The 72,089-nt window shown below is 40.8% G+C and overlaps 3 protein-coding genes across 3 annotated transcripts; 2 read left to right on the top strand and 1 right to left on the bottom strand.

Annotated features, from left to right (window-relative positions):
- Positions 1–24,002: 24,002 nt before the first annotated feature.
- On the bottom strand, positions 24,003–27,973 carry LOC129061575 (zinc finger protein 709-like). The gene is made up of 4 exons (XM_054562277.1): positions 27,840–27,973; positions 26,133–26,259; positions 25,863–25,935; positions 24,003–25,305 (listed from the first exon to the last, which is right to left on the bottom strand). Exons 1-4 carry the CDS (start codon positions 27,840–27,842, stop codon positions 24,318–24,320), a joined length of 1,191 nt encoding a protein of 396 aa, XP_054418252.1. The 5' UTR covers positions 27,843–27,973; the 3' UTR covers positions 24,003–24,317.
- An 11,139-nt stretch (positions 27,974–39,112) lies between these two features.
- LOC129061402 (zinc finger protein 709-like) lies at positions 39,113–47,590 on the top strand. Its single transcript, XM_054562042.1, has 4 exons — positions 39,113–39,257; positions 44,938–45,064; positions 45,269–45,329; positions 45,725–47,590. The coding sequence occupies exons 1-4, from the start codon at positions 39,255–39,257 to the stop codon at positions 47,283–47,285; spliced, it is 1,752 nt and encodes a 583-aa protein (XP_054418017.1). The 5' UTR covers positions 39,113–39,254; the 3' UTR covers positions 47,286–47,590.
- An 11,227-nt stretch (positions 47,591–58,817) lies between these two features.
- LOC129061539 (zinc finger protein 709-like) lies at positions 58,818–70,766 on the top strand. The gene is made up of 4 exons (XM_054562221.1): positions 58,818–58,930; positions 67,764–67,890; positions 68,094–68,154; positions 69,009–70,766. The coding sequence occupies exons 1-4, from the start codon at positions 58,928–58,930 to the stop codon at positions 70,687–70,689; spliced, it is 1,872 nt and encodes a 623-aa protein (XP_054418196.1). The 5' UTR covers positions 58,818–58,927; the 3' UTR covers positions 70,690–70,766.
- The last annotated feature ends 1,323 nt before the right edge of the window (positions 70,767–72,089 follow it).

The following is a 72,089-nucleotide window of genomic DNA, read 5'->3' as shown; positions in this document are numbered from 1 at the left end:
GCCATTCTCCGAAAACAACCCATAGCAAGCAGGAAAGCTGTGAACCAATAACTGATAAATTAAAATTAAATTAAGTCTTCACCACTTCCAAATTGGCTTTGAGATATGGTCCTTAATCCTTAGCTACATTAGTTAATAGGGTCTAGTGTAAATTAAAGAAGACCCTCAAGAATTAAAAACTGTTTTAAGAACCCTTTTAGGAAGAAGTGATTATCCCCACTGCTTGTCTTTTGAACAGCTGAATCTGTTTCCAGTTTTAAACCTGAAGAGAATGAACGACATTTCAAACTGGATTACCACACTGTGGGGCTGAGGGCACACCAAATAAAATCCTACGCCCAGTTCCTGACTTTACTGAAACGACTGATTTTATCCGCACAGCAGCTGGTACACTTTTCTGCTGTTACAGATTTGGTTAAGTCTGTTTTATTCAGTGCCTGTGTCTGCAGTCTTTTGGCTGCACTTGGCCTTCACCTCTGTAGGGACATGATACACCTCTACCTGGTTATCCTCAGGGAACCTCAGCGCCATCCCCGCTGCACGCAGCCTCTGCGGGCAGCATCTGAACTGCGTTTCCATTGCTCTGGGATAACAAGTATGACAGGACATGCATGGCATTCTCTTTGCTGACAAGGTAATGCCGGCCTCAGAAATTGAAATCAGGAGCCATTCCTTCCCTTGAATTTTTTGCAGTAGTTTGAGAAGGATAGGTGTTAATTCTTTTTTGGAATTTGGTAAAATTTACACGTGAAGCCAGTCAATCCAGGACTTTTGTTTGTTGGGAGTTTTTGATTACTGATTCAATTTTGTGAAGAGGTATATGTTGTTCAGATTTTCTGTTTCTTCTTCCTCAGCCTAGGAAGATTGTCTGTTTGTAGGAATGTATCCTTCCAGATTTTTCAGTGTGTTGGCATATAGTTATTTATAGTATCTTCTTATAATCCTTTGTATTTCTGTGGTCCTCTTTCTTTTTTTTTTTTTTTTTCCTGAAGATTTTATGTATTTTTAGAGAGAGGGGAAGGGAGGGAGAAAAAGAGGGAGAGTAACATCAATGTGAGGGAGAGAAACATTGATCGGCTGCCTCTTTTATGGGCCCTGACCAGGGACCTAACCTGCAACCCAGGCATGTGCCCTGACCAGGAATCGAACCAGTGACCCTTTGCTTTGCAGGACATTTTCTACTTCATATGTTATATATATGTCTAGCCACTATGCTGTACACCTGAGGTTAATATAATATTAAATGTCAACTGTAATATTTAAAAATACAAAAAAAAATTTAAATGCTTTATTGCTAAAAATGGGGACCATCATCTGCGCCTTCAGTGAGTCAAACTCTTTTTGCTAGTGGAGGGCCTGGTCTCATGTGGATAAAAATGCAATTTCTGTGCAGTGCAATAAAGTACAATAAAATGAGGTGTTCCTGTCCTTCTAATGGCCTGGAGGACTTCAGGATGATATGGCCACCTGGACTTTTCATTTCTGGTGATGGGAATAAAGGAAAAGCTTCCAATGCTTCACCATGTTTTTTATTCACTGAAACCTGTTGCAGATGTGACCCTCTGCCCAAGAGAGTGCTGAAAATGATAGATAAAAAGGAGGAAATGAAAGCTTTTTTTTTCTCACAAGGAACTGGTGATTTTAAAGTAATATTTCGTTCATTGGTATAGCATTTCTGTTTCTCAACACACTCTGTACCCTGCCATTAGAGAAAAATAGGATATAATATGATCACTGTAAAAGTGTGTAAATGATTTCCATGTGCTTATGATGCATTTAACTTATGAGGAACAATCAAAATTGTGTATTTCTGATCATGACTTATAGGATAAATGTTTGGGAATGACAGTCATAGGCAACCTTCCCATAAATGGAGCAGAGATGTCCAGTGCTGTCTGTTTCATGCTTCCTAACTGTACACACATATTGGATGTTTTAGAGGACAAGTACTTCGCACTTGTCAACATTGTTGTAAGATGTGTAATGTGGGAAGGGAGGCCATTGTTAAATAAACTGGGCATTATGACAGTTATTCATAGACCTGCAGTCTAATGAAAGAACCCACACTGGACAGATTGTAAACAATGTGGAAAAGCATATACATATCATGAAACTCTTACTCATGAAACTCATGAAACATATGAAAGAATTCACATAGAGGAGAAAACCTATGGATATAAAAAAAAAATGTAATAAAGCCTTCAGTTGTCTCTCTTTTTTGGAAGACCTAAAAAAAGACTCATATCAAGGGGAAATTCTACAGATGTGAGGAATGTGGGAAAGCCCTTAGTGCTCGCTCCAGCCTTCAAGCACACATGGTCGCTCACACTGGAGAAGGACCTTATAAGTGTAAGGAGTGTGAGAGAGCACTCATTTCTCCCAGCTCCTTTAAAATACATAAAAGGAGTCACACTGAGAGAAACCCTATGAATGGAAACAATGTGGTAAAACCTTCAGGTTTTGCATTTCCTTCCAAAACCACAAAGGAAGTCATACTGGAGAAAAGCCCTGTGTGTGTAAGCAATGTGGAAGGACTTTGCGTTCTTCATACTTGCTTTGAATACATGAGACCAACCACACTGGAGTGAAAACCTATCAATGTGAACGATGTGCTACAGCCTTCAGATACTATCAAATATTTCAGAGACAGAGAAGGGTTCACAAAGGAGAGAATCTGTCTGAATAAAGAATGTGGAAAACCTTACACCTCTCCACAAAGTCTTCAGTCGCATGAAAGGACTCACATGAAGGGAAACCGCATAAAGGTGAACAATGTGGTATAGAATTTTGGTGTCCAGCTTATCTTAAAAATCATGAAAAATCACACTGGAGAAAAACCCAATGAATTTTTAAAATGTGGTAGAGCCTACAGATAAGATTTAAAACAACAGACACAAAAATCCTTTTATTTCCAGGATCTTACAGAGAAGTGTTCCTGTAAATATAAGGAATATGGTCTATATGGTCTAGCTCTCAGTTTTCATTTAAGTTTCCAAATACATGGAAATCACACTAAAGGGAAACCCAGTAAATGTAGAAAATGTTATAAAGCATTCAGCTGCCCAGTTATCTTTAAAAACGTGATAAGACTCATATTGGAGAGAACTATATGACTGTAAAAATTGTGGTAGCCCTGACTGGCGTGGCTCAGTGGGTTGGGCATCGTCACGCAAAGGGAAAGGTAGCTGGTTTGATTAAAGTGTTGAAAACCATACTAACACAGCTCTCCTTGATCTCTTCAACACCCTGGGATGACTGGATTTAAACTCTTTGAGGCTTTGTCATCTAAGTTACATATTGCTTGAGCTTTTACATGGTTTGCTGTTAATATTCAAATTTATTTAAATAAGATGTGGCTTTATTTAGTTAACAAACTTAAGGAATGAACTTTAATAAAGACACTGGCCTCATTCTTGATTTTTTTTTTTTAAAGAATTTATTTATTTTTAGCCCTGGCTGGTGTGGCTCAGTGGTTTGAGTGCTGGCCTGAAAACTGCAAGGTCGCAGGTTCAATTCCTGCTCAGGGCACATTCCTGGGTTACGGGCCAGGTTCCCAGCTGGGGGCGTGTGAGAGGCAGCTAATGTTTCTCTCCCTCTCTTTCTCTCTCCCTTACCCGCGCTCTAAAAATAAATAAATAAAATATTTTTTAAAAGCTCACTATAAAAATAAAAAAGATTTTCTTTATTTTTAGAGAGAGAGGAATGAAGGGAGAGAGAAGAGGAGAAACATTGATGTGCGGGAGAAACATTGATTGGTTGCCTATTGCACACCCCCAACTGAGGACCTGGACGACTACCCAGGCATGGGCCCCGACCAGGAATTGAACCGACCACATTTCTGTTCGCAGGACAGTGCCCAACCCACTAAGCCACACATGTCAGGGTTCATTTTTGATATTTGACACGTAATTGAGTTCAGATACCTGCTCACCTTGTCTTGATTGCAATAGGTAGAGAAGATATAAAGGTTGGCACATGCCCCTTTTCTTTGTGTGCCAATAGGTGGGAGTGTCAAACATTCCAGACATGCTTCCTCAATTTCTACACACATTAAAGGGCTAAACGTTTCTCCTTTTTGTAGTTTCTGTCGGAATATGTAAAAAGCTTAGTCATCTTTCTTATTTTCAGAACAAGAAAAATGCTCAACAATCTGAAAGCAGACACCCCTTTTTACCATGAGATACCTGAGGTCATATGGCAAAACAACATCCCCAAAAAGAGAGCCTAGAGACTATGGAGAATTTCTGCTTAATGAGAACAGGAGCCCCTGGGGCCAGCAGCATCCAGGACCATGAAAAGCCTCTTAGATGAACTGCTGGATGTACAACAGGGAGTAATTTGAAAGTCAAGAGCTTTGGGGGCTGGGGGGAGAGGTCAGTCTTAATACACCCTCCAAAATCTGAATTTCCCTTGAAAGAGTCCAAAAAAAGTTTCTCACTATGAAGATGAGAAAAAAAACTGCTTCATGTTTCATGCAGAAAGTGGGGGAGAACATTTCAAGGGGGGAGAAAGTGGGGTAGGACCACCTCTCAAAGAAAATGGTCTTGCCAGAGCCTTATCTCATTGGTGAAAGTGCAGTCAGACGATTTCCAGATCCTTCAAGTTTCCTCTCTGACAAAAGGGAAGGAATAAATGCCAAGACCCTGGTCTGAAGCTCATAGTTAGGGATTCTGTCTCACCAAAACATTACAGATAATACTGTAACATAAGAATATTTTCCACCCACATGTTTGACCACCATTATCAAGAGGGCTTCAGTATAAAACCAGTGGATTAGAACAGCAAAAGATGCAGTCTCTACTTAAGATTGAGTTTCTAGAGATGCCCAGACACACCAGAGGAGAAAAATAGGGCGCTACAGGATATCAAAGCACTTAACCTGACAGCTACAGCAAACGTTAAACATAGTCTGAGGCCATTTGGAGATTTTATACAGCCTTACATAAATGACCTATTTACCTTAAATCTTACTGTGAAAATTCACAAATATGTGGAGATTAAATAACACACTCCTGGACAACCACTGGGTCAAAGAAGAAATTAAAAGGAAAAAAAAATTTAAGGACATTTTTAATAATTATATCTCAAGACAGGGAGAGCATGGCCAGAAGCGAAATGGGCTGAGGCAGGCAGGGGCTGGCTGTGGCCTGTGCTGCGTGGGCCACCGAGGCACAAAAAAGGTGGCCAGCAAGCTGAGCCAGCAGCTGCAGGCGGGTGAGCGAGGGCAGCGGCAGCTGGGCGCTGACCCAGGGGCCTAGGCACGGGACAGTGGGACAGCGAGCCGAGCGACAAGCTGCTGCAGCGTGCCTGTCTCAGCCAGGGCATCCGCAGCCCCTCACGCAGCCACTGGAGAGTTCTGGAGAACCCCCAGAACGCAAATCAAGGACATGGAGAAGATGTTCAAGCCATAAGATGCCAGCCAGGGCAGCCTCATCAATCTGATGGAGCTAAAGCTCATGATGGAGAAACTTGGAGCCATCCAGACCCACCTGAGCGCAAAAAACACGATCAAGGCAGCCCTGGTGGGTAGAGCTTTGTTCCCATACACCAAGCTTGCGGTTTGATGCCAGGTCAGGGCACATACAAGAATCAAACCAATGAATGCATAAATAAGTGGACCAAGAGGTCAATCTCTCTTTCTCTTTCTCTCTCTCTCTCTCTCCTCTCTCTAAAAATCAGTCTTAAAAAGAACATGGTCAAGGAGGCCAGCAAGGATTTTGACAGCAAGCTCAGCTTCCTGGAGTTGCTCCTGATTTTCTGCAAGGGGGCAGCCAGGAGCTGCAGGACAAGGGCTGCACGTGCTGGCCTGCCTCCCAGAGATCAGGGTCTCACCGAAGGCATCAGGGGCCCAAGAGCTTCTCTGAGGCCAAGGCCCAGGCCACTGATGTGACCAGCTGCTTAGAGGAGAAGATCAAAGCGGAGCAGGAGTGGGAGAAGCAAGCGGAAGAGAAGAAGCTGTGGAAGGTGGCCCTCAAGGAATTGGAGTCTGCCTTCACGCAGCAAAGCGGTGCCGCCCAACTCCCTGGCCCTGGCCGTCCAGGATGAGCAAACTGGAGGCCAAGCCTGAATCCTCAGTTCTGTCTGAAGGGACCGTACTAAAACCCTACAGATGTCTGTGAATGCAGCCAGTGGAGGCTTCTCACAGAGGTGGCCCAGCCGCTCTTCCGGAGGCCATGACCCCAGCACTGGCTCCCTGCCTGACCCAGCCCTCCGTGGTGTCCCTGAATCTCCTGCACCCCAGGCTGCCCCCACCTTCTCTGGTGCTGCTCCAGCCGGCGGCGCCTGCTCTCTGCACACAGCCCTCGTCTCCCATGTCTCTTCTGCCCAGAGGCCTCTTGCCCTTAACCCACAGCTGCACCACTCCGGGGGCCTCGGCACTTTATCCTAGACTGTTGGGAGCCTGACAAATGGCACGAAGTGTGGCTGCCTCCGTGGAGCGGGAGCTGTGGAGCTGAGCAGGGCTCCACCCCCGGCACCCGTTCCCCAGCCCCGGGGCCTCTCTGCTGGAGTCAAGGTGGGAGTCTGGGAGAGGCTTTTATTTTTGTGAAGGGACCCTGACCCCATGCAGCCCCAGCTCTCTGCGGCCCAGCCAGGCAGGGTGAGGGGACAGCTGTGTCAGTCTGCCTCACAGACCACATGGCCCCAGCCATGCCTGTGTCATGGGCAGGGCAGGCTCTGGGGGCAGAAACACCTCTCTCTAGCCCTCCAGGGACAACCTAAGGGTCCCAGGGGCGCTAGGGAGAGCAGCACGGAGCGGAGGGACTGGCCCCTCACATGGTCACAAACCAGGGCCCTCTCCATTTTCCAGGAGGCGTCTGGGGAGCGTTTTAAGAGGTTTTCACAGACCAGACAGTGGAGAGCAGGGGACTCCTCTTGGCCCTTTCATACCATCCTTCCCCAGAGTGACATTCACTGCCCTGTTTCCAGGGATGGGACCTATCCCGTCATGCCCACCCCCTGAGGAAGCATGGGGACCCCAGCACTCCCTGAGCCCGTCCCCAGACCAGCCTCGGCCCAGCCTGTGCCACCCGCCCGGTCTGCGCAGCTGCCATGTCCTTGCTCACATGCGTCCGTGTCTGCGCGCCGCTGTGAGACTGCCGTCGCCCAGTCCAAACAGTGTCGCAGCTGTCGGTGTGTGTCCTGACAGTGCCTCTGCTCTGTAAACCCCACAACTCCCTGTGTTAGTAAAATGCCCCAGGAGCTACGAAAGAACCATTGCACTTGCGGAGGTTTTGTTTGTTTATTTGTTTATTTTTGGGCCTTAGAATCCGCAAATACAACAAAACTGCAGCAGCCTTGGTCCTGGATAGCATTTGCCTTAGCAGATGTGTTTATATAGATGAATATAAAGTTATTTTTCTTTTGGCTTACTGCTTTTTTTCCCCTCCCTTCTCACCACCCCCCAAAACTACTACTTCTTCCCTGACCCATGTGGCTCTGTTGGTTGGGCATCTTCCCACAAAGCAAAAGGTCGCTGGTTCAAGTCCTGGTCAGGGTGCGCACCTGGGTTCTGTCCTGGTTGGGGTGCATACAAGAAGCAACTGATCAATGTTTCCTTCTCCATCTCTTTCTCCCTCCCTTCCCCTTTCTAAAAATAAATAAAATCTTTTTAAAAACTACCTTTTCATCTGGTGGTACATGATTTTTTTTTAACTAAAATAAGATAAAAATTTATATTAAAAATTCTCAAGACAAAAATAAAAACGATTTATGAAAATTTATGGGATGCAATGAAAGGATTAATATAAGAGAAGTTTTAGTGATATACGCCTATATTGAAAAAAAGGATGCCAAATATACAACCTAAATTATAAGGAACAAGAAAAAGAACCAACTAAACACCAAGTTAGCAGAAAGTAGGAAATAATAAAAATCAGAGCAGAAATAATTACAGATGCAATAGTTTGTTTTTTAAATAAAATCAACAATTCCTTAGATAGGCTAAGTATGAAAAGGAGAAGACTCAAGTACCAGCTTACCTTGTTTTTATTGCATTTCACTTTATTGCGCCTCACAGATACTGCATTTGTTTACACGTTGAAGTTTTATGGCAACCCTGCGCTGAGCAACTCTATCAGTGAGATTTTTTTGTCAGTATATGCTCAGTTCTTGTCTGTGTCACCATTTGGTAATTCTTACGAAACTTCTGACTTTTTTCATTATTTTTGTATTTGTAATAGTGGCCTTCGATTAGTGATCTTTACTCTTACTGTTGTAATTGTTTGGGGGTGACACAGATCACAATTATTTAAGATGGCAAACTTAATTGATTAATGTTGCATGTGTTCTGACTGCTCCCCTGACCACTGGTTCCCCGATCTCTCTCCCTTTCCTCAGGCCTTTCTATTATCATTCAACAATATTGAAATTAGGCCAACTGGTAACCCTGCTAATGGCCTCTAAGTATTCAATTTTTAAAAAGTTGCATTTCTCTCACTTTAAATCTTTAACTCAAAATCTAGAATTAAGCTTCTTCCAGTTAAGATGGTTGCATAGTTAAATGCACAACTTGATCCCTCCCACATGCACATCAAAATTACAGCTACAGAACCATCACCATTCAGAACTGTCTGAAATTTAGCTGAACAGAATACAACTAAGAATGGAAAGAAGCCACTTTGAGACTGGTAGAAGGGGCAGAGAGCAGAACTGGCTGGTCCCGCAGCCACATGTGATGAATAAAAATCAGGAGGATATTTCAGCTACGGAGGTCCCCCCTGAGGAGCGAGGGGCACCAGGCCCAATGCCCAGGGTTCCAGTGCCAGGAAAATAAGTAGCCCCCATAAATTCTAGCCAGGCTCCCAATGTTGGTCCTATGGTGTGCTTACATCATATTCCTAGAGGGTGGGATGGGGCGCCAGAGCTTGAGAAGGGGCCCATCTTCTCACATACCATACACAAGCCATCGCAATAGGCCAAATGTTGCAAAAAAGTGAGTCACAGAGATTTTTTGGTTTCCCGGTGTAGATAAATGTTTACATTATACAGCAGACCACAATGTCTAAAAAACAAGGAGCCTCCGTTAAAAATACTTTATTGTTAAAAAATGCTAATCATCAGGAGTCTTCAGTGAGCTGTGATCTTTTTTGTGACAGAGGACCTTGCCTGGATGTTGATGGCTGATGACTGATCGGGTGGTGGTTGCGGAAGGTTGGAGTGGTTGTAGCACTTTCTTAAAAATAAGACAACAATGAAGCTTTCCACATCAATTGTCTCTTCCTTTTATGAGTGTTTCATCTGTAACATGCAATGCTATTTGATAGCATTTTACCCTTACTAGAACTTTTTTTCAAAATTGGAGCCAATTCACTGAAATCCTGCCTCTGCTTTGTCAACTAAGTTTGTATAACAGTCTCAATCATGTGTTGTCATTTCAATGATCTTCAAAGCATTTCACCAGTAGGTTCCGTCTCAAGGAACCACTTTCTTTGCTCATTAGAAGCAGCAACTCCTCATCTGCTCAAGTTGTATCATGAGGTGGCAGCAATTCAGTCACATCTTCAGGCTCCACTTCAAATTCTAGTTTTCTTGCTGTTTCCACCACATCTGCAGGTAAAACTGTACTGAATTCTTGAACCCCTCAAAGTCATCCATGAGGCTTGGAATCAAACTCTTCCAAACTCCTGTTTGTTTTATTTTGACCTATGTTAATGAATTATGAATGCTCTTAATGACATATAGAATAGTGAATCCTTTCCAGAGATTGTCAATTTATTTTGCCCAGTTCTATCAGAGGAATCACTACCTATGGCAGCTATAGCTTCCTTAAACAATAAAACTGAAAAGTTGAAATTACTCAAGGGCTGCAGAACGAGTGTCATGTTAGCAGACATAAAAATAACATTCATCTTGTTGTATGATCCCAACAGAGCTCTTTGGTGACCAGGTGCACTGCCAATGGGCAGTAGTAATACTTTGAAAGAAAATGTTTTTTTTCCTTTTCCTGAGCAGTAGGTCTCCACATACAGTGTAAAATATTCAGTAAAGCATGTTGTAAACAGATGTTCTGTCATCAACCTTGCTTGTTCTGTTTATAGGCCAGAGGCAGAGTAGATTTAGCATAACTCTTAGGGGCCCTAGGATTTTCAGAGTGAGAAATGAGCATTGACTTCATCTTAAACACCAGCTGCATTAGCCCCTAACAAGAGAATCAACTTGTTTTTGAAGCTTTAAAGTCAGGCATTGACTTCTCTCTACCTATGAAAATCCTAGATGGCTTCTTCCAATATACGGCTGTTTTGTCTATGTTGAAGATCTGTCTTTTAGTCTACCCACCTTTATTCATTGTTTTCACTAGATCTTTAGGATAACTTGCTGCAGCTTCTACATCGGCAATTGCTGTTCAGCTTCCATTTTTATGTTATGGAGATGGCTTCTTTCCTCATATAAGTAACCTAATCTCTGCTAGCTTTAAACTTTTCTTCTACAGCTTCCTTACTCTCAGCTTTCATAGAATTTTTTTAAAGATTTTTATTTATTTAGAGAGAGGGGACAGTAGGGAGAAAGAGAGAAAGAGAAACATCAATTGTCTCTCGCATGGCCCACAACCCAGCTATGTCCCCTGACAAGGAATCAAACTGGTGACCTTTTGCTTTCTGGAAATCCTCTCAATGAACTCAGCCATGTCAGTCATGTCAGCCAGAGCTCAGCCTTTATAGAATTGAAGAGAGTTAGGTTCTGCTCTAGATTAGGTTTTGGCTTACAGAATTATTGTGCTGGTTAGATCTTCTATCTGGACCACTACAACTTGTTCCGCATCAGCAATAAGGGCTGCTTCACTTTCTTATCACCGGTGTGTTCACTGGAATAACACAGGGTGATCTGATCATGAATTCCTAACTGGGCTTGTCATAACGGGTAGTCACACTTCAGGCCTCTAACATCCCCAGTGAAATGTTTATCTTTGCCTTTAGCAAGCCCTGTCCTTTGTTTTTATCCATCTAGGTTAACGCATCTTTTATTGTTTGTTTTTTTTTAACACACCTTTGAAATTCCAGAGTAATCCTCTTTTGAAGACCCCACAGAAGGAACACATGATTTTGTATAAAGGAATCAGCTAGTATTATAAGTATTGCGTTGATTCCCTAGATCATTTTGGAAAATTTGCCATTTTAACAATATTAAGTCTTCTGATCCATGAAATTGAAATATAACCCCATTTATTTATATATTTATTTCTTTTGACATATTTTGAGGTTTTCAGATATTCATTTTGTACTTTTGTAAAATTATTCCTAGGATTTTATTTTTATCGTAAATGCATTTCTTTTTTAACATTCTGTAACATCATTTTAATTTTTTTTTCCTTCCTTTTGAATTTATTAGGGTGACACTAGTCCATCAGTGGTAAAGGCATACCTCAGAGATATTGCAGGTTTGGCTCCAGACTGTTATGCAAGAAGTCAAGGTCTGAGAAAACCTGTGCATTGTTTGTCAATACCAAAGGTGACCTGGAGGACTGGCCGAGATAGGGGAACACGAGAGTTAGATTTTAGCCTTAGTTATAGTTGAGAGGCTTAAGTGATTAATGCATGTGGAAAGCTGTTATTCCAGGAACTCTTCTCGGATGTGAGCCTGGACTGTAAACAACTGCAGAGAAACAGTTTGCATTTTGATCTCACACAGCTTGCATGGGAGCACATCCTCCTCCTCCTCCACGCCCTGTTTAGGAAAAGTCTAGACTGCAGAAAATGTCACTGCCAGCCACCCCTGGCGTGACCTGTACTCAGGCCAGATGGGTTTTGCAGTAAACTTCACTGGTCATTGACCACCAGTGCAACGGAAATCAGAAAAGTCAGTGATCATGCTGCCTGTCACCACCAGAGTCTGTAAGGAGAGGCAGGAATTGAATTTTTATGGGCACTTTATTCCGATGGCTGGCAATCTGAGAAGATGTCGGATTATATACCCTCAAAAACCGTTTTAACACACCATTTCAATCTAACTTTTTTGTAAGGAGGAGGAAGGGTAGGTAAGAGGCTTGGAAAAAGATTAATGGGTTAAGAGTTGCAGTCGAGCAGTCGTTTTCCTAGTGTGTCTCTCTCTGTTGAGCAACAGTTCTTTACACTGGAACACAATGGCTGAAATACCATCTCCATCGCTTGCAGAACCCCTGGGGCACAACGGTTAAATTGCCTGTTGACCTCCTAGTCATGTAGCTTATGTGTTCCAGTTCTGGGAATAACAGCTTTCCACATGCACTTGAGCTCTTCATGATCTTTTGCCAGCCAAATTAATCCTTGATAAGTGATTAGGAGCTATGTGTTTTATGTCTTGCTTTGCCCCCTTGGACGGCAAAATCTTTGTACCAGGACACTGTAGCTGCTTCAGGGCCAATGGGTAACCTCTCTCTGGGTAGCAGTCCTATTTTAAGAGCTGAGCGGTCACAGGAGGGTAGAGAAAGCAGCCATAGGGCCTCTGGATTGTGTCCCCTGGCCCCCGACAAATGACATTTGTTACATCGACCTCATGAGCTGGGATGAAAGTAATGGGCATCCCAGTATTATCAGCCTCCCACTCCGCGTGCAGAAACTGAAAGAATGGTGTCCCCACTGTGCAAACACACTCACCCAGCACTTAATAAATACCCTTCAGCAAGTGGGAGCAGCATTTGAAACACCGAAGTCCTGATGCGCCAAGAAGAAGGTCCTCTCACCACGTGTTCTAGGCTGCAGTAGTCTGGAGGGGCGTCTTCCCCAATGTGAGCTGGGAGGAGCTGGGGGTGGGGGTGGGGGAGGGGCTGCTCCTCGTTCAATTAACAGATTCTCACATCTCTTACAAATCTTCATAGGTTTTCTTAAATAGATGTTCATCATTTGCTTTTTCCTTTTAGGACTATTCCCAGTGGCTTTAAATGTTTGTTATTAAAATAATTTTTATCAGTTTTATTGGGGAGTGGGTCAACAGTTTCTCAAACTCTTATGCCACCCTAATACATTTAGTACATACATTCCAGGAAATACTTGATAAATAAATAAAATCTTTAAAAAACTACAATTGATTAAATGAAGCACATCCACATTTTGAAGGGTCATTTAATTTACTCAAACTCCACTTGTAGAAATGGTAATCTAAAAAAAAAAAAAACACCCTCCACAGAAATATCCAGTAGAATGTTTGTCTCAATATCTGGGCACAATGGCCAAGACACATTGACACAGAGACTGGCTTGTAGTTTTCTTCTCTTGTGGTTTCTTTGTCTGGCTTTGGTATCAGGGAAAGCTGACCTCATAAAATGAGTTAATGGTTCAGAGACAGGCAAGTGCTTCTACAGACACACAGAGCCTGAGCCCTCTGCACTCGTTTTCTTTCCTTAGGAATACTCTCCATCACATATATGCCATAGTTTTACTGACCTTGACCTATCTTCTTTCTTATGTCATAGAGTGTCATCTTTAAAGCTAACAAGATTATTCCCTCAGCTTTGTTCACTGCTGCATCTTCCAGAGGTCCTGCCACACTGAGGGAGATGGATGCTAATTAAATGTGAGAGCTCAGACACACACACACTCAAACAGAAGTTTTATATAAACCTCATCAAAGGTCCAGATTTCTGTGTGTGTGTAGTTTGTTTTCTTACTTCTGGTTATTGCTCCCCTTTTTCAAGTTTTACAATTAATAAATCAGTTGAATGGTGAATAGGTCCAGATTTTAAGGACAGAAACACATTACCCCAAGACATACAAAATCATAAAGGCTTTGCCACTGGACATACGTGTGCACACAACCAGATAGACACACAGACTCACACCCCCTCAGAGATACTGATCCCAACCCACACAGCCCAGACCCTCAGTGCTGCTCTGCAGTGTCCTCTCTCCTTAGGCCTAAGCACCAGCTGATCCATTATATATCTTACTTCTATCTGTTGTTTCTGGTTTCCTAGAAAGTTGGCTTCCAGGAGATGGGATATCTATATTTATTCCCTTTTTTAACTGCAGCACCTACTAGAAGGCCCATTACACAGAATAGTGATACTGAATAACTGGCCTCAAAGACACACGCATATTCTAGGGTTTTACACAAACCTCACCACACACCCAAAACGTGTGATCTTAACAGTGTGAACGGTTCTCAGTGCCTTCCCATGTGGTCGAGAGGGAGATCTTACAGCCCCCAAACATATCCCCCAAAGATAGTCCATCTGCTTGTCCTGAGGACGAAGGGACTTCATACTTCCTGAGCCATGCATTACACTATGATCACCTAAGAAACACAACTCAGGAGCCTGAAGAGTTGCGAGTCGGCCTGGAATGGCCGAGTCTGTTCCAAACCCTCATGCTGCTGTAATCACTTCCCAGAGTGCACCCCCACCTCGTGACCCTTCCTCATTTTGCTTTCCCACTGGAAGCTCAATGGAGACAACAGGGATTTGTGCATCCTCAGTCAGCTGCCACACCCTCAGCTGCAGTCTCCTCCGTGGTGGCTGTGGCCCGTGTGCACCGCCTCCGTGAGATCACACCTGCGCACTGATCTCCTTGGGGTGAGCCCTGTCCTCACCCAGCAGTTGATTGCTGTCCACCCTTGAATGTCTGCTGATAAGGACGGGGTCAGACTGATACGTAAGTTTGGGTAAGATCTGTGCTTTACCTTTTTCATCTGCATGATGGGAGAAATGATGGGAGCAGGAGATAATGTGAAATACCAATTACTATAAAAATCGCACAATCTCTACACTCCTTAGAAATTATAAATTAGCACTAAAAAGAAAAGGGACCACGTCTGGATTTCCTTCGCTGTTTAATTAAGTAAAAATCATCACCTTTTACCCCATGTTTCATAAAATCTCCTGGAAGTGCGAACATAGGGAAATGATCCCTGAAAACAGCAATAGTGAGCATGGAAGGCTTTGTGCCTCCCTCGAAACAAAAACTTCCAGCTACTCATGTGATAAAAAGGCACAGAAAATCCCCCAGTTTGAAGATATCAAATGTACCTCGTTTGCTGATACTCTCTGTCCGCAGGTCACTGCAATTTTTCCCTAAGTCACTGTCCTCTAAACATCGATAGCTTTCTGGTGTTTTCACCAGGAAAGCACATTGGACTTCCACAGGCATCGCTCTACTGTAGAAAACCCGCGACGGGCTGCAACGGTGCAGCAACCGGACTCGTTCTTCCACTGGGAGGGACTCAAAGGTTTCATAAGGTACACAAGGTGCGTCACTCAGTTTAGCAGCAAATCAATGTGCCATTTCAAATGATTTCAGTTGGTGTTAAATAGAAACAAAAATAACAAATACCGTGGCCTGAAGCAGTGAGAAGTCCCTCAGGCCACACACCCATGGCCACCTCATAATCAAGTGGCACATGCCCTGAACCTTAGAACCATGTCTCCACCTTTAGGGAAAACAACTGCTGTTAATCCCAGGGATGCAGAACCTTCGGTATCGTCGTCCACTGTTAAAATCCACACTCGAGCAGATCCTCAAGTCTTTAAGCTGTATCTAGATGATGGGGACAAATAGGGTCTATGATGACCATTCACTGGGGCCCCTCCCCTCCATATTGAAGACATACGATCCACCCCCCCCCCCCCCCCCCCCCGTTCCCTATTATCTCACCTGCCATTGTTTCCTTACTGTCAACACCTTTGTTTTCTTAGCAATCAAAGCTTTCTCATTTAACCATCTCTTTTCCCACGAAAACACAAGCACCAAGAGTGCAAGAACTTTTTTCTTTATGCCTGTATATCCACAGCCTAGAGAGACTCGAATATTTGTGCTAAGTTGGATATGTTTTCCATTTAAACTGCTAGGAATGTGCGGGATGTTGAAACATTAACATCAAGATCATACTTTCATACTGGCCAGGTAGTTCAGTTGGTTAGAGTGTCATCCTGATTCCCCAAGGTTCAATCCCCGGTCAGGGCACATACAAGATTCAACCAATGAATGCATAAATAAGTAGAACAAATCCATGTTTCTCTTTTTCTCACTCTCTTCCTCTCTCTCTAAAATCAATTTTTTAAAAAAAGAAAAAAAAGTCATACTCTCTCAGCAAGAAGAGCTTCCCTGGAAGAGGGATCCTGACACAGCCCTGCAGCCCGGAGCTCACAGAGCTGTCGGGGGCTCAGAGAGGAGGAAGTCGGCTGTAGCTGGCGCGTCCTTAGGCTGGGTAGAGCAGGGTCTCCGTGGGCGCTCCTGAAGGAGTGAGTGGTGTGACCTGAGCCCGAGTCAGCGGAAAGGCCTGGGCAGGGGCACGGTGCAGGGGTTTCACGGAGGCTCTCACGTGGTCAGTATTCCAAAAAAAGAAAGAAAGCCACAGAGCCCTTATGCCCCTTAAACTCCCAAAACTCACTTTCCGTTGCCCTTAGGGTTGGGTTTCAGAGCACGTTATAAGCAAACCTGAGAATTATTATCACAGAATTGGTATATTTCCTTCTGTGACTGACCCCTGTTTGGGGCACGTGAGGAAGGACCTTACACAGGTCCACAGTTGCCATTATGGAGAGGGCAAAACAAACCCTACCCCCAACCACCCTGGAACACTGGCCAGAGGTCAGTTTTGGGATTTCAGAACCAAAAATCTTGTGATTCAGCGCCACCAACTAGAAAATAATAGAAAGACCTCTTTGTAGAAATCTGCTAATCAAGTGCCAATACATAGATGCCTAGACAGAAAATGAGCCCATCAAATACCGTGACTAACCAAGGCAGCAAGGCAACTCAGAAAGAAAATGGAAAACCTCCAGAAAGCAAACAGGAACGCATGTAAATATGTTATATAAATGACAGGGAGTTCAAGATTGCAGTTCTGAAAATACTCAATGAGATGCAAGAAGGGAAATTTAATGCACTAAGAAAACAAGTTAATGAACAAAGTGAGTACTCTACCAGAGAGAAACTTTAAAGGAGATTAGGAATGAACTGAGCACAGGAAACAGCTGACCACATGGAGGAAAGAATTAGTGATATTGAGAATAAGAATCTAGAAATGACACAGAGGGAAGAAGAGAGAGATCTGAGCATTAAAAAAAGAGGAGAAAGAGAAAAAGCAATATAAGAATAATACACATTAGAAGAAGAAGAAGAAAATAGGGAGAAAACAAATAGTGGGTGAGAACTTCCCAAACCTATAGAAAGAGCTAGATCCTCGAAGCCAAGAAACAAACAGAACTCCTAGTTACCTTTTAACCTAAAAAGGCCCTCTCCAAGGCACATTGTATTAAAACTGTCAAAAATTAATAACAAAAAATTCTCAGAGCAGCCAGGGAAAAGAAGGAAGTGACCTACAAAGGAAAGCCCGTCAGGTTATCATCAAACTTCTCAACAGGAACTCTTACAAGCCAGAAGAGAGTGGAACCAAATATTCAAACTACTTAGAGAAATCGTCAGCCAAGATTAATATATCCAGCAGAGTCATCCTTTAGATATGAACAAAAACATAAAAAGGGGTTAAAATGTCTGAAATGGCAAAGCAGGGGGGAGATCAAATGCACTCAAAAGGAAAAAAACTGTATATATGTAACTTTTTTTTTTTAATAAAACTAATGATAAACACACACAAACCCCCATACAGACACATATCTCATAAAAAGGGGAAACAGAGGAAAGAAGTATGGAATAACTCTTCCAGTCAAGATGGAGGCATAGGTAAACACAGCTCACCTCCTTATACAACCCCATCAAAAGTACAACTAAAATATAGAACAACCATCACTCAGCACTATCATAAATTGAGTTGAATAGAAGTCTGACAACTCTGGAATTAAAGAAACCACATCCATTCAGACTGGTAGGAGGGGTGGAGACGTGGAACAGGCTATTCCCACATCCACATGTGGTGGATAAAAATTCAGGAGGTATCCCTCGGGAACAAGGAGTCCCAGCCCTGCACCAGGCCTGCAGCCCAGTGTTCCAGTGCCAGGAAATTAAGTCCCCATAACTTCTAGCTGCAAAAACCAGCAGGGATTGCATCGCTGGAAGAAACTTGTAGAGTCCCAAGCAGTTCCTCTTAAAGAACCCTCACAAAAACTTACTCAGACTCACTCCCTCTGAGTTCCAGTACTGGGGTTGCAACTTGAAAGGCCCCAGCGGCATAAGAGGAGGAACTGAAGTGTCTGGCATCAAGGCAAAAGCTGGGGGACAGCTTTCTCCCAGACAGAAAGGCAGGTAGGGGCCACTGTCCCTTTTCTGAACTCTCCCCCAGAGCCACAGAGCCGTATTTGAGTCTCCATCAACCTGGCTAACACTACCCCACCCTGGAGATCCCCAGAGGCTCCATCCCATCCAACTTATGAGCCCACCCAAACTGCTTTTCCATATGAATAGCTGGTCTTAGCTCATGTTTCACAACTTCCTAAATCCCCTCAAGCAACAGCCAGCCTCAGTGAGCCCCCAGCCCCTGGACCACTTGCTAAATGGCCCTAGGCCCAGCACTAGAAGCAACCAGCCTAGATTCACAGCTTGGCTTCACCTGGGAATCTCCAAGTCCAGCAAAAGTAGCAGCCATCTCAGATTGCTTATAGCTCATGCAAGGTGGCCCAGGGCAAGACACAGGTCAGGGCTGACCTTGGCCTGCACCATCCATGAAACCTCAGAGCATGCACACCTAATGGATAGCTACATACCATGTAAGAGGACCACCAACCTGCCCCTGTACAGCTGGTCCTACACAGAGAGTGGAGGTTGGTGGTCAGTGGTCACAAGCAGTCCTTTCAACTGACTGGCCTGAGTAAATCCTTCCCATTGACCTGCAAACAGCAATCACAGCTCAATTACAAGAGGGGGATATACTCAGCCCACATGAAGGCATACCTTGAGTACCAAGCTTGGGTGATGGGGGAGGCTGTGCCACTGGACTCTACAGGACACCTACTACATTAGGCCACACTACTAAGGCATGGAGTCAGAGCAGCTCTACCTAATACATAGAAACAAACACAGGGAGGCTGACAAAATGATGATACAAAGAAACATGGCCCAAGTGAAAGAACAGATCAAAACTCAGAAAAAGAGATAAACAAAATGGAAATAAGCAATTTATCAGATGCAGAGTTCAAAACACTGGTTATAAGGATGCTCAAGGAATTTAGTGAGGACCTCAACAGCATAAAAAAGATCCAGTCAGAAATGAAGGATACATTAATTAAAATAAAGAACACTTTACAGGGAAACAACAGTAAAATGAATGAAGCCAAGAATCAAATCAGTGATTTGGAATATAAGGAAGCAACCAATCAGAACAAAAAGAAGAAAAAGGTGTCAAAAAAAAAGGGTTAGTGTAAGCAGCCTCTGGGACAACTTCGAAAAAGTCCAACATTAGCATCATAGGGGCGCCCAGAGGAGAAGAGAAAGAGCAAAAAATTAGAAATCTATTTGAAAAAATAATGTAAGAAAACTTCCCTACATTGATGAAGGAACTAGATGTGCAAGCCCAGAAGCATGGAGTTCCAAACAAGATGGATGCAAAGTGGCCCACTCCAAGACACATCATAATTAAAATGGTAAAGGTTAAAGATAAAGAAAAGATCTTAAAAGCAGCAAGAGAAAAGCAGTTAGTTACCTACAGGGGAAATCCCAAAGACTGTCAGCTGATTTCTTAAAAGAAACACTGCAGGTTAGAAGGGATTGGCAAGAAATATTCAAAGTTATGAAAAGCAGGGACCTACAGCCAGATTGCTCTACCCAGAAAAGATATTCAGAATTGAAGGGCAGACAAAGAGCTTCCCAGACAAGAAAAACTAAAGGAGTTCATCATCACCAAACCATTATTATATGAAACGTTAAAGGGACTTACTTAAGAAAAAGATCAAAACTATGAACAATTAAATGGCAATAAATACATATCTATCAACAATTGAATCTAAAAACTAAGCAAACAAGAACAGAGACAAAATCAAGGATACAGAGAGTGTTTCGATGGTTGCCAGATGGGAGGGGGGTTTGGAGGAAGGGGTGAGGAGGTATGGGGATTAAAAGTGCAAATAGGTAGTTACAGAATAACCATGGGGATGTAAAAGTACAGTATAGGAAAGGGAGTAGGATTGCCTGAGGAAGTGGGGGTTGCTGGGTGGAGGGGGAAAAGGGGGAAAATTGGGACAACACTTATAGCATAATCAATAAAATATAATTTAAAAAAAGAAGTATGGAATAACCACCAAACAAAAACAACAGATGGAAACACAAAGGAAGAGAACCAATGAAGGCAAAAACCTACCAGAAAACAAAAGATAAAATGACTATAGGAAATCCTAATACATCAGTAATTACCCTAAATATAAATGGACTGAATTCACCAGTAAAGGAGCACAGAGTAGCAGACTGGATCAAAAAACAAAAGAGACATATCTAAGCTGAAATGATTCTGTACATAGGAAGCTCTAAAGACTTCACCAAAAAAACTATTAGAAATAATAAACAAAGTTTATTGCAGGATACAAAATCAATGTACAAAATCCACTGCTTTCCTGTATACTAACAATAAAACCTCAGAAAAGGAAATTTTTTAAAAATAATTTCCTTTTCTTTTTTTTTTGCAATTGTAACTAAAAGAATAAATACCTAGGAATAAACTTAACAAAGGATGTGAAAGACCTATACATTGAAAACTACAAAGCTTTATTAACAGCAATTGAAAAACTACAATGAAATAGAGATGCTCTGTGTTCATGGATTGGAAGAACATAGTTAAAATGGCCACATTACGCAGAGCAATATACAGATTTAATGTAATCCCAATCAAAATCCTAATGTCATTTTTAAAGGAAGTAGAACAAAAAAGTCATCACATTTATATGGAACCACAAAAGACTGAATAGCCAAGGCAATTCTGAGAAAAAAAGAACAAAATGGGAGGTATAACACTACCGGACTTCAAATTGCACTACAGAGCTACAGTAATCAAAACAGAATGGACTGGCAGAAAAACAAACATACAGATCAATGGAGCAGAGTTAAAAGCCCAGATATAAAACCACATGTACATGGACACGTAGTTTTCAACAAAGGAGCCAAAACACACAATGAAGAAAAGAAATCCTCTTCAATAAATGGTTCTGGGAAAACTGGAAAGCAACATGCAAAAAAATAAAATGATTACAGTTTGTCCTCATGTACAAAAATTAATTCAAAGTGGATCAAAGACCTAACTGTAAGATCTGAAACAATAAATTACATAAAACATAGGTACTAAACTTACAGATCTTAGTCACAGAGAACATTTTATGAATTTGACCCCAAAGGCAAGGGAAATAAAGGCATAGATAAGTGAGTGGGACTATATCAAACTACAAAGCTTTTGCACAGCAAAAGAAACAGAGGCAACTGACTGAATGGAATGATATTTGCAAACAGCAGCTCCAACAAAAGTTTAATATCCAAAATATAAAAAGAACTTATACAACTCAACAACAATAAAACAAACAATCCAATTTAAAAATGGGCTCAGGACCTGTACAGACACCTCTTCTAAGAAGACATACAAACGGCTGACAGATATATGAAAAGATGTTCAAACTCACTATTAAGAAAATGCAAATCAAAACTACAATGAAATACGACCTCACACCTGTTAGAATGGCTATTGCCAACAAGATAAGTAATAAGTCTTGGAGAGGTTGTGAAGCAAAGGAAAGCTTCATTCGCTGCTGGTGAGAATGTAGACTGCTACAGCCCCTATGAAAAAGTCTGGCGGTTGCTCAGTTTAAGAACAGTTACCATATGACCCAACAATCCCTCTCCTGGGTATCTGCTTGAAAGCCTGTATTCATGAAGATACAGGCACCCCTATAGTAACTGCAGCGTTATTCACAGTGGCCAAGACATGGAGACAACGAAAGCGACCTTTGTTAGAGGACTGGATAACAAAGGTGTGGTACATACACACACAATGGAATGCTACTCAGCCACAAGAAAAAACAAAATACTGCCAGTTGTGACAACGTGGATGGACCTTGAGAAGACTATGTTAAGTAAAATAAGTCCGAAAAAACTAAGAACCACATGATTTCACTCATATGTGGGACTTAAAACTGAAAATCACAGACACAGACAGCAATGTGATAGTTGCTAGAGTAAAGGGGGGAATGTATGGTGACAAAAGCTGTTTTGACTTTGGGTGGGGGGCACACAGTGCAAGGCACAGATCTAGCATCACAGAAATGTACACTTGAAACCTATATGATCCTATTAACCAATATCACCCAATAAATTTAACAAAAAAATTTTTTTAAAAAACCTCAGGAAATGAAAAACACAGAAATAGTTCTTAGCATAAAAGTGCCTAGGAAAAAGTATTTATTTCTTTAGAAAGTGGAGAAGCATTTACTAGAGGAAAAATGCACAGAATTTTAATCACATACAACCAAAGATAATTAAAATCAATGAGAGGTTATGCTGAACTACAGGTAACCAGAAACATCCAGAATCTGCCAGAAATGAAGGAGGGACTGATTCTCACCTGGAAGGACTGGCTCAGAGAAGTCACTGCACACAGTGTGGTAGAACAAACTGTTTTGTAGCCCTTTGGCACTGCGCCACTGTAGACGTCACAGTGGAATCAGAATCACACAGTAGTGGTATTAACGGAACCAGATGATCACTCGTCAAAGTAGACCTAATACCAATACAATCTAAAAAAAAGCAGCGTAAGCTTTAGAAAATAGTCTCAACCATAACAGTCAACATTTGTTGCCTGGTGGACTTGCAGGAAAAGCCAACCTACGCTGGATCTTTAATGTTGAATTGAGAACAGCTGTAAAGCTTACACCTGAGATCAGTGGAAGTCCGGCATGGGTGGTGGTTTAGAGGATATTCTTGTCTGGCAGGGAAGAGACTGAGGAAAACCAACTAAAAGCAAATGTACACAAAAGCTCTATGCTTGTCTGTCTCCTCTATGCAAGTGCCTTCAAAACCAGTCTACTCCTATTTCACTTCTGCATTCAAGTTTCATGTAGGTTAGGCCTTGTCGATTTCTAACATGCAACCATAAAGGCAACAGGTCATAGAAAATGTAGTTCACTCATTTCACTGCTATATATCATGACATTACTTATGTTATATAACAGAGTCAGGAAGTGTCATTTCCAAGTCTAGATTTTACTGTCCTATCACAGGTATCGTCATCTTAATGAAGACTTCATAGTTCAAGTCCCAGCCGAAATAAACGGCAGAAAGCAAACACTAGATGAAAATAATTCACAAGGGACTATACTCTGTAATGAACTTTGCAGACTTACAAATATGTGGCAAATATTTATTGAATAAAGTAAAACCAAATGTCAACTGTAATTGAAAAATTAAAAAAAACATTTATGACAAGAAAATGGAATACAGCTCTTCAGGCCAATGAAAAGGCACTTTTCTGTTAAGATACAATATATATATGGGTAAGGCATATGCATTCAATACCTGCTACAGGAAGCCAGATGGAAAAAAAAATGAACAAACACCAAAGTATCATTTTTTAAACGTCCCTTGATTTACAGAACAATTACAAAATTACATAAAAGTTAAACCTACTTGCATATTAGTAAAACACTTCAATTCACCCATGGATCTAACAAACTTCCATACAGAAATACAAAATGTTTATTAACTGACTGAAAGGGATAAAATACCTACTAAACTTAGAAACTCTTGCTTACAGAGTACTTACAGAATTATATTACCTCAATGTATGTTTGCAAAAGTAGAACTCCGTACTACAGAGAATCACTGTAAAAATGAGTCAGTGATAATGACCGTACATGTCTTAACATTTATAGTATTTCTTTCATGCTGTGAATATTGGGGAGTATATGAATTAATTTGCACCAAGTTTACATGTAGCAGTTACAGTAATGATTTCCTTCCAGTGCAGTTTTCACGCTACTCTGAAAGTATTTATTAAAACTTTGCCTTCATTTTCAGTTACACAGTATCTATCCAGTGTACATTTCACATGGTACTGTGGGGAATGTGAGACAAAATGAAGGTTTTCCTACATTGTTTACATTCAACAGAATTCTCTCTAGAGGGTTTTTTCGATGGCTTTCCAAGGAACTGGGACAGCTGAAGGCTTTTCTACATTCTTTGCATGTGTACAGTGGCTCTCCCATGTGCATTCTTACATGTCTACAAAAGGCTCTCCCCTGTTCCTCATATGCGTAGACTTTCTCTTAGGTATGAGTTCTTCCATGATTTTCTAAAGAACTGGGATGATGGAAGGCTTTCCTAACAATCTTTACATTGACAGTTCTTTCATTCTTTATACTAAACTGGAAGAAATAAATGCTTTCCAACAGACCTTACATTTACAGGGTCCATCTCTAATCTGCATTATCATAGGTGACTGCAGAGCTGAGCCATAAATGCGGTTCTCCCACATTCTTTACATTATCAGGGCTTATCTCTGCAACGCGTATTCACATGTTTACGGTAACTACTTGGGTAACCAAAGGCTTTACCACATTTTTTACATTTGTAGGGCTTTTCTCCACTGTGTATTTTTTCATGTAATCGACAGTAACTGGGACTCCTAAAGGTTTTCCCACACTGCTTACATTTATAGGGTTTCTCCTCAGTATGAGTTTTTTCATGAATTCTGAGGAAAGTGGAATAAAGGAAAGCTTTACCACATTCCTTACATTCATGAGGCTTCTTTCCATCATGAATTTTTTTATGTCTGCTAAGATATGTAAGTAAACTGAAGGCTTTACCACACTCTATACACTCATAGGGCTTTTCTTCACTGTGTGTTCTTTCATGTATTCGACAGTAACTGGGACTCCTAAAGGCTTTCCCACACTGCTTACATTCATAGGGTCTCTCCGCAATATGAGTTTTTTCATGATTCCTAAGTAAATTGGGATAACGGAAACCTTTACCACATTCCTTACATTTATAAGGTTTCTTTCCATCATGAGATCTTCTGTGTTTTATAAGATAACTGAGTAAACTGAAAGCTTTACCACATTCATTACAATAATAGGGCTCTTCTCCCCTATGTGTCATTTCATGACTTTCAAAGTTTCTTAGACAACTGAAATCTTTCCCACATTCCTTACATTTAAAAGGGCCACATCTAACATGCTTGATCATATGTCTTTTGTATGTGGTGAGTGTACTCCAGGATTTGTCACACCTCTTACACTCATACGGTTTCTCTCGCGTATGAATTTCTGCGTGTCTATGTAAGTTACTTGAATACCTGTAGGCTTTACCGCATTTTGTACACTCATAGGGCTTTTCTGCACTGTGTTTCTTTTCATGCACTCGAACATATCGGCGACGCTTGAAAGCTTTCCCACATTCCTTGCATTTATAAGACTCCTCTTCATATTTCTGACACTGGAATAGCTTCAGTTCAGTGGGCAATCTTATGTGGCTATTAAAAAAATGAATAATGCATGAAGACTTGTCTATATGACCTGGATTTATGTAGTTTTATTTCAGTAAGTTTTCTGCTTTTCATTATAATTTAGAACCTGGCTTAAGGTTTCTCTACATCCTTTCCTTTTATCAAGTCTCTAACATATGACTGCCATAAAAATCAAAAGCATAGCATTAATACTTTTTAATTAATGATTTTATATTACTAGTATGACAATGATATTTTTACCATTTTCAAGGCAAGTGTAGGGTTTCTGCACATACTTACTGTTTGAAGTGAATATACTAATAGCTCTGAAATAGGGCTTGATCATAGAGATTTCATATGAAGACAGTAATATTCATTAATGGAGTTTCTGTAAACTTTCCATTGTACTTATTTTTCATACACTAAACACCTGCGTCATATTGAGAAAAATATTTTGATGAAAGTACTCTAAGAATCAATAAATTGGAAGCTGGGCAGTATGACTCATTTGCCTGTTTTTAAAATTTGATGACAGAGTAAGATTCTCTCATGGGACACTGCTTTCTCACGTCAGGGTGACTCACCTAAGATTTGTCCCATGTTTTTCATACTGATCTTCACCGTCGTGGTCTTCCCATTTTTCTTCTAAAATACATGCTAGAAAGAAAAATTATAAATTATTAAAGAATATGGAAAATAGTTAAATTTCAGGTCCACAATGAGCTGTGATCATGCCTAATTTAGTTATCTATGTATTTTCTTTCCACATTTCACTTCATGAAACAGCACTAATGAGCAATCAATGCTGGTTTTCTAATTGACTAAATAAGTAAGTAAGAAGTTGTCATCACTACCTATTGATGCCAGGTTCCTGAAGGTTTCCTGCATCACATCTTTGTAGAGTTTCTTCTGGGTCGGATTCAGGCAAGCCCACTCCTCCATGGTGAACTTCACATTAACATCCTCCAAGGCCACTAAGTCCTAGAACATTCCACATATGTATATACAGGAGGGTGGGTGAGACAGACAGCACTGGGGATCTGTACATATATCATTTGAAGTTCACATATGACACGTAGTCCCCAACATTTATTCTATGACTTGGTTGTCAGACTAGTATTTATTAGCCACACTCACTTCCTCTGGAAACACATGAAATTTATTGTTACATTTTTATTGTGATCACTTCAAGTCTTCACTGCTCTCTAATGTCAGGGCACAGAGCACTTTGAAGAAATTCTATACAAATAAAAAAATTTCCATTTTAAGCATATCAACTCCTTGCAAGCAGCACTACATGAAGAACACTGTCATGTCTGTATAAAGTTTTAATATGAATAAAATAAAGACCAGAAATCTTTTTCTTCTATTTATATCTCCAAACATGGGAGACCAGGGGGTCTATGGAAATTTCAACTTGCAACAAAATGCAGCTGGCCATATTGTCCTGAAGTACTCCAGACCATTCAAAGTAGTCAGATACACTTGGCCAAATGAAAGTATTGTTGTGGAGGAGTATGAATTAAAATTTTTTACATATACTTAAAACTGACTCAGCTTAACATTCTTTTGTCTCATTTCATGGAGCCAGGAAATTATCAGTGTTAGAGCTCAGGCATGAGGAAGCAGGGCAATTTAGACCTTTGCAAAATTCCTATACTCTTGAGCCTCAGGGCTACTTCATACCAGTTTTTAGGACACATAGACCCATACACTGAATTGATAAGATTACATAAAATAAGTCTTTCTAGCAGAATTGTAACACTATAAACTGGGCCTTGACCTTGAGAAACAGCTTGAGACTTGGCATTTGCAAGGCCCTTCACTGAAATCCACAATATTTAATGTTGAATTGGCACATAACCACAAAATACACAAGGTCCCAGGAAGATACTGGAAATATCAAAGAAAACACTTTGTAAAGTTTTGTCTAACCAGTACGTTCTACACCTGAAACTGTTACAAAATAATGTTCAATGTATGGATAGAAAGAATTTATAGCATTAAAATGTCAATACTACCCAAAGCAATGAGATTCAACAAATATCCTATCAACATATCAATGGCATATGCACAGAACTAGAAAAAATATACCAAAAATTTATATGGAACCACAAAAGACCCCGAATAGCCACAGCAATCTTGAGAAAGAAGAATGACTGTTATTTTCTGGTTTATGTATTTATTATACTATATGTTTTATCTTTATTTAAAGTGTACTCTTTCTACTTAAAAAGTAGGGGGAGAAAAGTTACCCAGTCAAGATTTTCTGCAATAACCGTCCCCGTGGTCATTGCACCAACAGGGGAGCCGCGGGAATGCGGGTGCAGAGCTGTCCAGAGACGTTCGTGGGGCCGAAGACACCGCGATCAAGGACAGACCAGACGCCCGGCGTCACAGCTGATGGTCCAGCTCCCACACTGCGAGCCCGAGGGGACTGAAGTTGGAGCCGAGTCCCTAAGGGCCTTGAATCCGCAGACTCTGGACCGTGGAGAGACCCTCCCGCCAAGGCGGTTCGGTCAGCCCCTCCTCCCGGCATCTGCACCCAGTCGCACACTCACCATTTCTAGGTTTTCTGAATCTCCCTGAGTCCTTCCTACAACTCCCACAACCAGCACAGATCACAGCTCGAAAGATGAGCAGAGAAACGTGGGGTTTCAAGGGCAAGAGAGATGCGATCCGGCGCACGGCGGGAGCGAGCAGGACTTCCGGGTGGCTGCGGAGCGTAGCCCCACCCACCTGCCCCCACGGCTCCTGATCTGATGGACAGTTCCCAAGGCAACGCCCCCAGCGACTGCGTTTCAGCCGCCAGAGCCAAAGCAGCCAGAACTCTCCCTGGGCAAGGATTATTTGCCCTGAAACGTACTGTTGAAAGCCCACCAGGCAACTGCGAGCCTTCCGTGCAAATATAGACACTAAAAGGCACCGCACTATGTGCAATGGTTAATATGGCTCCATTTCGATCGTCGTTGGCAACTGGAGTCACGTGTGGTTTTGCCAGAAGGGTGCACAGGCTCAGATACCGGGGATGCGATCCGTGGGGATCCTTCCAGAACTTCAGCCAGATTCTGGAAAAGTGCCTTGAAACCGAGAACAGGCCATCATGTCTGGGGGAAGAAATGACTTTTGGGTATTTAGAATGGCTAACTTTAGGAAGTGTTTCTGACACGAAAAAAATGTCTATGCCATAGAGAACACAAGCAGGTGGTCATGTTTTTTCAATGGTGGTTCAGGCACTCTGCGAGGCCCTGAGCCACCCCTTACTTGTGGTTACACTGTTTAATCCGTCAATAATGAGACATCAGAAAACTGGGTTTCACCTATATAATAATCCCCCTGATCGATGAGTCTGTGCTACCAGCGTAACGTTCATTCCGACGAGGAGGGCATCACTCCCTGCCAGGCACCGCCTCCATGCGGTATGCACAGATACCGTCTCTGACGGTCTCCTCTCCATTCCCTGAGGAATGCTCACCTTTAGCACCCCCTGAGACAAACAGCCTCACCCAAGTCCGCACAAACTGCAACAATAACTCCATCATGTCTGGGGACACAGAAGGAACCCTGGATGCCATCGGACACATGAGACCTGAGGGACTGAGCCAAAGAGCCACAGTGGAAAGAGAAAAGGAGGGCTCAGGCTGCAACCAGTACTCATCCCACAGGGTGGACGGACCACGGCGGGGAGCCGCCTCACCAGTACTACACTACGCTGTGGGAAGGAGAGTCTGTGGGTATTCAGTACAAAGAATTGAGGAACGGAGAAGACATTTCTAGCTCATAACCTATTTTTCATCTTCCTTTTAACAGCTCTCAGGAAAACAATATCCTTGAAGCAGTTTTCCTGGAAATTAGTCTGATTTTCTAATGTCCAGGATACCTCTTTTTTTTTGTTTTGTTTTGTTTTGTTTTTTTCTCCTAATTCTTCATCTTCACTTCAAATAAAGGACTTTCTATATTAAGAATGTGTGTTCACTGGGGAGGGTGCATAAGCCTGGTCTCCTCTCTCATACTGTTGAATTTCAGTATGAAATTCTGGGAGGGTGCTGAGGAAATTACCTTTCATCCCTGCCCTTCCCCATCCTAAATCTTTTTGCACCTGTGGGAATTGAACAGCGCAGTAGTGGCCCTCCTTTCCATCTGGGCAGAAAGGGCTGATGTGCTTCCTGCACTGATGGTCATTGAATTGTTCTCCTTGTCAAAGGTCCTTTGGAAACATTTGAAATCTTGCTTTCTGACACTGTCCTCAGTGTGGTGCAAATAAATGCTTATAAAAATTCTCCAAAAAACACTCCAAAAAAGTCCTTTAATCACTATGGTCATCATTGTAGACATGATATCTTAAAATTGTGTTTGGTAAGAGGAGGTGGTTCCAGTGATTTTCATCATGTGAAATACAAGGGCCAGAATATCCTTTGAGTGTTGGCACATCCACCTGACCCACAGAAAACCCATGAGGACTCAAGAGGTCTTACAAAATGGTCTTCTCAGGCGAAGCGCTCCGCTGGAGGAGCTCCGGGAGTCCTTTGTACAAATGGAGAGGGAGATTTTTTTCCTTATGACCTTGGAAGATGACTCTAATAGAATAAATTACCCAAAGTTCTGGAAGGTACTCTTGGCTCTGAAAAAGATTAAGGAAGAAATTGATCCTTTTTGTGGTTGAGAGCATGAAGTACCTTTAAGTGACACAACATCAAGATTTATGTTTATACTTAAAAATATTTTTTTCTTCATGGTCTGACTAAAACATTAACATAAAATTTGAGGTAGTAGTGGGAGAGAGAATCAACCAAATTCTTCTATCTTGTGTGGAATGCACAAATTACCACAAACTATCTCAACATTTATTTTAAAGATTTACAAGTGTGGAAAATAAACACCCATAATGAAAACAAAACAGCCACCACAGACCTTTATTAAAAACATTACTTCTCAGTAGTTTTACAGGCCAGTTTCTCGCATTTCAAGATTCATCTGCATTGTAGGATGTTGTAGATCCCACTGAGAGAAGTTCTGCTTTTAAGTCTAAAATGGTAATGACAGTGAGAAAGGAACAGAAATTCTAACAGTAATTCAAAAAACACTTTAGAGAGTCTTAGTAACTGTAAGGCACTCAGCACCACGGGAGGACTGGCTCATTTCTTCTCATCTTTTCAGATTTCTGAACATGGAAGCAGCACTGTGATGATCACATCTGCTAACAGAGGCGACTGAGACCCCGGGGAGCTGCGGGACTTGTCTGACTTCACAGAGGCAGGCAGTGGGGCGCTCAGATCCATCACCAGGATGCGAAAGTCAAGCACCGCCACTCAGCCCAATTCACCTTTCATTACAAAATGAAAACAAATGGTTCCATGACAAGAACAGGCTCCTTTGTGTGAAGCAGGAACACATTTATCTCTTCACAAGCCTTATTAAAACCCACACTATACAATAGATTTCCCTTGCCCTTGGTTGAAATCTGAAGTGGGTTCCAGAGTATTTCTTGTCACTTTTTGGTGCTGAAATCCCGTGGTCACTTTCAAGCAGTGACAAGCCAGGGCAGTCCAGCACCCCTAGAAGGCATTGGTTTATAAGATGGAAATAAGGGCTTTGAAGGAAAGTCGCAAATGACATGTGACATAAGAGCGTGGCTCGGGTGTGTATACATGTTTTCTAAGAGTGTAGGATCCTGTGTGGGTTCAGAACTAGCCACCCCGCAAGCCGTGCCTCAGCGGTATGCAGGTTATTTGGAGTTAAAGGCTATTTTACCAGCAGGCTCAGGAGAACGTTCTGCCCCTCCCTTTAACTACCCAGAAGAACTCCAATGAGGGGCCCTGGCCATAATAAAAGATGATCAGCGATAACCTCTTTTTGACCCACCTATAAAGTGGGGCAAGCCTCTCTTTACTGAACATCTGCTCTTATCAGCCTGCAGTGACCCTTTGAAGACCCCAAGGGGCATCACCTCATCCCTAGCTCAGGGCGTCTCACATACCTAGATCCCCTTTTATCTCTGAACCTCTCCTGCACGTGGGCTCTGTGCTCTGAGAATCAACTCGGGATGGGCTGGAACAGTGGGATGAAGGCAACTCTCGAGTTGGAAGGACTTCATGGCTTGTGACAGCGTGCAGAGCAGCAAGATGAAAATGCCAAATACTTCAACATTGGAACATGTAAAGATAAGTGAAAAGTCCTCTCAAACAATGTTAAATGTAAAAATACACCACAGATGTCTGTGATTCAAATCAATACAATACCTCGATGTTTCGTATTGATGTGAATCACAGACATTTGTGATAACAATATCCAAAGTCATAACCACATATTCAATGTACAAAACTTGTAATGATGGCAAAAATGGTGATAGACCATGTCTATATCTTTATTGGGAACCATTATAGTTATTCAAAGAGCAGGACATTACATATTGCCACCTTCTATTTACTTTCAAACCTACCAGCTCCTGCTACAGTGATTAACATTTATTACATCGTGGAAATACAAGTGGTTAATAGTGACATCCTTACTCACTGAGGCTACCATCATATAAAAAGTATATACATCCCTGATTCCCTATTATGTCACATGTCACTTTTTACTTTCCTTCAAAGCTCTTTTTACCATCTTATTGAAACTGGAAAAGCCAGTGTTCATGTTGCCTGTCACCTACCAGACCCAATAAGTAGAGACAGGGAATGAATCTTAATGGCCGCTCTATTCAGATGGCCAGTGATCTGAGAAGATGGTGGTTTTGTACCCTAAAAGGCCGTCTTACATTTCATTTCAAGCTAGCCTTTTTGTCAAAAGTGTAAGTAAGGGATTTGGAATTCAGGAAAGAGCTTAATCAGATAAAAACTGCGGTCCAGCAATTTCCCTAACCCTTTCCTGTGCTCACCATTCTCTTCATCTGTGTCCTGTGTCCTGGGTGATTATCTTTACCTGTTCCCTGGCTGGGGACTGTCTCTCCCTGGAACACAATGGCTCAGAGACCACCGTGATTGCGTACGGTCCTTTCTGGAACACAAAGGTCAATCGCTTGTGGCCCCCTGGAGTCAGGGTGGGCCGGACCTGCAGTTACTGAAACAATAGCTTTAATGCAGTAACTACTAGGCTTATTAATTATTACCTTAAACTAAAATTGTCCAAATCTTGAGTCCCCCCTCATTATGAAACAATGCTTTACAGTTTGTTATTCACCCCTCTATTCTCAGAAAAATATAAGTACCAGGATTCCAGGAACTTGTTTGTTTCCTGCCTTATATTCAAATCCCAGTGTCTTATTTGTGCTAAATTGAGTATGTTGACTCTAAAGTGCGTGACATCACAAGAGATGTTGTAACATTAGCGTCGAGTACACTCTTTTACCAAGCAAGTCCTGATTGGACTCCTTCTCTCTTGCTAGAATTGTGTGCCCTCAAAATTTACCGAAACTTACAGGCCTCTTCTTACTAATGAGTGACTGGGGCTTCTTACAAAAGAAGTTTGGCTCCACTATGTTGCTTTTGTCTTCTAGAAAACAGGAAGGTTACCATCACACGCGTTCAATACACACAAATGTCCGGATGACTTCAGTAGGCATCACATCACGTGGCATAAGTCAAACTCCCCCAAAGTTCTGAGCAACCTGTTACGTCATGCCCACTGTCATGTGCACTTTGTGGTCACTGTTGCTGTTGGAATTCGTTACTCTGTTGACTACAGGTATGATTTGCAGGTCCCTGGCAAGAAGGCACTGAAAAACCATGATTGAGATTTCTGTTTATTAAGAATCAGTGAAACTGTCATGACAAAAATTATAACTATAAAAGAGTAAAGAGTAAAATATGCCTGGGGAAAAATTACCTGAACTTGACTGCACATGATAAAATTGGCCCAAAGTACAATTGCTAAATGAAGAGAACCGCGGTTTATCTAGATATCCGTAAGGGGACATCTTCATGTGTCCTCCCAGGACATGGAAAGCAATTATTTGCTCGCATACAACAGCTTAGAACATGGGTAATAAAATATTTCTGTGAAACAACTACAGAAGCATTATTCTGACCCCCAAATGCACACACTTTTAATCACATGCAACTGAACACAACTGGAAACACACTGAGGGATGACATTCAGCTCCAAGAGACAGGAAACACCCACCGCTTCCCGACGGGAGGGAGGTGCCGATCGTCACACGGAAGGGCCCGGTCAGGGCAGCCGCTGCACACTGCACACGCAGCAGAGGTGGCAACATTAAATGCCATGGCGAATCAGGAAAGCATGCCCGATAGCACTGTTGACAGCGTTAGGCATCTCCTATACGAATTAGGTCTTATACGGACATAAGCTAGAGAGGAGGGGAACCAGACAAGAGCATGAAGTCTGAATCCGTTTCCTGGAGGACACAAATGAGCTTACAGAAAAATCCGAACTCTGATGGATCTTTGATGTGGACCTTGAGAAAACGGCAGTGGAAACCTGCACCTCCAGGAAAGTGTCCATTGACTATTTCGTGGTGGTTATGCGGGTAGTCTTGATTGGAAGGGCAAAGAACCTGGAAATTGGGGTGAAAGATTCAGTACTCAAAGGTCTTATAAATCTGTCTTTCTCTGTGTGGTGGTTTCAGAACCTGACTAATGTGCTTGCCACTGCTCCCTTCCAATCCCATGCAAACGAGGCTACTTGTAAACTCTAAGATCGAACCATAAAGGCGATGGATTCTAAAAACGTAAGTCCTAACATTTCCCATGGGTAGTTTTTTTCTTTTTGTCCTTTTACAGGTCTCTCTAAAGTAAAATGCGTTTTAAAAAGAAATTTAAAGAAGACTGGGTGTCTTCTTTTTTTCTAAACAGGTCTCTGTCTTCTTAAATCAGAGTCTAGTTACCAAATACCAGTCAGAATGAAAAACAATAAGCCAAGGCCCAAATATAAAAACATCCATTGACACAGAAATATATTCTTTCATAAACGGGCCATACATAAAATTTATTCCGAGCATTTATTGTTACGGAAAAAGGCTTTCACACCTGTTACCCCAGAAAGGAGTTTTGTCAGTAAACAAGGTAGAATACAAGGATATGTAATTATATTCTTGGATACCCAGGAACTGTCACAAAGCCAGTAGGAAAAATCTCAACAAATACCAAACTGGCATTTTACAATGACCCTTTCACAGAGGACAAGTAAAACAGTATAGAAAATTTAACCTAATTGCACATTAGAAATACATTTCAGTTCACCCAGGGATGTCACAGGCTTGAAAGCAGAAAGGAAATATTAGCTCATTTAAGGAAAAAGCATTGTCTAGTAATCTTATGGACTAATGCTGCAGGAAGTCGCAGAGTTCTCTCACCTTGGTATTTTTTTCTTTTTTTTTTTTTTAAGATTTTATTTATTTATTTTTAGAGAGAAGGGAACGGAAGGAGAAAGAGAGGGAGAGAAACATCCATCTGGGGTACCTGGCTGGCAACCCAGGGATGTGCTCTGTCTAACTTTACATAGACAATCAGTAGGGGTCCTCAGATTTAGCACCGCAAAAACAAATAAAGTGCCAGCCTATTTCTTCTGTGAATACAGATTATTTTTTAAAAACACCTCAACTAATACTAGTACCTAATCCAGCAACATCTTAAAAGTATCATGCACCATGACTAAATGGGATTTATTCCAGGTACTCAGGGTTGGGTTAATATCTCAAAATCAACTAATGTAATACATCAGATTAATGTAAAATCAAAAGTGGCATGATCATCTCAAGAGACTTGGAGAAAGTAACTGACAAAATACAAAATCTTTTCACGATAGAAATACTCAACAAACCAGAATTCAAAGAATGTTTCTTGAACCTGGTAATGAACAAATATGGGACAGCCACAGCTAATACTGTATTTAGTGACAAAGGGCTGGGTGTTTTCTCCTGAAAATAAGGAACAAAACAAGGATGCCATCTCTTTCCATTTCTATTTGGCAATGTACTGGAAATTTTAGCCAGAACAAGTTGGCAAAAAAGGAAGTAAAATGCATCACATTAAATAGAAAAAGGTAAAACTATCCTCACTTACATATGACTTAACTTGTATATAGAAAATTCTAAGGAATCCACTGAAAAATATCTGTTAGAACTGATAATTGAGTACAGCAAATTTGTATGATACAAGATCAGTATATTATAAATTATTTTCCCCCTCTCAAGTCAATGAATAAATTTTTTAAAATTAAATATAATAAAAATAAACTTTTTCTATAAACTGCATACAGAGGCAACTGATCAATTTTTCTCTCTCACATAGATGTGTTTTTTTCTCTCTCCTCCTCTCTCTCTAAACACAATAAAAAATAATAAAGTAAAATGCGTTTTAAAAAGAAATCTATTTCCAATAGACCCAAATGATGTGAAATAGGAATAATATTTAATAAAAGTAGAAAATAAATACTCTGAAAACTGCAAAACATTTTTAAAAATTTAATAGAGATCTACAAGTGTGATATAACAAGTGATGGCAAGAATGTGGAGAAAACAGCCCTGGCTGGTGTGGCTCAGGGGACTGAGCATGGCCTGCGAACCAAAGAGTCACCGGTTGGATTCCCAGTGTAGGGCACATACCTGGGTTGCAGGCCAGGCCCCCAGCAGGGGGCACACAAAATGCAACCACACATTGATGTTTCTCTCCCTCTCTTTCCCCCTCCCTTGTCCTGTCTAAAAATAAATAAATAATATATCTAAAAAACAATAAAAAAGAATGTGGAGAAAACAAAATCCTTCTGCACTGGTGCAGCCACTATGGAAAAACGTATGGGAGTTATTCAACAAATTAAGAATAGAGTTACCATATGATTCAGCAATTCCACTTTTGGGTATTTATTTGAAGAAAATGAAAACAAACTCAAAATGATATATAAACCCCTATATTCACTGCAGCATTATTTACAATAGCCCCAAGATATGTGTGCCAACAAGCTAAGTGTACATCGATGGATGAATAGATAAAGAAGATGTGGTCCCTGGTCGGTAGTTCAGTTGGTTAGAGCACTAAAGTTGCGGGTTCAATCCCTGGGCATGACACATGCAAGAATCAACCAATGAATGCATAAATAAGTGGAACAATAAATCAATATTTTCTTCTCTCTCACCCTCTCTCTCTCCCTTCCTCTTTCTCTGAGAAATCAATTTTTTTAAATGGGATATTTTTATGTACAAAGGAATAGTATTCAGCCATAAGATGGACTGAAATCTTGCCATTTGTGACACCATGGATGGGCCTTGAGGGCCTTAGGCTAAGTGAAACAGAAAAAAGTACCTCATAACCTCCCTTATATGTGGAAACTTTAAAGACACAAACCAAAACCAAGCTCATGGGTACCGAGAACGGACTGGTGGCTGCCACAGTATTTTGGTGAGAGGGCAGAAGAAATAAGCGAAGAGGATCAAAAGTTAAAAAAATAAATCAAGGAAGTTGTACAAAAAATGTATAACTGTAATCATCACATAGTGACACCAAAAAATGATTCCATACTTTTATATGTTTAAGCTTGCAAATTATGCATCATTTCTATTGGATGGTCATTACATGCAAAGGGATATCAGTTATAGAACTGCAAGAATTTTGAGGATATGTGGAGAAAAACTCTCTTCTTGCCACATTTTCCCTGAAATTAATTTCTAGTAATAATAACCATTAAACATTTTTATTGCCAAAATTTGATTTGCATTTTTGGAAATTCAAAGATTGCAGTGTGGTTGGGTGGGGATTTGGATATTTGGACATTGCAAATCTTTCATAAAAATGAACAAAGGGCTTAGAATGACACCATCTTTTTCCTTGCTCTTTATTTCTACCTATGTAATAGGGGTAAGGGAAAAAAAGTGAGCCCTAAAAAAATTATATAAAGATCTAAATCACAGGGAAAATAGCCTATGTTCATGGATCAGGAAACTTGGCACTGTTAAGATGGCAATGCTTTCCAAAAAGAGCTAGATATTCAACACAATCCCTGACAGAATCTCAGCTAACTTTTTAATAGAAATTGTCAAGCTGTTCCATAAATTTATATGGAATTGCAGGCCAACCAGGGTAGTGAAACCGATCTTGAAAAAGTAAAACTCAGTAGTAGGACTAATATTTCCTGATTTCACATCTCACTACTCAGCAATGGTAATAAAGGAAGTATGGCAGCGGCACAAGGACGGACGCACAGATCAGTGAAGTAGATTGAGATTCCAGATACAAACCCATTCATCATGGTCATCTAATTTTTTAAAAAGATGCTACGAATGAGTAAGGAATATTCTTTTTAAAAATTGGTGCTGGGGTCCGGCCGGTGTGGCTCAGTTGATTGGAGCATCATCCAGTGAACCGAAATGTTGCAAGTTCTATTCCCCATCAGGGCCCATGCCTAGGTTGCATGTTCAGTTCCTGGTGGGTATGCAAACGGGAGACAACCAATCCATGTTTCTCTCTCTCATCAACGTTTTTCTCCCTCTCTCTCCCTCCCTCCTCTCTCTCTAAAATCATTAGGCATGTCCTCGGATACGGATTTTAAAAATAATAAAAAATAAAAATTGGTACTGGAACAACTGGACAGCAAAGTGCAAAGGAATTAAGGCAGACCCTTACGTTATACCACATCACATACAATAATTTACCAAACTAGATCAAAGGCCTTAAGCTCAAGTAAAACTATACTATTCTTAGAAGAAAAAAAAAATAGAAAATATGACCTTGGATTCGGCAAAAAATTATTCTGTATGACACAAAAAAACAATAATAATAAAACTAAAATGTTTTTGTTATATCAGTACAAATAGGAATTGATTACCATAGGGCAGCAATTTTCAACTGGTGTGCCCCAAGAATTTTTAAAACATGTAATACCTAACTGTTTAGTTGGAGGCACTGACCTCTTTTCCCTTAGATTGTCAAATAAAAAAATGACAACAGCCGACACAACAATAGTCATCCAGTGTGACTGATTCAAAATTATACCTTTTGGGGGATTGGATTGGCAAAAATATGTACTTTTTGGTGTGTAATAGACTTTTCGTAGTTTATGTGTGCCATGAGATGAAAAAGGTTGAAAATTGCTGCCTTAGGGATATTACAGTTTTTTACATTTCAAAGTTCTGTAAGGATACATTCAAAAAATGATCTCAAGTAAATTTCCAGTGTAAAACGTACACCTGAGAGTGTAATGAATACCTCTCATACCTGGTGGTTAGACTAAGAGGAGTACTTACTCCCAGACCTGCAGGGTTCCAACTCCCACCAGATCAAATGTTTGAGAAGCCACAGGATTTTTTTTAAAGTAAGAAGTGAGTGCAACCCTGGCTGGTGTGGCTCAGGGGATTGAGCACCGGCCTGCGAACCAAATGGTCACCGGTTCAATTCCCAGTCAGAGCACATGCATTGGTTGCAGGCCAAGCTCCAGGTAGGGGGTGCGCGAGAAGGAACCACACACTGATGTTTCTCTCCCCCTTTTCCCTCCCTTCTCCTCTGTCTATAAATAAATAAATAAATAAATAAATAAATAAATATGTTTAAATGAGTGCGGGTAGGAGAGCGACCGGTGGAAGACTCAACGCTGTCGACAGCAAAAGATCAAATGGAGCAGACTAATTATTACATATGGTGAGGAAACTGTTAAGTGTATGTACTTGTAAAAAAAAAATTTTTTTTTTTAATCATAGTTCCACCAGTGGCCTTGCAGCCTTATTTTCAATGCAAAAGTCCTGACGAGGACGAGTTCCATCTGGCCTTCTCGAAAGCCCTGTCCGGCTGTCACTCAGGCGCGAAAGAACAGGGCCTTTCGAACAGTCCAATCAGGGTAGCCCCAGGGCAGGTGGGTGGGACCGACGGTCCTCCCTTAGCCCGGACGTCCTGCTAGCTCCGGCCATCCTGCAGCGGGGTCAGACGTCTTTCAAGGCCCTTGGTTGCTTTGCCGCAGGCTCTGTCGCGTTGGGATCGGTACCGTTACCCAGGATCGTAAAGAGGACGCCAGGGGACACAGGAAACCTAAAAATGGTGAGTGTGAGGAGCCGGGGCGCGGAGACTGGGGCGAGGTGCTGGTTGTAACCAGATTTAGCGGTACCGAGCCTCGCCAAGGTCAAGTTCAGGATCCGCGAAACCGTCCCTCGGACCTTGGTCCCCTCCACCGTGGGTGTCGTCCCGTCACTGAGCGGCGATTTCAGCCCCTGCGCCTTCAGGGCAGCTGTGCGCTGGCAGCCCTGCATCACCCCAGATGGTGTGGTGACCAAGGAGAGGCATCAGAGAACAATCGTGACATATTATCCGGGGTCCGTGCGTGGGAGGAACTGATCTGCGGGGTCCCCTAGTCCCTCCTCTCTCCGCAGGGGGCACCTGTTTTCTCCTGCGTTTTCCAAATGTTTGGGAAGCAGGGTCTCTAATCCACAACCCATCCGAGAGCGGGATCCCACCCCAGTATCTTTTTAGGGGTGACACTAACTGTCTAAATTTCCAAATCCCTCGCCAGATTTCCATATGTCAACTTCCCTTCTCCAATTCAAGCGTCAAAATAAACTATTTATCTTCCGGAGTGCATTTCAAACAGACCCATATTTTAACTACTTATTTTTCCATAGTCAATGGATGGACCGTTTAATATGGTTTACTTTTTGTTTGTGGATATTTTACATGAGAGAAAAGTAGCGAATAAGCACTTGGAACTACGTCATATAAAATGGTTGTGCCTGACCTCCCAGGATCGTTCCTGGGCACAGACAGCCTATGCCAAGAAGTCCTTTGGATGTTTGGATGGAGATTCCTTTTGGCAAACTTTGCCGGGTGATCTGTCCTGTCAGTGCTGCCCCTCTTTGGGTTTGTCACCTTTAAAAGATATCTTTATTTGTGGATTGTTCGAACACTGGGTGCCTTTTAAAATATCAGTGGTTGCCAAAAGCTACTCCACTGGGGAGCAGAGAGGCCTGTGGTCAGTGAACCAAACTAAGGCTCCCTTGGGCCTGCACAGGGAAGCGCTTGAAGGCCCAGTCATTCTTCCTGGGGAGCCTCCCCCTGCAGGTGTCCTACCTGCTCACACCACCAGGGAAGGAGCCTCTTTACACTGAGAGAAGCCACAGCCCTGGGAAGCTGGGGTGCACCTGCACGTGGGGGAGAGGGGGTGATGCCCCTCCTGAGGTTTTAGTCGTGGCCCCCCTGGGCCTGTCTGTAGACACAGGTTGGAGTTTCTCATCCACAGTGTGGGTGCGCTCAGAGTGTAATCCGTGCACGCGGAGAAAGCCTGTGAAAGTCAGGAGCCTGTGTCCTGGGTTAGGGCCTGTGAATTCGCAGTCCATTTGGGTCAGAACCTGACACTGCATCCAGCCGGGCGTTTCCTGGCTGTGAGATGAGGGAGCGTGTCCAATATTCCCCGGGGAGGGGAGGGTGTTGGAGCTCCCAGAGTTCACTCCTGGGGCTGCTCAGGGGTCCCTCCCCCTTTGTCCCCAGGGACTGTCCCACTGCAGGGGTCCTGTCTCAACCTGGAAGATCTAGAATGCGGAACCTTCTGAAAGGGGCTTTCCTTCTGTCCTGAGGGAAGCGGGCTGCTCATCTGAGCTGATTCCAATACTTGTTTCTTTCCTTTGCATCTTTTATCCACTGAATAGTGCGGCCCTTTGGCTCTAGTTTCTCTGAAAACTTGGCTCTGAAACTGTAATATGATAGAGAGATATGAGGTGAAGGAAGCAAGAAAATCGTGAAAATAGAGTTTTTGTTCCATTTAGACAAGGGAACTTCAAGATTTGAGGTTAATGTACTTAAATTTTTGTGCATTTTTCTATTTCATATCAGTTTTCATACGTGTGTGTCCCTAAACAGCTTTTAAAAAGGCTAAAGAAATTGAATTTCAATCTCAATAGATGCAAGGAAAACTACTGAAAGCTCATGCAAATCTCTGAAAATCCTGCTGCATTTAGGAGCTAAACTCAAACCCTAATGAATTATAATATACTACTTAGTCCTGAAAATATCCCTGGTGTGAAATATAGGGGCAGGACAAATAATAATACTACATATTTTTTTAGTCAGCTAGAGATTTGAAAATTTTTATTTTGCAGGCTTTACAGTTTGTAACTGTTAGTGCTTAGAGGAAGTAAGTGATTTCCAAAGGTTTTCTGACAGTTTGTGGCTTGTGTTTTCATTCTTTTAATACTGTGTTTTACAGAGCAGGAGTTTTTCATTTTATTGTAGTCAAGCTAATCTTTTTTTCTATCTTGGATCTTGCTCCTGGTGTTGTATCTAAAAATTAATCATCAAACCGAGGTCATCTAGACTTTCTCCTATGTTATCTTCTAGAAGTTTTGTAGTTGTGCATTTTGTACTAAATTTATGATCCATTTTGAGTTCATTTTTGTGAACAATGTAAAATCTGTTAATAGTTTGTTTTGTTTCGTTTTTTACTTATAGATGTCCAGTTTTTCTTGCCCTGTTTGTTGTAAAGACTATGTTTTCACATTAAATTGCCTTTAGTTTTTTTATCAAAGGTCAGTTCACTATATTTGTGGAGATCTATAGAAAACAACAATTGCCTTTTGTATATTAACTTTTTATCTTTCAACCTTTCTGTATTCTCTTATCAATTCAAGAACTTTTCTTATTTAGGAATTTTTGAAAGTTTCTCCTTACTTATATAGTTGTTTTTTTTAAATCCTCAGCCAAGGAAATGTTCATTGACTTCAGGGAGAGAGGAAAAGGGAGAGAAAAACATCAATTGGCTGCCTCTCATATGCGCCCTGACTGAGGATCAAACTCAAAATCCAGGCATGTGCCCTGACCGGGAACTGAACCCTTATCCCTTTGGTGTGTGGGACAACACTCCAACCAACTGAGCTTACCTGGCCAGGGCCTTAGACAGTTTTGTCATATGCCACAAAGACATTTTATTTTTTTGCTTCCGAATCTGTATAGCTTGTATTTCCTTTTCTTGTTTAATTGCATAAGCTAAGAATTCCAGGACAAGGTTGACTAGGAGTGGTAAGAGGGGACATTTTGCTTTCTTCCTTATGCTACTGAAAAGCATCTAGTTCTTTCAGTGTAGTCTGTGCGTGTGCGTGTATGTATAAAAAATGAATTATGTAGTCATATTTATGTTATATGCATATACTGTAACTCGTGTGTGTGTGTGCGCGCGTGTGCGCACACGTAATTTTTTTAGGCAGGGATAGAGCTTCAAAGGCCTTGACTGATATATTGACCAGGTAGTACTCTGTCCTGAGACACTGAGCAGTCACTGAAGGGCTTTGATCAGGGAAATAATGTGATCATAATATGATTTTAGAAAAATCATCCCTGTAAGGAAAGATAGATGCTTTTGTAGGGGGTGAGATATTAAGAGGGGGACCAGTTGGTGGCCTCCGCAATCTAGAGAGAGTAATAAGGGCCTTAATAACTGAGCCATCTTGGCTTTTTAAAATCCCAGTCCCCTGCCCCTTCACCTTTGGCAACCATCAGCTTGTTCTTTATAGATCTGTTTTTATTTTGTTCTTTTTTTTAGATTCCACATATAAACGAAATCATATGGTATTTGTCTTTTTCTGCCTGACATATTTAACTTCGCATAATACCTTCTAGGTCCATGCATGCTCTCATAAATGGCAAGATTTTCTTTTATTTTTATTGTTGAACAATATTCCTCTGTGTGTGTGTGTGTGTGTGTGTGTGTAGCAGTTACATGTCTTTATCCATTCATCTATTGATGGACATCTACGTTGCTGCCATACCTTGGCTATTACTAGTAATGCTGCAATGAACATAGGGGTGTGTATATCTTTTCAAAATAATGCTTTGAATTTCTTCAGTTGATACACAGCAGTGGAATTGCTGTGTCAAGAAGTAGTTCTATTTTTTTATTTTTTGAGGAACCTCCTACTGTTTCCATAGTGGCTGCACCAATTTATAATCCCACCAACAGGGCTCAAGGGTTACCTTTTCTCCACATCCTCACCAACACTTGTTGCTTGTTAATTTATTGATTATAGCCATTCTGACAAGTGTGAGGTGATATTTCATTGCAGTTTTAATTTGCATTTCTCCAGTGATTGGTGATGCTGACCATCTTTTCATGTCTGTATTTGGCAATCTGTATTTCCTTCTTGGAGAAATGTCTGTTTGGGTCCTCTGCCTACATATTAACTTGATTTTTTGGAAGGGTTTTGGTGTCAAGTATTGTGAGTTTTTTTTAATCTATTTTGGATATTAATACCTTATTGGCTGTAACACGTGGGACTATCTTCTCCCATTTAGCAGATTATCTTTTTGTTTTGTTGATGGTTCCATTTACTGTGCAAAAATATTTTTGTTTGATGTAGTCTCCTTTATGTTTTGTGCCCTTGCCCTAGGAGACATTGCAACTATAAATGGAATTGTTTCTTAATTTCTCCTTCTGATAATTTGTTATTGGTATATAGAAACACACTGATTTCTGTATATCAATTTTGTATTCTGTAACTTTACTGAATTAATTTATTCATTCTAATAGTTTTTTGTTGTTGAAGTCTTCTTTGGTTTCTATATATAGTATCATGTCATCTCCAAATCATGAGAGTTTTACTTCTTACTTTCCATTTGGGTTCCTTTAATTTCTTTTTCTTGTCTGATTTCTGTGGCTAGGATTCCCAATATTGTGTTGAATAGAAGTAGTGATATTGGCCATCCTTGTTTTGTTCCTAATTTTAGTGCAAAAGCTTTCAGCTTTTCACCATTGAGTGTGATATTAGCCAGTTTGCTAATATTTTGTTGCGAGTTTTTACATCTATATTCATCAAGAATATTGGCCTGTCGTTTTATTTTTTTGTAATGTCCTTGTCTGGTTTTGGTATCAGGGTAATGCTGGTTTTGTAAAATGAGTTTGGGAACATTTCTTAATCTTCATTTTTTTGAAATATAATAAGAAGAGTATGTATTAATTCTTATTTGAATGTTTGGTAGAATTCACCCGCGAAGTCATCTGGTTGGTCCTAAATGTTTATTTATTTAGATTTATTTTTATTACTGCTTCAATTTCATTGCTAGTAATTGGTCAGTTTAGAATTTGTGTTTCTCCTTGTTTAGGTTATCGTTCATAGTAGTCTTTGTATTTCTGTAGTGTTGGTTGTGACAGCTCTTTCCTTTATATTTTATTTGGCTCTCTCACTTTTTTTCTTGGTGAGTTTGGCTAAAGTTTTTAACTTTGTTTATCTTTTCAAAGAACCAGCCCTTAGTTTTATTGATACTTTCCATTGTTTTTTTAATCTTCTATTTCATTGATTTCTGCTCTGATCTTAATTATTTCCTTCCTTCTGGTTACTTTGGGTTGTGTTTTTTCTTGTTTTTCTAGTTCCTTTTAGTGTAGAGTTAGATTATTATTTTTCAATGTAGAGCTGGATTATTGTTTTTCTAGTTCTTTTCAATGTAGAGTCTTCTCTGTTCTTTAGGTAGGTCTGTGTAGTTATAAACTTCCCTCTTAGAGCTGCTTTTACTGCATTCCATAAAGTTTGAAAAGTTGTGTTTTTGTTTTTATTTCTTTCAGATAGTTTTTGATATCCTGCTATATTTTCTTTTTGATCTATTGCTTGTTTAGTAACATATAGTTTAGTCTGCACGTATTTGTGGGTTTTTTCCAGTCATACATGAATTTATTATTAATTGAATACAGATTCCTAGTGCTGTTCATCTCACCCATTCTCCTGTGTACATATTTGGGGTGTTTTAGGACTTGGTGGCCTTTGAGGATGTGAGTGTGAAGTTCACCCTGGAGGAGTGGGCTTTACTGGATTCTTCACAGAAGAAACTCTACAGAGATGTGATGAGGGAAACCTTCAGGAACTTGGCCTCCATAGGTATGGATGACAACATTTTTACTTGCTTAGTTGATTAGAAAACTAGCGTTACTTGCTCATCAATAGAGTCCCAAGGGGCGGAATGTGGGAAGGGGATACTTTGGTGAATAAATCGGGCATGGTCACAGCTCATCATGGACTTATTATGTAGCGATTTTTCTGTAAGTTTTTATAGTTTATAATTTTCCCTGGTCTGCATTTTAGGAGAAATATGCAAAGACCATGACATTGAAGATCACTATGAAAATCATGGGACAAATTTAAGGTGAGTCACACTCACGTGAGAGATCAGTGTCCCATGAGTCTTAGTATGTCATGAAATTTTTTAAACAGCACATAAAACAAATTAGCCGAATTTCAAATTTATTTATTCTTACCATATTTTTAACAAAGTTTTTTCTCACATATGACTGAGATGATTAGTGTTTCAAAATTAGTACATTTAGGATTAGTATTTTGAAACCCCATTTATGAATACACTGTTTTGATAATAGCTATGATGGAGGCCTCTTGCAAAGCATTTAGCACTTTCAAGAAATCAGAAAGCACTGAAAACTTATACTTTCCTTGATTATGGTAAAAATGTCATTGTAGTAACTATTAATGTAAACTTCTTATTAATAAATAAGACATTAATAATATTCTTTTCACTTTTTACAGTGGTCATATAGTAGAGAGACTGGGTAAAAGTAAACAAGGTAGTCAATATGGAGAAAACTTCAGCCAGATTCCAAATCATAACCAGAAAAAGAAAACTTCTACTGGAATAAAACTATGTGAATGCAGTGTGTGTGGAGTCTTCATGAATCATTCATTCTTTAATAGGCATATGAGATCTCACACTACACCCAAATCATTTGAGTATCTGGAATATGAGGAAAAGCCATATAAATGTAAGGAATGTGGGAAAGCCTTCAAGTATCGCCAGTCCTTTCGGAGGCATGAAAGGATTCACAGTGGAGTGAAACCCTATCTGTGTAAGCACTGTGATAAAGCCTTCAGTTGTCTCAGTTACTGTCGAACTCATGAACTGTCTCACACAGGAGAGAAACCGTATAAATGTGAGCAGTGTGGCAAAGCTTTCAGTTGTCCCAGTTACTTTAGAAAACATGAAAGAACTCATACTGGAGAGAAACCTTATGAATGTAAGCAATGTGGTAAAGCCTTCAGCTGCTTTACATCCTTTCAAAGTCATGAAAGGAGACACAGTGGGGAAAAGCCCTATGAATGTAAAAAATGTGGCAAAGCCTTCAGTTGTCCAAGTTACTTTCGAAAACATAAAAGAATCCATACTGGAGAGAAACCCTATAAATGTCAACAATGTGGTAAAGGCTTCAGCTGTTCCAGATCCTTTCGAAGTCATGAAAGGAGACACAGTGGAGAAAAGCCCTACAAATGTAAAAAATGTGGCAAAGCCTTCAGTTGTCCAAGTTACTTTCGAAAACATGAACGAAGTCATACTGGAGAGAAGCTGTATGAATGTAAGGAATGTGGGAAAGCCTTCAGTTGTCCAAGTTACTTTAGAAAACATGAAAGAAATCATACTGGAGAGAAACCCTATGAATGTAAGGAATGTGGGAAAGCCTTGAGTTCTCTCACCAACTTTCGAAGACACATGATGAAGCACACTGGGGATGGGCCTTATAAATGTAAGGAGTGTGGGAAAGTATTCGATTGTCCAAATTACTTTCAATATCATGAAAGCACACATAGTGGAGAAAAGCCATATGAATGTACGGAATGTGGTAAGTCCTTCAGTACTCCCAGATCCCTTCAAAATCATGAAAGATCTCATACTAGGAAAAAACCTCATGAATGTAAGGAATGTGGTAAAGCCTTCAGTTTTCCCTGCTCCCTTCAAAAGCATGAAAGAAGCCATACTGGGGAGAAACCCTATGAATGTAAGCAATGTGGGAAAGCCTTCACTTATCTCAGTTCCATTCAAAAACATGCAAGAACTCACAGTGGAGAGAAACCCTATGAATGTAAGGAATGTGGGAAAGCTTTCATTTCTCTTTCTAATGTCCAAAGACATATGATAAAGCACACTGGAGATGGGCCTTGTAAGTGTAAGGAATGCGGGAAAGCATTTGATTGTCCTAGTTCATTAAGAACACATGAAAGAACTCACACTGGAGAGAAACCCTATCGATGTAATAATTGTAGTAAAGCTTTCAGTCGTCCCAGTTCTCTACGAAATCATGAAAGAACTCATAGCTAAGAAAAAAGTCTAGGAATACTCTAAGGAGTATGGGAGAACCTTTTGTGGAAATGTAAGAATCACACTGGAGAGATACTCTATATATATAAAGAATGTGGCAAAGCCTTTAGTTTTCTCATTTCCTTGGGAAGCTACACATGCGTGCATGCACACACACACACACACAACCTCGCAGTGGAGAAAATTCTACTAAATGTAAACAATATAGGAAAAACTTCACTTGTCTCAAATCTCTACCATGTGAGAATGTATACTGGGTAGGAATTGTGTAACTGAAAAATAAAACAATTTTTAATTTTAACAAATATTTTCAAAGTGTGAAAACTTCATTGGAAATATATGAATCATATTAATGTAATTGATGTGGGTAGCTGTTGAAAATTAATTCATGTAGGATACTCTAGAAATTTCATGATATGAAAGAAATGTTATAAACATTATACATACATTGTCTTTATTACTGACTTATTCTTTAAGTAATTCTCTGTAGTATGGAGTTCTACTTACTTTTACAAGTAAATACTGAAATGTCAATTTATAGGTGAATTGAAGTGTATTTCTAACATGCAGGTAGGTTTAATTTTTATACCATTTTGTAAGGAAATGATCTGTAAGGAAAGGACCATTGGAAAATGGCATTTTGGTATTTTTTTTTTCTACTGGTTTCCTGTGGCAAGTCTGGATATGTTTTACCCTTTCATAGATCATATATTTTATACACACACACACACACACACACATCATACATATATTCCACCTTTCTTTCTGAACAGCAAACTACCTTTTCATTTGCCTGAAGAGGCTTATTTTGTTTTCCTTGTCAATAAAAGAATTTGTAAGTATGCACACTTCATCACAGAGTATAGTCTCATGAATTATTCTCATCTGCTGTCCCCAGTTTATCATTCCTTCTGGTTGAGACTTGGGCAATGGGGTTGGCATTAGGAAGAGAGATCTGTGATGAGACAATAAAATCTGGAGTTGGAGATGACCCTTCTTGACTAATATGTCAACATGAGTAATGTTGTGAACTACAATTTCTAGAATCTGTTGCTTTTATGGTTCCATGTTAGAATTCACTAAAGCCTATCTCACATGCAACTTGGAACATGGAAGTGAAATTGGATTAGGCAGCCACCTATGTAGATAAGACAGACAGATGCAAAGGGCCTTTGCTAACGCTTGCTTCCAGACCATTTTCTTCATCCTTTGCCATGCCAATCAAGAATATCCTCCTCAACCAAAAAAAAGAATGAAACCATACCATTTGCTGTCAAAAATAGGTGGACCTACAGCGTATTATGCTAAGTGAAATAGTCAGAGAAAGACAAATACCATGTGATTTTACTTATATGTGGAATCTAATAAACAAAATTAAAACAGACTCCAGATACAGAGAATAGATTAATGGTTGCCAGAGGGGAGGAGAATTGGGGGACTGGGTGAAAAAGGTGAGGTGATTGAGAAATACAGATTGGTAGTTACAGAATAGTCGGGGGAGTAAAGTACAGCATAGGAAGTAAAGTCATTAATATTGTAATAACCATGTATGGTGCCAGGTGAGTACTGAACATATCAGGGGAACACTTTGTAAAGTACATGATTTTCTAGCCACTGTGCTGTACATCCAAAACTAATACAAAATAATCTGGATATGAACTATAGTTGGGGGAAAAGAGTATCCTCAAAACCACCAGTGACTGGTTGACTTACATTTGATTTCAGCGTTTTGCTTCTACGGTTGTCTTCAAAGTTCAACATCAGATATCGAGTGCGGTTTGGATTCTCCTGTGTCTTCATGTGTCTACCTGGCAAAAAAAAAAGTATACTCTCATCATTGAGAATGCTCTCTGAAGGACAAACTCTTCTCTAGATTGTATTTGTATAAGGCCTAATATGCATAGTAAACACCTTGTTCTGTTGATTCCGCCAGTGACCACATGTTCCTGATTCCACTATGACAGCTGCCATGGTGCTGTCCAAAAGAGTCACGCTGCGGTTTGCTCCTGCACAGCGCAGGCAGTGATTGCCCTGACCCAGTCCTTCATGTGAGAACTGGCACCTTTCTATATCAGGCAGATTCTGGGTGTTTCCTGTTAGTCACAGCAGAATGTTAGCTTTCAATATGTTTTTAATTATCTTCGATCATATATGATTGAAAGTATGGGCATTGTTTTCTCTAATGAATGTCCTGTAATTTTTTTCTTAGAAATATTGACTGTTTTCCCAGCACTTGGAAGCTGAGAAATATAGTCGTTTTTTATTTCCTGAGAGAATGTATTAAATGTCTCATTGTATTTATATATTTTCAAATCAAATTATAATTTTCTCCATTTAATTGTATACATTCTGAGTCAAAATTATCATGTGTGTACAAATTTATATATTTTATTTATTTATTTTTTTTAGAGAGAGGGGAAGGGGAGAGAGGGAGAGAAACATCGAATGGTTGCCTCTAGCACACACTTTCACCAAGGACCGAACCCACAACCTAGGCATGTGCCTGACCAGGAATCAAATTGGCAACCTTTCACTTTGTGAGATGACACCCAGCCAACTGAGCCAAGCTACACTGGTGAGGGCTAGATATTCTATTTTAAAACATTTTTATTTTTATTGTACTTAGAATTTTTGTCATGACACTAGGCTTTTATTCATTCATAATACCAAAAGTTAAATCATGTCTTTCAGTCCCCTCCAAAGACACAAGGATCACCTCTGTGGTCAAAAAGAGGGGTGTAATGAATTCCAGTAATAAGAATGATCACAGACCATAAATGGCTATGGGATGTAACAGTAGCAGCGCACTCAAAGGGACTTCCTACTGGGTTTTGACTTGTGTTAAATGATGTGATTGCAATTCAGAGAAGCAGGGCATTTCTATGTATTGGATGCTGTGAGGGAATAAACTTTATTCTATCCTGGATAATCATAAATTCTTATCCAGAAGGCAGAAAGAATAGCTTGATGCTAAGCCTAATTTGTGAGAAGCACCAATCTACAATAGTAGAAGAGGAAATTTTTAATTATTTTTATTCTTTAGTATCTGTTCTCTTTTCCCATTTACACAGAAATGGTTACAGAATGCCTTGTTTTTGTCTTGCTCCATCATGGTCATGGAGTAGCTTTGTCATGGATGTGTGTGACACTTTTCTCTTCAATAAGCTAGCCCTTTTAGGGAGTGCCAGGCCAGCTCCAGTTCTCTGGAACAGCTTTTGCCTTTCTTGTTATCAAAAATACTGAAATATTTCTTACAGCATATTTGATGCCTTCTCGTAAGGACGTTAGTAAAAACAGAAGAATTTCTAGTCATTCACTCCTTCGTAAGGCACATAAGACTTTTGTTACATACCTTGCAAAGTCAGAACCCCTCTTCCAATGAAGCCTTTTCACTCAGAAGCTATGTTCTTCATGCTAATTTTTCAACATCCCTCATATACTAGGCTGTGTAGATTTAAAAAAATTTAACACACCTATTCACGGCTCTCTAGTATGTGGATAAATAGGCATAAAAGAAAGACGTTCTTACACTTCTGGTGCTCGTATTTTTGTGAGAAAAGAGATGGTGAAATGAGTAAGTTTTGTTTTCTAAGTAGAAAGTAAAGGTGTTAAAGAAAAGGAAATGAGAGGTGACAAAATAGGGAAGTGGGTGTGTGTTATGTGTCTCTTACGGAGTGTATGGACTTCCGTGAGTGTCGTCATTGATTAAAGTAATTCAGGGGGAAAAAATTTTAAAAATAAAGTAGTTCAGAAAATCTGTTGCTGCTATGGGGAACTTCTAAGATTACCACACTTAATTTCCTTAAAACTGAATGGATAATAATAATGCTGAAAATGGTTAAACTGAGCAGAATTCCTGTTCAGAATAGTACTTTCAGGTTCCCAAATGAGACCAAGAATTTGAAGTTGCCTTTTTGTGAAGTAAAATCTTGGAATTAGCAGAAGCTACTGAAAATATAAAAAGAGAGAGAATGTCTTTCTAAGCCCCATGCTCTTCCTCTACAGCATTGCCTTGTCCTTCTCCACCTACTCCCCTGTCTCGGGATCTTCTATTCCCCCCCTGTGCTTCCATGGAGACTTTGCCTCAGGCCTCTCCAGCTTGGATCCCTGCTTCCTGCCCAACTCCTTTGTTTCAAGCCCTACCCCTCTGTTTCAAGCCCCACCTCCCACACTATCTTGCCTTCCCTGTACCATGGGGGTCTTACCTCCAGCACCATTTTCCCCTGAATCCTCTCCCACTCTTCCTCTAAACTTATCAGTACTTCCCTTTTCAAACTAAATCCTTTGGGGATCCTAATAGACCTCAATTTTGTACTCACCCTCAACTGAAACTGAATAGCAGGCTATTGTTAAAGAATTTCCTAAGATAACAGCATCCCAAGTTGTCTGAGGAATTCGATATTGTTAATTCAGACCTATCAGCCTGGGCTTTCCATTTTATGTCAGCTAATTCACATGGTGGTTGGTGAAAGCCAGGCTCAACACTGGATGAAAATTGTCAGACGGAAACATCCTGAACGGGACTTCGAAAAGCAAACCTCCAATTGTTGGGAAACTAGAAAACTTGCTCAAAAATTATACCAAGCAATTCCTAAGGCTTTCCCAAAGCCTGTTGATGGAAACAATATTCGGACTTGCTCACAAAAGTCTGATGAATCCATCCATGACTAATACAATCAACTTTCGGTCCTTTTTAAGGAAAATTCTAGTCTTTCTGCAGCTGCTGAGTCCACTCAGGTAACTTTTTACTCTGTCAGCAGGCTGAACAGTGACCCTACCCTCCCGGCTGAGAGGACGAGGATGGAATGGGAAACCACTTCCACTCTAGATTTAGTGAACTTGGCCGATCAGCTTGCCCATTCTTTAGGTGAGACACCTAGAAGTAAGATTGCCAAGGTTTTTCATTTTTGGCCTTAGCAGAGGAGAGGCCCTAAACCCAGACCTCAAACTTTTGCCGTTACAGCGAAGAGCCAGGCCAGGGGCGCACGGCTTGCCCTAGGTCTGAGTGCTTCAGATGCCGCTCTCAGTCTTCCAACCGGCCTTCGCAAGGTCCTCCTCGCCCCGAGTGACGGGCCTTGTCCAATCCTCCTCTTACTCCGCTTGGAGAAACTTCTTTTCAGTTTGGTATGAAAGCTATTTCCATTCCTACCGACACTGGTGCGACACGCTCAGTGCCCAACCCCACCGTCGTAAAACAGCCCCTGCCTCGGACTGATGAAACAGTTCAAACTGGGGGTTTTGAATAAACAGGTTCATGTTTCTGAGCCTGTTCATTTTTGCTTATATCCTTCAAGAGATACGCACTGTTCTCTCCTTTTTCCTGTGCCCCTTCCCTTTTGTTAGGCCAAGACTTCCCAGAGAAGTCTTAGGTTGGAAGATCCTCCTCCTGAAAGAGGAAAATGACCTTATGTAACAGCGCCCTGAGTTCTCTCAGTCTCCTAGGATAGAAATCAAGAGATCACCAGAAACCGATGCGGACAAAGGTTTAGTCAGCCTGTGCACAAGGGAACCAGCACTGAAAAGGGAAAGGGAATAGGCTGCTCCCAGAATGCTTTAAGGGAAAGGCTTTTATTGGCGAGGGAGGGGAGAGCTCCTGCGCACTTTCCTTTTTCTGTTGGGTTGCTTGGCAACGATCCCTGTGCCTATGCCGTTGCTCAACTAGGCATGCACAGCGGTGGTTTTATTATCTGTGAAGAAGCAAGCAGTTAGAGGGACATAAAATTCTGCCAACTTCTTTGTCGAGCAGGGAGTGGAGGGGTGGTGACATTCTTGTGGTGGGCTTACTCAGTGTTTCATCTGGCCACCTGGTGTCCTCAGCATCTGGGCAAGGGGCAGCGGGTTGGTCACAGCTCTGTAGTTTTTCTTACCTGGTATCCTTGGAATCTGAGGGCACAGGTCCCTAAGCTGTCTCATCTAGAATTTGACAGTAACTGTCAGAGTGGACAATTAGGTGAGTTAAATGGCCTTTCAACATCTTTTATTCTGTTTATGACGGTTCAGCCGCTGAATATGGGATCACTGTTATCAATTGTTGTTACTGGATCAACTGCCATCTTCTTTATGGAAAAAAATATTTAACTAATATTGGCAGAATCCACAGTGTATCTCCTATTAAGATTAGCATTGATCCTTTAAAACCTCTTCCCAGAATTAATATCATATAAGTAAAGAGGCCCTTCAAGGTATGAAGCCCATAATAGAAGGTTACCTAACTCAGGGCCTTATTGTCCCTTGCAGTAGTCCTTGTGACCTTCCCGTTTTACCTGTGAGAAAATCCAAAGGATCAGAGTGGATGTTGGTCCAGGATCTATGAGCAACAAATGACATGGTGCCAGAGGCAACCCATCAATGTTTCTCTTTGCATCGATGTTTCTCTCCCTCTCCCTCCCTTCCCCTCTCTAAAAACAAATAAATAAAATTTAAAAAGAAAAACTGGCCAGAGAAGCCCAACAATCAGCTTCAGAAGAAAAAAAACAAGGTTGATATTCCAACACTTGCTCATTTGATAAAAAGAGAAAGCTTTGGTTCAGACCAAATAACAACCCAGTCCTACAAGAAACTAGAATTTCCACTCCTGACTTCTGCACAGGCATCAAAACACAGTCCACCAACAAAATGGTAGCACACATTAATCCATATTGGTGGGGAGATACAAACAAGGCTGCGAAAAGCACCTACCTTAATTCTCCCATCTGTACAAAGTGCTACCCTGTTGACTTTAAATGGCCTAAAAGACCATTTGAGGCTTGGCGAATAGATGTGATACAGTGTCCTTCATTTCATAGATATAAATGTGTTTAGTCATGATATATATGTTTTCTCACTGGACTGAAGCTCTCTCCTGTAGACAAGTTACTGCCTCTGCAGTGGCTGATGTCCTATTTAGAGAAGATTATTTCTACTTGAGAAACTCCACAGTGATTGAGGAACCCATTTTGCATCCAACAAGTACTATGTGTCCAGCTCTGCAACATCGTGGGTGTGCTTTCCCACCTTCAATCCTCAGGTTTAGTTAAACATAGTAATGGCATTATTAAAATTCAATCAGCAAAGTCTGTAGTACCTCTTCAAATACTTTGGCCAAAAGCATTCTTGTTGGTCCTTTTAAATTTCATCTGGGAGGAATAAATGGCAATGGGAGGAGACTTTTCTTAAGATGGTTAACACACAATATATAGATGGTGTATTACAGAACTGTACACATGAAACCTATATAATTTTATTAACCAATGTCACCCCAATAAAGTCAATAAAAAAGTAAAAAAACCCAAAAAAACCTCCAATCCACCCCTTTAGAATTCATAAACTCTCACCTTTGGAGATAATTACAAGACGCCCCATGCATTTGGCTCCTGCTTCTTTTGATCCACAGTTGATTAAGGGAGACATATTGTAAAGGCTTAATTGCTCCCATGAAAAATAATCATGCTTTAGTAATGAAATCTTCTTACAGTGCAGTCAAGGAAATGAAAAACTCAAAACCCACATTCTACAACCTAGAGATTTTGTATGCTGAAAAAGATACCTTAAAAAAGATTCCCTCCAGCCCTGGCTGGTGTGGCTCAGGGGATTGAGCACCAGCCTGCAAATGTAAGGGTCACTGGTTCACTTCCTAGTCAGGGCACATGCCTGGGTTGTGGGCCAGGTCCCCAGTTGGGGGCATATAAGCAACATCCACACATTTCCTCTCTCCCTTCCTCTCTCTCTAAAAATAAATAAATAAAACCTTTAAAATAAAAATAAAAGATTCCCTCCTGCCCTGACTGGTATGGCTTAGTTGGTTGGGCATCACCCCAAAAAGTGAAAGGTTCACTGATTCGATTCCCTGTCAGGGTACATGCCTGGGTTGCGGGCCTGGTCCCCAGTCAGGCACAAGTGAGAGGCAACCAATCAATATATCTCTCACACATTGATGTTTCCTCCCTTACCCCTTTTAAGAATAAATAAAATCTTAAAAAAAAAAAAAAAAGATTCCCTCCAGTCTTGTTTGACGGGCCCCTTTAGGTATTGTTGACTAAACCTTGTGGTGCTAAACCCCAGGGTGTAGACTCTTGGAGAGTGAGTGTCCCACCTAAAGAAGGCCTCAAACTAGGACTGGAACCGTACACACTCTGGTGACCTGAAACTGTCAAAGTTGAAAGCGGGTGATCTTTGAAGGAAACAGCTTTCCCTGAACACTGAATCAGGCCTGTACAAACCTGTTTCTTTACTATTTATTCTTACTTTATTTTTTATTTTCCTTGGAAGAAGCATGGCCTTGTTTATATTTCCTAGTCTATTGTTGAAAGGAAGGAACTTTTCTGGTTTTTGAATCTGTCATCAAGAACTTTGATATAGCTCTGGCTGGTGTGGCTCAGTGCCAGCCTGAGGTTGGATTCCCAGTCAGGGCACATGCCTAGGTTGCACGCTAGGTCCCCGGTATGTGAGGGGCAACCGTACCTTGCACATCAATGTTTCTTTTCCTCTTTTTCTCCCTTCCTTCCCCTCTTTCTAAAAATAAATAAATGAAATCTTTTTTAAAAACTTTGATCTATCCAAGGTAATCATGATTTTTGTTTTATTACGTACAGGTTTGAGCTCCTGACTTAAATTCATCATATAGACTAAGTTTACTATGTGTTCTAATTCTGTTTTGAATTATTCTTGTTATTAAGCTCTGTACCTGTTGCTTGTTAACCTTGAGCACAAGCTGTTGCCGGTCCTTACACCTGCCATCTGATGTGAGAGATGACACCTAGAAAAGGTTCTTCCTGAGAATAAGGGACAAAAGGATGCTGAAGTTGGAAGACCTGCCTGTTGCTTGGTGGTGCTTTCAGAGAAAGATCTGGATCAATAGGGAGGAATGATAAAAATTATGAGACTTTAAAGGAACGGGGTCAGTCAGGAGGGCCTGTGGGAGGAGCTAGGGCTTCTGGGAGGCGCTCTTGCACTCTGTCATCCCGAGAACCCTCTGGGAAGAACTTCTTGCTTACAACAAAACTCTGTAACTGCGGCTCCCCTTCACTTCATTTTTCCTTTCTATAAATACTTTTCCATCTTGGCATGCTGGGCACTGTGTGCATGTGCCTGGCTGTGTCTGCATACGCTCCATTGCATTTCTTTCTTTTGTCCCAGATAAGTCCTTTTTGGTGACAAAATGAGAATGGCAGGCTACTCTCCAGGGCCAGCTGTCAGGAATCTAAAACCTCATTAATCAATCCTAGGGTCTTCCCTGTAAAGCCAGTTAGTCACTAGACTGAAGGACACTGTTGTCTGTAGGATTTATTTTGCTGGGTTTAAATTTTTGTGCCTTTCAGTCACGCATGTGTGCTAGCTAGCAGAAAAGACTTTTGGAGGTTTTTTTTGGTGATTGTCCCTCATTTAAATGCTAAAAAATACTCCTAAATGAAGATTTAACATGCTAATGAGATATGCTGTGCCAAAAGATGTATGTAGTTCCATTGCACAGGTCCCCAAAGTGTGTGTGTGTGTGTGTGTGTGTGTGTGTGTGTGTGTACATATATATATTTTTTTGTTTTTTTATTTTTTAGACTGGGGGGTGGAGGGAGAAAGAGGAGAGAAACATCAATGTTGGTTGCCTCACACGCCCCCTAGTGGGGACCTTGCCCACAACTCAGGCATGTGCCCTGACTGGCAATTGAACCAGCAACTCTTTAGTTCACAGGCTAGCACTCAATCCACTGACCCACACCAGCCAGGACAAAGTCTACATACTTAAATGTCACATTTAGACATCATTTTTCCCACCTCAACTTCCTTAAAACTGTTCTTGGCTTTCATTCAGAGAACAACATTTCTCCTTTTCCCTTTAAATGGTGTCTCCCTTATTGTATGAGCTATTTAATAAACCTTCCCCTGAGTCCTAATGTTTGTGGTGAACTCTCTTAATTTATATCTTGGGGTTTCTTAAGAACCCAGGATTGTTTAGTCGTAGATTGTCACCTGCCGTGTGGGAGACTCTGGTTTGATTCCCGGTTAAAACTGTATATTGGTTTCTGGTGATCTCTCTCTCTCTTTTTTTTAAATATATATATTTTATTTACTTTTTTTTTTAGACGGGGGAATGGAAGGAGAAAGAGAAGGAGAGAAACATCAATGTGTGGTTGCCTCTAACATGACCCCTACTGAGGACCTGGCCCACAACCCAGGCATGTGCCCTAACTGGGAATTGAACAAGTGACCACTTGGTTCACAGGCCAGGGTTCTGTGAACCACACTAGCTGAGCTCTAGCCACACTAGCCAGGGCTCTGGTGATCTCTTTTGATTTCTGTCCTGGGAGATCACAGAACCCAGTGGATCAGTGACAGAAACACCTAGTCAGTACTGATTTACAGTTGTCACAACGGACTATTCCTCAACCATAAAAACAAATGAAATATTGATATATGCTACAACAGGGATATGTCTTGAAAAAATTATGCTAAGTAAGTGAAGTTAATCACAAAGACCATAAATTTTTTATGCCATGCATATGAAAGACCCTCATAGGGAACTCACAGGAGACAACTAGTGATTCTCCAAGGGAGGGGATTGGAGGAGGAATATTGGAAGACTGAGAGAGATAGCTATATAAAGTGTTCAATGCAGTATATGCATATCAAATCATCATGTTGTGATCTTTAAATACAATTGTATTAATCAGTTATACCTCAGTAAAGCTGGGGGAGAAGGAAGTTTCCAAGTGCATCTCAAAATTTATAATAGTTTTGCTTATGTCAGTAAAAATAGGAATTAAACGTTAGGGATATTAAATCCGTTTACATTTTGAAGTTTTCTCGGGACACAGGGAAAAACTGACCTAAAATAAATGTTCTTTAGTATCCAACATACACCTGAGGATGTAACTAATACATTTCACACCTTGTGATTAGGTTGAGAAGAGACCCTATGCCCAGCGGGGTTCCAGCTTCCTACCGGAGCCCAGTGCTCTGGGGTTCTTTTTCCTAAGGACCAAATGAGAAGGGGTGGGAAAGGGATGGGTGGAAAGTTCAAGGCTTGCAAGGATCAAAGACTAAAATGGAGCCAGACTCTGCAATAGCCGGTGAGGTCAGATTGTGTTTCTAAACATGGGTCACAGTTCCATGAGTGAGCTCACAGCCTTAAGCCAAATCCTTGACCCTCTGTGCAAGACAGCAGACCCTCTTGTTTCTGGGTGGCCGGGCCTGCCCCACCCTCTTGTCTGTACTTGCTCCATCTTGAAACTGAATCAGGAATTCTGCTTACAACTCTGACCACGCCTTCTGACGGAGCTGTGGAAAAGACAAAGGAATAAACCCCAGGCCAGGAAAAAGTTGTATTTAAAAGCAAATGGTGGTGGGGCGCAGGATGGGGAGGGAGGGGGCAGGCAGATTCTGGGCCTCTGAGAGCCAGTTCAGCAAAGCCACAAGTCCTCCCCGTGGTTGTCACTCAGGCGCGTGGGGGCGGAGCCTTATAAACTGTCCAGTCAGGGGCCTCGCTGGGACAGATGGGTTGGGCAACGGCCAGCGAAGGCGTCATAATGCGCCTTCGCCCTCGGGCCAAGCTCTAGTCTAGATCTTTGCTCGGCTTCGTGAACGGTTCCCGGTGGCTCTGCCACGGCCTCTGTGGCGCTGTCATCTGTACGGGTCGTAAACAGGACTCAGGGAGACCAGGAAACCTAGAAATGGTGAGTGTGCGGGCAGGGTGCGGAGATGGAGACATGGGGCTGGTCGGAACGGCTGGAACCTGCCTAGCGGACCGGCCTCCCCACGGTCAGGTTCGAGTCCACCTACCTCAGTGCCCTGGGCCGCCGCTGGTACCTATCTTATCTGGCTGGCAGCGCGGGGACTGGGCGGCAGCCGGGACTCCGGGAGTCCTGCCCCGTCCCTTCGCGACCAGTTCGGCCTAGAAGCTTCTTTGGCAGCTTTGTGCCCGCAGCCCCAATTCTTCCCAGATGGTGCGGTGACAGGGAGGGTCGTAAGGGAACAGTCGTAAGTCGTACTCCGGAGTTTGTTGCGTGGGAGGAGCTGCGGTGTGTGGCATCCTGAATTCCTCTCTCCCCATTGACGCTTGTATTTTCCTGAGTTTTCCCAATGTCGGGGGAGGAGGGTATCAAATCCACGAGCACGTTCCACCAGCAAAGCTCTGCCTGGGGCTGGCAGTAAATCCCTAAATTTCCAGATCCCTCCCCTTGTTCCCAAATGGCACTTCCTTTCTCTGATCCACAATGTCATTCGTGGTGCATCTGAAACAGTCCAGTATTTTACTTGTTTATCCTTTTTTTCCACATAGTTATGAATGGATATTTCTGAAAGACAGGTATTTTTTTTCTCTGAATATTTTGCTTGATAGGGGATCCCCATTCCTCACCCCCAGGATCTTTCCTGGGCACAGACATCCTGTAGTAAGTCCTTTGGGTGGATGATCCTTTTTGAAATCTTTCCTGGATGATCTGCCCTGTTAGCACTGTCCCTCCCTGAATGTGATACTTGACGAGATTTATTGATTTATTTAAGTTTTCCTTTTTCGCCCTCCTTTTTCAGCGAGGGTGGAATGTATTTAATCAATAGAGCTTGAAAGAGCATAAAATAGTTTCAAAGAGGCAAGAGTGGTGAAGTTCAGAATAAAAAAAATCCACTATTACCAATTCATTTGTTAAGAATTCAGGTTTCATGATTTTCTTCCTTTCAGCATGTAGTAAGTTTCTGAGGTATATTCTTTACTTTTTGATGCTTTCAAATGAAATTCCAGAGCTCAGACTTGCAGAGCAGACGTGTTCAAGTGTGATTAATTATTACAAAACAATGTCTTGCCATGGAAGTAGTGATTAACTGACACCTCTTTGCTGAATGGAACAGATACTTGGGCTTTTCTGGTTTAACTAAGGAAAGTGAGTTACTGTTTTCTTCCCCTCTTTCCACATTATCATTGGGTTTGAGTGATTTGGCTGGATTGTTCAAATGTCAGGTTTATGTAATTTAAATATCAATCGGGGGGAGCAGAGGCCTGTGGCCAGTGGCGCTATCTAAGGCCCCTTTGGAGCCTGCACAGGGAAGCACTTGAAGGCCCAGTTTTTCCTGGGGAGCCTGACCCTGCAGGGTCCTACCTGCTCACACCACCAGGGAAGGAGCCGGTGCACTGGGGGAGCTGCAGGAAGCTGGGGGTGCAGGTGCCCAAGGAGGGGGAGAGGGGATGACACCCTTTCTGAGGTGGTGGTTTCTTAAGTCTAGACAGTTTTAGACCTTGTGTTTGAATTTTGCAACCAGTTTAGGTGCGCTCAAGGTATATTTTTCACACATGGAGAAGTCTGTGAAGATCAGGTAGACAAAGGGGTTAATGAATTGGGGAGTTTGGGTCAAAACATTAAACAATACCAAGCTGAGAGTTGCCTCACTTGTGAGAATGGAAGCCTGGGGGAAGGAGGACTTCCACGCTTGCAGGAGAAGAGGGTGTGTGGAGCTCCCATGTTTATTCCTGGGGCTGCTCAGGTGTCCCTCCCCCTCCCCCAGGGACTGATGCACTGCAGCTGTTCCGTCTCAGTCAGGGGTGTCTAGACCCCAAGTCAGCAGTTACAGTTCACCTGAGTGTGACTTGCCTTCTGAAATGTACAGAAGTGGGCTGCTTATCTGTTTTCATTCTCATATTTTTTTTAAATTTTTTATTTTTTAAATCATGTTTATCCTATTATAGTTGTCTCAATTTTTTCCCCCTTTGCCCTCCTCCACCCATCCCACCCCGCCCCCACTCCCACAGTCAATCCCACTCTGTGGTCCATGTCCATGGGTCATTCATACATGTTCTTTGTTTAGTCCCTTCTCCTTCTTTCCACCATTGTCCTCCTTCCCCATCCCCTCTGGTCACTTTCAGTCTGCTCCATGTTTCCGTGCCTGTGCTTTATTTTCTTCTTTAGTTTATTTTGTTGAATAGATTCCTCTTATAGGTGAGATCATATGGTATTTTTCTTTCACCAGCTGGCTTATTTCACTTAGTATAATATTCTCAGTTCTGTCCATGTTGTCACAAAAAGTTGAAATTCCTTTTTTCTTTTTTTTTAAATGCAGATTGATTTTATTTATTTTTTAAATGTCAAAATCCATTACAAAATATTAAAAATTTTAAATCGATTATAAAGTCTCAGCAATTAAAGCATGACACCACAGAAATAATCAAGTTAGATCAATGAAATAAAATGAACATTCTAGAAACAAATGTATATATCTGTCTAACAATGTGATTAAACTGATATTTCAGATCAATGGGGAAAATAAGGCTTATTCAACAAATAAAGTGCATGGGCCACTATTACTTTGAAATAAAACAAATATAAAACCCTATTTCACACATTATACAAAAAATATTCAGGTGAGTTAAAAATCAGTATGTAAAATCTAAGGAGTTTTAGGACAAAATACAAAATAGTATTTTTCTTACCCCGAAGTAAAATATTCAAACCCAGAAGCTATAAAGTAAAATATTGACAATATGACTATATTAAACATGTAAGACTATACAGTAATATACATCTAAAAAAGTTAAAGGACAAGTAATAGAATAGGACAGTATTTGCAACACCTAAAAAAGGGTTAATAGTGCTTTGTTTTTTTTTAGGGAAAAAATTCTACAAACATTTAGTCAAAAAACAGATAAAGAATACTAAAAGGTCATTTAAAGATTTTTAAAAATAATAGAAATAGGCAATAAATATACAAAAACTAGTTTAGTTTCAACAAATAATAGAGTAACAATTAAAATAACACATCATCCTAACAATCAGATTAATAAATATTAAAAATATTGGTAATATCAACTATTGGTGACTGTGAAAGGAACTGGGTATTCATAGACTCTTTTTCTTCATCTTCTTAAAGCACTCCCTTTAGCATATCTTGCAATACTGGTTTGGTGGGGGTATGTTCTTTTAGCCTTCTTTTGCCTGGGAAACTCATTTCGCCTTCCATTTTAATTGAGAGCCCTGCTGGATAGAGCAGTCTTGGTTGCAGGCCTTTGCTTTTCATTACTTGGAATATTTCTTGCTGTTCCCTTCTGGCCTGTAGTGTTTCTGTTGAGAAGTCAGCTGCTAGCTGTACTGGGGCTCCCTCCTATGTTACTAATTCTTTCTCCCTGCTTCCTTTAGGATTCTCTGTTTGTCTTTGATATTTGCCATTTTAATTATGATGTGTCTTGGAGTGGGCCTCATTGGGTTCCTTTTGAATGGGGCCCTCTGTGCTTCCTGGACCTGTGTGCCTTTTTCTCTCCTCCAATTAGGGAAGTTTTCCATCATTACTTTTTCAAACAGGTTCTCTATCCCTTCCTGCTCTTCTCCTGGTATCCCTAGTATGAGGATATTATTATGTTTCACTTCGTCCTGCATATCCCTAAACACCTCTTCATTCTTTTTGAGTCTTTTTTTTTTTTTCATTTTCTTGCTCTTTCTGGGAGCTTTTTTCTACCTTATCCTCCAGCTCACTGATTCGTTCCTCTGCTTCATCTAGCCTGATTTTTATTCCTTCTACTGTGTTCTTCAATTCAGAAATTGTATTCTTCATTTCCTCTTGTCTCTTATTGATAGTCTCTGTGTCCTTTTTCATGCTGATATAGTTGGCAGTGACTTCCTTGTAGTTTCCCTGTAGTTTTTTGTAATTCTCTCTGAGCTCATTGAGCTTTCTTAGAACCATTGTTTTGAACTCAATATCTGATTGTTTATGTGCCTCTATTACATTTAGTTCTCTTTCTGGGGATTCCTCCTTTCCCTTTGACTTGGGGGTGTTTCTTTGTCTTCCCATTATTTGTGAGGCTCTTCTTTTTTGTTTCTGCTTCTTCCATTAACCTGTCTTGGTTTCCTGACTTTGTGGTATGAACTTCTATGGTAGGAGACTGATGTCTTTTCTTTCTGGATCTGATGATGTAAGCTGTTGACCCTGTCTGACCTTAGGTAGTCTGTTCGGGACTTCCAGGAATCTATTGTTTGTGGCTGTCTCCTTCATCTGTTAGTCAAGTCACTCTGCACTCAGCAGGCCAGCTGAGACACCACAGGGTGGGGACAGGGTTATTGGGTCCTCCCATGCTGCTGCCACTCAGGAGTGGTCTGCCTGAGCCAGATGGCTGCTGCCGTGTGGGAGAGGAGTCAGTAACATCCTGCCAGCCTCTCTCTCTGTTCTCTCCCCAAAGCCTCCTTCCCCAGTCTCTCCTCCGGCGTCTCCGGCCCACTCTGCTCCCGCCTTTGCCAGAGACCAGGGTAAGTGGCTGCCAATAAAAATTTATGCATTGGACCTTTAAATGTCTCTTTGCATGTCCAGCCACCTGTCTCTGGCAGAAAGCAACCCTGCAGCTTTTTGAAGCTGGCTGTTATCTGTGCACTTTTTGGGCTCTGGAGCTGTAGGCTGGAGATCCCTGCTATGGTTTAGACCCTGCTCTTCTCAGGGAGAGCCAACTGGCTGTTTCAATATCCCTCTAGTGCTGCTGCCCATGGGCGCCCCACCCACCTATTTGAGTCTCTACCGCACTCCTTACCAGTCAGGTTGTGCTAAAGCTGATTTTTCTGTCTGTCCGAGGTTTTAAGGCTCCTCTATCGCCATTGTTCAGTTGTTTGTTCCAGATGATTTCTCCACAATTTAGTTGTAATTCCAGGTTGGTCCAGGGAGGAGGTCAGTGTGACTTCCCCTCATTTCTCCGCCATCTTGATTCTCCTCTCTCATATTTTTGACGGTGCTACCATTAAATTCCTTTCCCTTGTATATTGGCAGCTGTTTGATTCTAGTTTCCATTAGAACTTAGGCTTTTATAATATAGTTGAATGAGAGAGACAATGTCAATAAGGCCTGAAAATATGTGGTAATATCTCATTGTTTTATTTGTAATCTTCCAGTGCAATGAACATGTTTTCATATTGCTTATTTCCCATTTGCATTTTTCTTTGATGAATTGTCCACTTTATTAAATTTGTTGATTGGAGAGACAGACCTTGATTTGTTGCTCCGCTTATTTATGAAGTCAGTGGTTGACCTCGAATGTGCCCTGATTCGGGAATCGAACCCCACAACCTTTGCATATCTGGATGGCACGCTTAACCAACTGAGCTACCCAGTCAGAGTATTTTGTCCATTTTTTAATTGGCTTATTTGTGCTCTCATTGTTCAGTTGTAAGAGTTCTTTGAATATTTTGATACCCATCATTTATTAGATAAGTATTTTACAAAAGATTTTCTCCTGCTTCTATTCTGTGACGTATCTTTTCATTCTCTTAACACTCTTCACTTACAGTTTTTCATATTAATGAAGTGAAACTTTTTTACTAAATACAAGGTCACCTAGACTTTATTTGTTGCATTCTAGGAATTGTTTTTACTTTGGCATTTTACATTTGGATATATGATCTATTTTGAGTTACTTGTGCAAAGTTTAAGTTCTATGTCTACATTCATTTTTCGTGTGTGTATGTATGTATATTGTATGTGGATATCTATTATTTCCAGCATGGTTTGTTTAAAAAACTTTCTTTTTTCTTATAATTGCCTTTACTCGTTTGTCAAAGTCAGTCCCCTAGCTATTTCAGCCATCATCTCTGTTATTGTTGGTTTTTTCAGATGTTTGACCCAGACAGTCATGTCATGGAACAAAGACATTTTTGTTTCTTGCTTCCGTCTATGTACCTTTTATATCCTTTACATATTACATGGCTAGGGCTTCCAGTACAGTATTTAATGGGATTGGTGAGAGGAAACTTTGCCCTTCTCCCATCTTACCAGAAAAGCATCTAGTTTCTTATGATTAAGTATGATATTAGCAATAGGTATCATGATATTGTTTCTCAAGAAGAGAGAATTCTCCTTTAACTAGATTATCATAAATGGATGTTGGATGGTATAAAATCCCTTTTCTTGTTCATTTGCCCTTACTTTTACTTCTAATATTAGTAACTTCTATGTTTTCTCTTTTCTCAATTATCTTGACTAGATGTTTATCATTTTATTTTTTCAATGGGCCAGCTTTTGGTTTTCCAAACTAAGAAAGTTTTTTTTCTTTCACACTTTAAACATTTTACTCCACTCTCTTCTTGCTTGCATGGTGTCTGAGAAGTCTGATTTAATTCTAATCTTTTTTTTCCTCTATACCTAAATGTTTTCCCCTCTGACTTTTTTTCAATATATTTTCATCTTTGATTTTTCTCTAGTTTGAACATGATATACTTGGTTTGCATTTCTGGTGCTACCATTAAATTCCTTTCCCTTGTATAGTGGCAGCTGTTTGATATTGCTTTCAGGTGTTTTTCATGTTTAGCGTTCACTGAGCTGCTTAATTGTACAATCTGCTGACTATGAGTAATTTTTAGAAAAATCTTAGCTATTATTGGCTACCTGTTTGTTTGTTTTTCCTGTTCCTTTGTCTTTTCCTTCAGGTATCCCCATTATGTATATTTCAATCTTCTGTAATTGCACTGTAGTTTATGAGTATTGTGTTCTGTGACGCTCATTCTTTTTGTCTTTGTATTACAGGCCTTGATAAGAACAGAATATTTTAGGCATATTTTAAAGTGCTGTTTTGCTCCAGCCAGATAGCTCAGTTGGTTGGAGCATTGTCCTATAAACCAAAAGGTTGTCTGTCAGTCCCCGGTTGGGGAGCATACAGGAGGCAACTGATGGATGGACATTTCTCTCTCTCACTCCCCCTTCCTCCCTCTCTAAAATCAATAAATATATGTATAAAATGAAATGCTGTTTTATTTTTCTCTTTGACATTGTTGAAGAGAGTGGTTTGATTGTGGCTGCAGTCCTTTAATAGATCTAAGAAAAGTTGTTCATTTCAAGTTCTTCTATGACATCGGTAATGATGGCCTCTAAGTTCTTTAAACATCCGACTGGAAACCAGAATTCTCTGATTTCAGTTGTTGATGATTGACAGATGACAACTTTTCAGTCTCATCCCTCCTTATTCCCCTTTGACCCACATCTACACAAAGTGATGAAAGTACCTTTGTGCTTTTTCCTTTAAAGGTGGCAGGGGATTCAGTCCTCTAAGGTCCTGATCTTGCAAGTGAACCATAACCAACCCACCCACTAACCTCAACCTTACAAAAAGTGCAGGCATATCTTCTTACTCTGAAGCCATTTCATGATTGTTGGAGAGGCTTCCCTTTCCTTCCCCACACTCCTCAATTTTGGAAGTAATAAGCCCTTCATACACTCTTGGCTGTGTGTGGTCATCACTGAAGGGATTCAACATGTGCTCAGGGCTCAAGGTGCCACGTGGCCTCACTCCACGTGTGAGCTTGGGAACTAGAGAACCTGGGAGTGCAGCCTCTAGGGTGGCTGGTTGGGAAACACTCCTGCAATTTAAAACTGGAGATCTTATGTTCTTTTGGAGGAAAACACTGCTGAATCCTTCCATGTATGTTATATTCACAGGCAAATCTGCTGTCAAACTTTTGTGGATTTCACTGAACACAGTTGTAGTCGCCAACTCTCAGCCTGATTCTCAAGTCAGGAAGGTACAGGGCGGTGTCTTGTTTCTACTGAGAAGAGCACTTCTGGCACATTTATTATTGTGTGTGCCTGTGTCTGCCAAAAATTGTCTTTAAGCAGCCTTGAGCACATGAGTATAGGGATTTTGTGATCTAAGTTGTGCCTTTTTCCTTAACTTTCTAGCCCATCAAATTGGACTGAGAGAGAAAGCAGAACTGAGTCTGTGGCAATGATTATGCAAGGCAAAAACAATACTTTTTCTCAAAAATATTTCAATTTTGCCAGCTGTATCTGACTACTTCTAGAGGCCCGTAGTACTTTAGGGATGACAATGGCCAGCTGGACCTTATTAAAAGTTGGGTTTCCACTGGTCTCTTGGACTATATGTTTGCTGATGAGAGTAGAAGAAAAGGCTTCTGCCTTAGCTGGTGTGGCTCAGTGAACTGAGCACCGGCCTGTGAACCAAAGGGTCGCCTCTTCAATCCCCACTCAGAGCACATGCCTAGGTTGTGCACCAGGTCCCCAATAGGGGGCATGTGAGGGGCAAATGCACATTGATGTTTCTCTCTCTCTCTTTCTTTCTCCCTCCCTTCCCCTCTCTAAAAATAGATAAATAAAATCTTTTTTTAAAAAAAGAAGAGGCTTCCTTTTTTTTGTTCGTTAAACTTTAATGCAGATCTGACCCTCTGCCTCATGCTGGGCTGTAAATGATAGATAGGAAGGAAATGAGTTTTTCTCACAATGGTCTTAAAATACTTGTTTTATTTGTATAGCATTTCTGTCACTTCTCCACATGCTCTCATCCCTACCTTAAGAGAAAAAATAAGATGTAAATCTTTTTTGATCACAGTAAAATTGTGTAAATCATTCCCATGTGTTCACCATGCTGTTAAATTTATGAGGAAGTTAAGTGTGGATAGAAAGTAAGTTTCTGATGATCAAGTCATTGCATAAGTGTTTTGAGATGACAGAATCATACATAAGCTTCCTGTGAGTGGAGTCTAGATGTCACGTGCAGTCAGTCTCACGCATCCTACCGTAAACATGCTTGGGATGTTTTAGGATGCTGTGGCCATTGAAGATGTGGCTGTGAACTTCACCCTGGAGGAGTGGGCCTTACTGGATCCGCCACAGAAGAAACTGTTTAGAGATGTGATGCAGGAAACTTTCAAGAACCTGGACTCAGTAGGTAAGGATGACAACTTTTTCTTGACTTGGTCAATTAGAGAACAGGTATTTTTTGCTCATCATCTTTTTTCCAAAATGTGGAACATGGAAAAGGACATTGGTAAATAAACTAGGCATGGTCACAGCTAACTCTGAAGATAGCATCTTAACAATTTTTTAATAGCTTTTAGTATTTGTAATCATTTTTCTGGGTTTACATTTTAGGCAAAAAATGGGAAGATCATGACGTTGAAGATCAGGACAAAAACCAGGGAAGAAAACTCAGGTGAGTCACAGTCACAATAGAAAGTAGTGTCTCATGGGAAAATTCTGGTATGTTATGAATTTTTTAAAAAAGGAAACAAAATAACTCCTGCTTCAAATTAATTATTCTTTTTTGTTTTTGTTTTTTAACCCAAGTGTATGCTTATTGATTTTAAAGTGAGAGGAAGGGTGGGGGAGAGAGAGAGAACATTGATGTGAGAGAGAAACATCCATCGGTTGCCTCCCATATATGCCCCAACCGGGGATTGAAATTGCCACCAAGGTATGTGCCCTGACCAGGGATCTAATCTGCAACCTTTTGGTGTATGGTATGATGCTTTAACGAACTAAGCCACCCAGCAAGGGCCAAATTTAGTTAAGAATTTTTTACCAGAAATACTTTTTTAAAAAATATTTATTTATTTTTAGAGAGAAAGGAAGAAGAAGGAGAGGGAGAGAAACATCAGTGTGCAAGAAATACATTAATCAGTTGCTCACACGCCCACAGCTGGGGACCTGGCCCACAACACAGGCATGTGCTCTGTCTGGGAACTGAACCGACAGTCTTTCAGTTCACAGGCCAGTGCTCAGTCCTCTGAGCCACACCAGCCAGAGCAGAAATACTTTCTTTATATATGACATAAATATTCAGTGTTTGCAAAACAGTTTACTTGGAAACTGTATTAATAAGCTTTCTATATGAATATCACTGTTTTGATCATTGCAAGGGTGAAATCCTCCTGGAGACCATTTAGTATATTCAATTTCAGAGAATTCAGAAAAGTCAAGGAACTTACACTTTTCCTAAAACCCTAATAAATAGTTTGAAAAGTTTTATTAAAAAATTATTTATAATGTGCTTCTCCTTTTTTGCAGAAGTCAAATGGTAGAAAGACTCTATGAAAGTAAAGAGGGTAGTCAATGTGGAGAAAATTTCAGCCTTACCTCAAATCTCAGTCTGAACAAGGAAACCACTGAAGTAAAACCACATGAATGCAATACATGTGGAAAAGTCTTCATGCATCATTTTTCCCTTAATTGGCACATCAGGTGTCACACTGGACAAAAACCATATGAGTATCTAAAATATGGAGAGAGGCCATTTAAATGTAAGATTTGTGGGAAAGCTTTTATTTTTTCAAGTTTATTTAAAATACATCAAAGGATGCATACTGAAGACAAAGCCTATCACTGTAAGGAATGTGGGAAAGCCTTCCGTTTTCGGGCATCTTTGCAAATACACGAAAGGATTCACACAGGAGAAAAACAGTATGAATGTGAGGAATGTGGGAAACCTTTCATGTGGCTCACAAGTTTTCGAAGACACATGGCAATGCACAATAGATACGGACCTTATAAATGTAAACAGTGTGGAAAAGTCTTTAGATATCATCGTGCTTTTCAATCACATGAAAGGACTCACACAGGAGATAAGTCCTATGAATGTAAGCAATGTGGCAAAGCTTTCAATTCTCAACGAGGTTTCCAAGCACATCAAAGATATCACCAAGGAGAGAATCCCTATGAATGTAAACAATGTGGAAAAGTCTTTAGATATCCTCATACTTTTCAAGCACATGTAAAGATTCACACAAGAGAGAAACTCTTTGAATGTAAGCAGTGTGGTAAAATTTTCATTTCTCATCGAGGTTTCCAAGTGCATGAAAGACATCACAAAGGAAAGAAACCTTATGAATGTAAGAAATGTGGTAACGCCTTCAGCTCTCATCAAGGTTTTGAAATACATGTAAGAAGAAATCACAAGGGAGAGAAACCCTATGAGTGTAAGCAATGTGGTAAAGGTTTTAATTGCCATCGAGGTTTCCAATTACATGAAAGAAATCACAACAGAGAGAAACCCTCTGAATGCAAATGTGGTAAAGCTTTTGGTTATTACCATTACCTGCAATTACAAAGAGGAACTCATATGGGAGAGAAACCCTATGAATGCAAGGAATGTGGGAAAACCCTAGGCAGTAACAAAGCCTTAAAGATACACAAGAGACTGCACACAGGAGAGAAACCCTATGAATGTCAGCAATGTGGGAAAGCCTTCAGGAATCCATCTGGATTTCGGTCACACATGAAAATACATGGTGGGGATAGACCGTATCAGTGTAAGGAATGTGGGAAAGCCTTCATTTATCCATCACGTGTTAGGGCACACATGCGAGTCCATGATGTAAATAGACCTTACCAATGCAAGGAATGTGGGTTAGCATTTTATTTTCCCAGTACATTACGCAGGCATGAAATGACTCACACTGGAGAGAAACCCTGTGAATGTAAACATTGCGGTAAAGCATTCAGAGATCACAGTTACTTAAAAATACACGAGAGAAGTCATACTGGAGAGAAACCCTATGAATGTAACCAGTGTGGTAAAGCTTTTTCTTCTCAGATAGGTTTCCAAGTACATGTAAGAAGTCACACTGGAGAGAAACCATATGAATGCAAGGAATGTGGGAAATCCTTCAGTTATCCCAGTTCCTTCCGAAGGCATAAAAAGACCCACAGGATACATCCTCTTGAATGTAAACAGCATAAGAAAGCCTGATCCACATTCCTACATGTGGGGGAAAAAACCGAAAAAGAGATAAATGTGAGTAACATGAGAAAGCTTGATGGAAATTCATGTGTAATGTTCTAGAAAACTTTCAATATGTAAGGGTCATTATAAATGTAAATATATTGTTTGTCAAGCCTCCTTTTTAAAGTGCATTGTTGGGCTGTGGATTTCTAATTATTTTCAGAGCTGAATATTCAGATAATTCTGAGTCATCACTCAATAAATAATATATAAAATTATAGGTAGCATTTCTTTAAATTAGTGAATAGTATTTTATATTTCCATTTTGAAACCTGTTAGATTCATAGGTCAATTGAAGTGTATTTATAATATACAATCGGATTTAATTTTTTAATGATGTTCTATTTGTTGTTTGTTGAGGGAATATTGAAAAATCAAAGTTTGTTTTTTGTTGGGATTTTCCTACTAGTTTTGTGACAGTTTCTGGGTATCTCTAATCTGTTATATATATATTCTACCTGTCTTACTGAGAAAACTCCATTTGGGGAGTGGTGGGTATAGGAGCCATTTTTCACTTTCCACACTGAGAAACCATTGTAACACATTTTTTATGTGTGCAAGTATATGATAGTTTCGAGTGAATTATTATTTTCATATTGATTTCTCCTTGACAATATCAGGGGGCTGAGAGCTGGAAGAATGACAGTGGCAGAGCCTGTGTGATGAGCTGACTCCCTTCAGCCACAGCTGTCACACGTTTATCAGATCTGCTTTCTTACTCCCGCAACACTTACAGATGGCTCTAGAATTTGTACACATAAGTCACTCCATTAGTCTTCCTCCCCACACCCCTTTCTATAGAGGCATCTAAGACTGCACACCAGCCGTGGTGGACATAAATTACCCAGAGTATTCTTATTCAGAGACTCTTCCTCTGCCCGGGCTGCATACAGTTAGAGTAACCACTGCTGACAACTGACAAAATTTTTTTTGTAATGGAGGCCCTCCCAGGCCCTGAGTTGATCGTCCTCTGTAGCCTGCTACCAATTTTGCCTTGAGTCATGAATGCAGGACCCTCAGGCTTTCTAACTATAGTTCTCACTTAGAGATACTAGTACTTAGAGCTCAGCACTGAACATGGTGCCCCGGATATCCCACCTATAGGGGGAAGTGTGTTTCCTTCACATTTGTACAGTCTGTTCTGAAGGAGATCACTTTTCTAGACATACTGGCCACTTTGGTAGTCTCTTAGGAGCACATGAATGACCAGATAATTCATAAATTTTATAGACAGTGTGCTTCCACCACACCTGGGAGCCCACTGCAGAGACACTGTATTTTATCCCTGATCAAAGATGGGACACAAAGAGCAGATCTGTTAGTTAAACTCCAGGCAATCATGTTAGGATTAGAGAACTCCCTGGCCA

This window comes from Pteronotus mesoamericanus, unplaced genomic scaffold, assembly GCF_021234165.1.
Source record: "Pteronotus mesoamericanus isolate MK-2021 breed Mesoamerican mustached bat unplaced genomic scaffold, CSHL_Meso_final scaffold_636, whole genome shotgun sequence".
Classification (NCBI taxonomy): Eukaryota; Metazoa; Chordata; class Mammalia; order Chiroptera; family Mormoopidae; genus Pteronotus; species Pteronotus mesoamericanus.
The sequence above is the reverse complement of the archived record's forward strand: the minus strand, read 5'-3'. Positions and strand labels throughout refer to the sequence as shown.

Excerpts from the sequence above, each read along its gene's own strand:
- LOC129061575 (XM_054562277.1), bottom strand. Across the intron at positions 25,936-26,132 it reads CAGGAACCTGGCATCAATAG|CATGTATTTTAGAAGAAAAA; the intron begins GTAGTGATGACA and ends TTTTCTTTCTAG. Across the intron at positions 25,306-25,862 it reads AAACATGGGACAAATCTTAG|CCACATAAGATTGCCCACTG; the intron begins GTGAGTCACCCT and ends TTTTTTTAATAG.
- LOC129061402 (XM_054562042.1), top strand. Across the intron at positions 45,065-45,268 it reads CAGGAACTTGGCCTCCATAG|GAGAAATATGCAAAGACCAT; the intron begins GTATGGATGACA and ends TCTGCATTTTAG. Across the intron at positions 45,330-45,724 it reads AATCATGGGACAAATTTAAG|TGGTCATATAGTAGAGAGAC; the intron begins GTGAGTCACACT and ends CACTTTTTACAG.
- LOC129061539 (XM_054562221.1), top strand. Across the intron at positions 67,891-68,093 it reads CAAGAACCTGGACTCAGTAG|GCAAAAAATGGGAAGATCAT; the intron begins GTAAGGATGACA and ends TTTACATTTTAG. Across the intron at positions 68,155-69,008 it reads AACCAGGGAAGAAAACTCAG|AAGTCAAATGGTAGAAAGAC; the intron begins GTGAGTCACAGT and ends CCTTTTTTGCAG.